Source organism: Capsicum annuum, chromosome 1, assembly GCF_002878395.1.
Source record: "Capsicum annuum cultivar UCD-10X-F1 chromosome 1, UCD10Xv1.1, whole genome shotgun sequence".
NCBI classification, from domain to species: Eukaryota; Viridiplantae; Streptophyta; class Magnoliopsida; order Solanales; family Solanaceae; genus Capsicum; species Capsicum annuum.
In genome coordinates, this window is record NC_061111.1 from 39,252,055 (window position 1) to 39,321,031 (window position 68,977).

The 68,977-nt window shown below is 37.2% G+C and overlaps 1 protein-coding gene across 2 annotated transcripts; it reads left to right on the top strand.

The window, feature by feature from the left end:
* Nucleotides 1-19,131: 19,131 nt before the first annotated feature.
* LOC107872166 (DNA polymerase delta small subunit) lies at nt 19,132-60,581 on the top strand. 2 transcript variants are annotated; one of them, XM_016718954.2, is made up of 15 exons: nt 19,132-19,377; nt 19,500-19,629; nt 23,838-23,944; nt 24,060-24,186; nt 24,430-24,537; nt 39,178-39,293; nt 39,392-39,475; nt 43,876-43,944; nt 44,028-44,099; nt 44,215-44,306; nt 44,383-44,510; nt 44,777-44,878; nt 44,946-45,013; nt 58,222-58,288; nt 60,386-60,581. In XM_016718954.2, exons 1-14 carry the CDS (start codon nt 19,309-19,311, stop codon nt 58,279-58,281), a joined length of 1,332 nt encoding a protein of 443 aa, XP_016574440.1. In that variant the 5' UTR covers nt 19,132-19,308; the 3' UTR covers nt 58,282-58,288; nt 60,386-60,581. The 2 variants fall into 2 exon arrangements, with proteins under 2 accessions (XP_016574440.1, XP_016574435.1); XM_016718949.2 differs by lacking the exon at nt 19,500-19,629 and having other exon boundaries at nt 19,135-19,377.
* The last annotated feature ends 8,396 nt before the right edge of the window (nt 60,582-68,977 follow it).

Here is a 68,977-nt window from a genome sequence, read left to right on the forward strand (position 1 = left end):
ATTTTGTTGCATATGATAAGTGTTGAGAACATATCTGAATCTCCTTGCTTATCCACTCTTAACTTTATGCATGTTTATCTTATCAGTAGTCTTGCCTACGACTGTTCTTTCTGCACTTGTGTGGACCAGCTTGCACAATATATTTCATTCATATGTCCATCATCAAAACTTTAGTAACCTACCAAATTCCCCCCTTTTGATGATAACAAACACATCATTCATCACAAAATCCTGATATTCTCAATAAAGAAATTAGACAAAAGAACACAATGAAATAGGTTAGTCAATTGAGTTATAAGCATTGCATCGTCTATTCTTCCCCCTTTTGACATCATCGAAAATTTGGGCCCAAAAAGTGAAAAATGTTTAATAATCCATGGCCACTGGGGCTATCACTAAAACAAATAAAACCCATAGTAAAAAATCATTTATGCAGTATGAAAAAATAGGAGTAGAACACAATAAGGAAAGTAAGTCCATTCTATTAAAAGGCAGGATAGAATTAATAATACCCAAAATAGCAAAAAAGATAACAGGCCACATAGGCAAAAAAAAACAAAGGAGACAGTCCTAAGGCACTATGAGGAGAACTAAGTAGATGAGAAGGAAGGGATAAGAAAGGTCAATTTTCAGACAATAGCAGCATTTTCAGAGCGATCACGTTCTATATTATCCTTAAGAGAGGCAATTTTAGCCAAAAGCTCCATCTTTTCAGCATCATGAACAACCTAAGCATCATCCAACTTAGCTTGAACAACTTTTAGTTCTACAGTCTTAGAAGCAAGTGCATTTCACAACTATTGCACAGGGCTATCAGCACTCCTCATGGAAACAGGTAACCCTATATGGTTCGCAGTCCCAATGGCATCCTTAGTGATCTGCAGAGACTAGATTTGAGCAGGGACATTATAGGCCTAAAAAATGGGAGTAAGTTAGAAAGCATATGGCAAGGCATGGCCATTGACATCTTAAAGTATAACCCTTTACATGTGTTGAATTATAAGGCGAGGTGGATCAATACTCACTTCAGAGTCAAGTAGTTCCACAAGAGTGAGGTCAAGAAAATTGTCTACATCCTTCTTTCTTGTCGAGGAATAAGCATTTTATGGACAACATCAAAATAGAGCTGATGGAATAGGGATATTTCACGCTTAAGAACTCTACGATGATTTGCAAGAAGAGGATTTCTAGAAAATTTTTGAGATATATCAAGGGCAGAGGACAGATTATCAAGTGGAGACCATGTGACCTTTACATAATGACCCCAACACCTAATAGGAATGCACAGGACTCGACCAAGATCAGCAGCAACAAGATTAATTATAACTCCACTAACAATGGTAGAGAATATTTCCCTAAGAGAGACCCCATTCGTATAAAACTCATAAACTTTATTTTTTCTAAACTTACATTGAAGATCACCTTGAAGAAACAAGTGTGACCACCCCTGAATTTCCAATTTGGATACCAAGACATCTATCTCAGGACCCCCAAATTTAGTGACCACACGTCCCCAGCTAACTTTCATTTTTGGAAGTATATGATATGAGAAAACTGAGAGAAACAATCAGCAGGAGTATCCTCATCAAAATCAAAATCAAAATCAGGATCAATCTCAGTAGAGGGTACAGGGGCAGAATCAAAGAATGACTAAAAATTGAAGGAGATGGATAGAAACGGTTTGGTAAACTATTTCTTCAAATAGGTGGATGATTTCCTTGGAGTGGGTTTGAAAGATAAGGGAGTTTTTGAGGTAGGGGTAGTTTTAGGCTGAGACAAAGGTTTTCGATAAGAAGAGGGTTTTAGAGATTTTGTTATAATTGTCTTCTTCTTACGAACTGAGCAAAGAAGAATATCAGAAGAGGATGAACGAGGTGGAGAAGAAGGGGTAGATGTAGCAACCCATTTCCTCTTACTTCCTTGGAGAGCTTTTGCAAGGGATACTTCTTCCTAATGTTTCCTCTAACGGGTATGAGGAGTCTAGAAGTGGGTTTAACAGGGGTGGTTCACCCAGATCTTAATCTTCAACAATAATAGTGGGGGAAGAGGGTCTTTTTTTAGATCGTGACCTTCTTGGAATCAACTAAGAAATAGGTTTATCATCAGGGTCAAGAATTTAGAGAGGAATTGGAGGTGGTAGGAAGAGTTTAGAAAAGGACGAAGGAGTTGAAGAAAATTAGGCAAAGGGTTTTTAAATATTCTGAAGGCTACAAAATCAGATAATTTAATAGAGATTATAGGAGGAAAGAGAGGTAGTAAGTTTACATGTGGATGAAGAACAATGGTAGTGGAAGGACTAGTAACAGATTCTGAAGATGGGAAGGATGATGATGATGCCATTAGTGAGGGAGAAATAGTAAGTTATTCTTAGTTATAAAGTGGTTGGAGAGGGAATAAATGACAAAGAAGAGGAGAAAAATGTATTTAAAGAGGAAAAAGAAGAAGATGAAATGTAGGAGGACTGTATCTAACAGGAAAGGTAATGATGGAGTGGTTCAGTGTTGATAGGAAAGCAATAGCAGCTTTTTGAAAAGAAGGGACTCTTATGTTTTTGGCGGTTTTGGGAGTAACAAAGAATCATGTGACAAACCTATTTCTCTATGCAATGTTAGGTAAAATATAATCATACCTTAACCTTTTAGAACAAGATGGACAAAGTTTCCTGAGTGTTCCAGCTTCTCTGCAAAATCAACACATGAATAAGTTAGTTTACTCCAAAATCTTGGAATTAGGAGACACAACTAAATATTAAAGACTGTATTAATCAACAAATACTTAGGAACACATAGTCTTTTCTAATCAATCATTGAGGGTGATTTATGCAATTTTAATCATCCCCAAGGCTAACCTATTTTTTTCAAATTGTTCTCTTCCTAATGCCTTAGTGAATATATCAGCAATTTGTTCTTCAGTAGAGCAAAACATGATTGATATAAGACCTTTTTCAACATTATCTCTAAGAAAGTGATGTCTAATATCAATATGTTTAGTTCTTTTATATTGAACAGGATTCTTGCTATATTAATAGCACTTGTATTGTTACAAAAAATAGAAACAGATCCAACATCCACACCAAAGTCCATAAGTTGTTGTTTAATCGATAATAACTGAGCACAATAAGATCCTGCAGCAACATATTTAGCCTCAGCAGTAGACAAGGCTACTGAGTTTTGCTTCTTAGTGGACCAGGTAATCAAACATGATCCAAGGAAGTGTGACATGCCTGTGGTGCTCTTTTTGTCAACCAAGTATCCTGCATAGTTAGCATCAGAGTATCCTACCAAGTTAAAGTTACTACCTTTTAGATACCATAGGCCGAGATCACTGGTTCCTTTGAGATATCTAAAAAATCTTTTCATAGATTTTAGATGAGACTCTTTAGGATTTACTTGAAATCTTACACATAGCCCCACACTAAACACAATATTTAGCCTAATTTCTGTGAATATAGTAATGATTCTATCATTCCTCTGTACAACTTTTGCTCCACATCCGGACCTGTTTCATCAAAATCAAGTTTTATCGCAGTGGCTACTGAAGTGTTGATCTCTTTTGCCTCTTCCATGGAAAATATTTTGAGATGTTCCTTGACATACTTCTGTTGATGGATCATGGTCTCAGATGCTATTTATTTAATTTGTAAGCCTAAGAAGAAGTTTAGCTCCCCCATCATGTTCATCTCAAATTAACAACTCATGAGTTTAGCAAAATCATGAGTCATGTTCATGTTTACGGAGCCAAAAATAATGTCATGAACATACACCTACATAACTAACAGATCTTTTCCATTAGTTTTAAGAAAAGAATGTTGTCAATCTTACCTCTAGTGTGTCATACTCCAGAAGAAACTTTGACAATCTCTCATACCAAGCTCTTGGAGCTTGTTTCAGTCCATACAAAGCCTTGTCCAGTTTATAAACATGATCAGGAAACTCCTTGCTTTCAAATCCTGATAGTTGTTTGACATACACTTCCTCTTTAAGAATGTCATTCAAGAATGCACTCTTAATATCCATTTAATAGAGAATGAATTCCATATAAGAAGAAAATGCAATAAGTAATCTAATTGCTTCAATTCTGGCTACAGGATCAAAAGTCTCATGAAAATCTATGCCTTCTTCTTAATTGTACCCTTGGACCACTAATCTTGCCTTGTTCCTTGTAATTGTTCCATGCTCATCAACCTTATTTTTGTATACCTGCTTAGTGTTAATTACTGTTCTATCTTTTAGAAGAGGAACTAAGTGACATACTTTGCTTCTCTCAAACTAATTTAACTCTTCCTACATGGCTATAATCCAAACAGTATCAAGCAGTGCTTCAGTTACTTTCTCTAGATCAATTTCTGACAAAATGCTTTAAAAGCACACATGCTTCTAAATCCAGAACTTTTGGTAATCCCAGGAGTGAGATTAGTGAGAACATTCTCAATAGGATGTGATCCTTGATACTTGTAAACTTTTGGGGCCAAACTTAGTAAGCTACTAAGATCACTACAGATGTTCTGATTTGGGTAGTTGGTGGCTCAGTTCCCCCTGTCACTGTTCCTCTAGAATCAGTTCCCCCTGTTGAGGTGCCTCCATGTTTGGTAGCTCCATTTGATAAACCAGGTTGTGTAACCTATTCCTCAAAGTCACTCTCTTCCTGGAGGTTAGTATTAACATAGAATTCATCAAAAACTACATGCGCACTTTCTTCAACATAGTTTGTTATGTTGTTTAGAACCCTATAAGACTTACTATGAAGTGAATAACCTAAGAAGATTCTCTCATCACTTTTAGCATCAAATTTTCCCAGATTATTCTTTCCATTATTATGAATGAAATATTTACAATCAAAAGTTATAAAATGAGAAATGTTTGACTTTCTTCCTTTTAGTAGTTCATAGGGAGTCTTTTCTAGAATAGGTATGATCATACATCTATTTATGATATATATTGTAGTACTAATTGCCTCAGTCCAAAGGTTTTTAGCAAGATTTCCTGCAAACATCACTGTTTTAGCCATATCTTTTAAGGTTCTATTCTTCCTTTCTACCACTCCATTTTGTTATGGTGTTCTAAGAGCAGAAAAGTTATGATCTATACCATTTGTAGAATAGAATTCTAAAAATTTGACATTCTCAAATTTTGTACCATGGTCAGATCTTATGGAAATTAGAGAAGTCCCCAATTTTTTTTCAATTTTCTTAATGAAAATAGTAAAGACATCAAAGGCATCTTCTTTAGAAGCTAAAAAAAATGTCCAAGTAAATCTAGAATAATCATCAAAAATCATAAAAATATACCTTTTTCCACCTCCTTTGAAGTCTCATTGGTCCACGCAAGTCCATATGAACCAGGTCGAGGCACTTGGTAGTGCTGGCATGGTTCTTTGACTTAAAAGAAGATCTTACCAGCTTCCCCATTACACAGGCACTACATACCTTTTCTTCCTTGAACTTGGTCTTGGGCAAACCCAATACCATATCTTTGGAAGAAAGTATGTTTAGCTATTTTAGACTTGCATGTCCAAGTCTTATGTGCCAAAGTAGGGGATCAATTTCCATTGCACTTAGATAGGTCAACTCTGTTCCTGGCATTGCAATTATGTCAGCTTTGTACACATTTTTGTATCTCCTTGAAGTGAGCACAATCTCTTTGGTGTCCATCCTCTTGACTTTGACTCCTGCAGAATTAAAAATAACTTTATTACCTCTATCACACAGTTGTAAAATGCTCAGCAGGTTGTGCTTCAATCTTTCTACAAGATAGATATCTTCCAATACTCTTGGTTAAGATGTGCCAATTTTTTCAACTCAAGTAATGATTCCCTTTTTGCTATCACCAAAAAAAACTCCTCCTCTATTTATTTTGGAGAGTGAAAGGAACTTTTTCTTATCACTAGTCATGTGTCTTGAGAAAGCACTGTCCAAGTACCAGTGTTTTTTGTTTCCTTTCACCTTCTCCTACAAGAAGTCAATAGTTAGACTTAGGAACCCAGACAATCTTGGGTCTTGTTTTATGAGTAAATGGATGAATTAAATTTCTTCTAGTCCATGCAGGCAACATATAATAAAACCTGTTTCTCTGACCAAAACTAGTTCTATTCTTCTTGGTCTGAGAAAACTTATTAACTAGGTTTTGACTGCTAGATCTGCTTTTAGCAGGCACAGAACATTCAGTTGGATGTCCAAGGTTACCACAGATATAACATAAGTTTTTAGGATTATCAAGACTTTTGTGGAAACCCAAACCTGCCTTTTCACTATGATTTCTCTCACTTAACTTATGAATAATTCTTGAAGAATTTGTCCACCTGTTACCTCTTTCAAGGTGAATCTTCAGTTTAGAGACTTCTTGACTTAGTTTATTCACCATATCTATTGCATCATTACATTTTTGTTTGTACTTGACTAATTCAAGTTCAGCACTTTCTTGTTCTTTACTCATGACCTTTTTTTCATTTTTAGTGAGTGTTAGTTTTAAGACTTCAGACTTAAGATCATTATTTGAAGAATCAAGTTGTGCAACCTGTTTCTTGAGAGTGTAGTTTTCTTCTTCAACTGTATTCTTGTAAGATTTTAAATCAATGAGATCAAATTTTAGACTTGCAATACTATTCAACAAATCATCCTTATCAGAAGTTAATTCTTGAAAATCATCAATTAGTGCACTCATAAGAGAAACAAGTTTTGTTTTTGAAAATAAATGCAATTTTTCTGTAAGTTCAAGTATACTTACCTCAGAAGCATCATCTTCTTCCTCTAAGTCGGAATCTCCTAAGGCCATGAATGTTGTTTCATCAATATCATCGTCATCTGAATCAAATCTCCAAGCTGCTACCATAGCATATTCTTCCTTTCTTTTGGCTTTTTCTTTCAATTCTTTCTCATCTCTTTCCTTTTTCCATTCAATTTCCCAAACTGGATAATCCCTGATCTGATGATCAGTCTTTCCACACTTAGAGTATCCATTTGGATTGTCATTGGAACATTTCTTGCTACCTGTTCCCTTTTTCTTCTTAAAGAATTTACTGAAGTTCTTAGTTATGAAGGAAACTTGTTCCTGGTCAAGTTCAACTTCATCATCACTGTCTGAGACCTTCAAAGCCAAGACTTTTTCAGGGGCTTCTTGTTCATTAGTTCCATTAATATCCATTTCATAGGTCCTCAAATTTCCTACTAGTTCATCCAGTGTCATTCCTGTGAGATCCTTTGCCTCCCTGATTGCAGTTACTTTAACATTCCATTTTGATTTTGGTAGTACCCTCAGCACCTTTTCAACTTGTTCATCCTCAATGATGACTTTTTCCAAAGAAGTCAACTCATTTGTTAAGGTAGTAAGCCTTGTTATCATCTCATGCAAGGATTTATTCTTCTTCATCTTAAATGCTTCATACTCAGTAAAAAAAGAGCAATCCTGAATTTTCTTACCTAAGAGGTACCCTCATGTGCATTGACTAGTGCATCCCAAATTTGTTAAGCAGTGGTACAAGTTAACACTTTGTTGTACTCAGCAGGTCCTAGTCTACAAACTAATATATTCTTAGCCTTAACATATTTCTTTAATTCCACTAAGTCATCAGCAGTAAATTCACTCCTTCTTTCTTGACTTGTTCACCATTAACTAACTTCATTGGAATAGTAGGACCATCAGTGATCTTATCCCATAATTCATAGTCTTCACCTTGGATGACCATTTCCATCCTGGCTTTCCACCAGATAAAGTGAGAACCATCAAAGAGTGAAGGTCTAGTAGTTGACTGACCTTCACTGTGACCAGTAGGAGGTGCGAAATTCATCATAGTGATCTTTTCTTAGGTGTTAATCTTATTTAAGACAACCTCGCTCTGATACCACTTGTTAGAGTACGTACCCTACTGATTTTAGTGTTTTATTGTAATAGCTGCCTATTAGTGGAATAAGTCAACTAACGTGGTTCACGTAAGTAAAATTGAAGACAATTATTTTTACGTGGAAAACACCCGGCTCAAGAAAGGTGTAAAAAAACACGACCTGTACCTTTACAGGATTTAACCCCAACTTCACTAATACTCTTGAGCCTCGACAATCAACAAATTATAAGACTTCTTGTAAACTAGGAATTAAAACTTCTAACTCTTATTTCTACAATAACACAAATCTTCCCAAGATAAGTGTACCCAACTCTTCGAGTTCCCTAACTTGAAGACACAACTCTTAACCCAGTTTATAACTTACTGAAACTAGAACAAAGACTCATTACAACTCAAAGAACCAATCTATTACACAAAGTCTACGACTTGCTAAGTAAAGGATTAGGTTCTTCTTCAAGTTATTAAACTGATTTGCTAATTGATGATTTTCTTGTTCAGTGCATGGGTGAAACACTTGAATGTCGTTTATTGTATTTAAGCCAAATCCTAATTGAGTCATTTAGATGATGTATTATTCTGTCTTCAGTAGGACTCTACCAGGTAGTTTCACTCCTTGGTGCAACCGTTTATCACCTTGACTGAATCGGACTCATCTACTTCATCCCCTAGTCTAGCTGGACTCCTTGATCAAATCAATCTCTAAGTGTTGGATTTATCTTCACCTTTTTATCCTCTTTGCTGCATGTGATAAATATTGAGAGCATATCTGAATCTCCTTGCTTATCCACTCATGACTTTACGCATGTTTATCTTATCAATAGTCTTGCCTGCGATTGTTCTTTCTGCACTTGTGTGGACCAGCTTGCACAACATGTTTTATTCATATCTCTATCATCAAAACTTCAGTAACCTAACAATGGTGATATCATATTTTTGAAAAAAATGTCATTTTCACAAAGTGACCCCCGAAATCAGAAATCACAATTTTCTAAATCGAGAGTCGAAATGAGGTCTAGAAGCCATAAAATCACACCAAACATGTTACCACTCTAAATTAACATTTTGGATCTTCTATTAAAGTTGGATTTTTCATCCGAGATCGTTTTGACCAAATGTGTATATCATACACATATTTCTAATTTTTCAACTTTTTAACCAATTGGTCGAAATTAGCTCTGGTACACCGGGACCCAAACCAAAGGTCTACCTAGCCAAAAATTGATATTCCAGAGCTGTTGACGCAATCCGTTCATTCATAAATCACACGGATTAAAAGATATCTACATAAGATCATAATAAGGCTATCAAAGCCATCAAAAACCATAATATCGCATAAATGGTACAAAAATGCATCGAGAACTATGCCAATCATCCCCACACCCCAAAAATATCATAATGAAACTATGAAGAGGGGTAAAATGATCAAATCACAAATTTCACATATTTATTAAATTTCCAAGTCGTTACAATATGTTAATCTTTGACCCTAATGTGATGTTGTAACTGAGATTAAGAAATTTTTATTTTCTAAATTGAAATGAAAGACCTTGGACAAGTTGATGTGATTTTAGGGATTAAAGTCAAAAGAACTGTTAATGGTTTCTCTTTGTGTCAGTCTCATTACATTGAAAAGATATTGAAAAGGTTGGATTTTTTTTATGTATTTTTAGTGAGAGCTCTTTATGATCCTAGCATACACTTGAAAAGGAGTAAAGATTCCAGTGTTTCTCAAACTGAATATGATAAAATAATTGAGAGTGTGATGTTTCTCATGAACTATACTCGGCTTGATCTACTCATAATCTCAATAGTGAAGATTGGAACGCTCTTTATCGCTTGTTATGGTATTTGAGAGGTACTATGGATTGATGTTTGCATTTTAATAAATTTCCTGCTACTTTAAAAGAATTTTGTGATGCGAATTGGATAACTGACAATGATGAAGTTAGCTCCACCAATGGCTATATTTTACTTTAGGTGCAGGTGATATTTCATGGAAGTTTTAAAAGCACTATTTCATGGAAGTCTTCAAAGCATACTTGTAAGCACATTCTACCATGGAATTTGAATTTATTGCTCTCAAGCTGGCAGGGTAAGAAGCTGAGTGCCTGAGAACCCTTTTGACAAATGTGTCATTATGAAAAAGACAAGTGTCATCGATTTCTTTACATTATGATTCACAGGTAGCAATTGGGATTTCTAAAAATAGTGTATACAATGAAAAAAAAAAGAAATTCGCATCAGACATGGTGCAGTTAAATAATTATTAAAACATGGTGTTATTTTCTTGGAATATGTAAGATCCAAAAGAAATTTGAGAGATACTATGACCAAGGGTTTGACAAGGAAAATAGTCCTTGAATCATCGAGGGAAATAGGGCAAGATCCCATAGGTTGAGGTCGTATGGAAAATACCCATTTTTGGTCAAACGAAGGCATATATGCCTTCAATAAACACTACATATCCTATAGTTATGGTGTGAGGTAGTGTGTTATTAGGTTGAGCTTATTTTGCTCTTAATCATCCATAGCCTTAAGGTGGTCCAGGAGATAGACTTGACGAATCACCTACGTGAGTGTAAAAAGTCAGTCACCTTTTTATGAAAGACTTGGATCGTCTTTCTAGAGCACTCATGAGACTCAAGGTTTGTGTGCATATCCATAAAAATACATTATAGTATTGCAGAGATTGCTTAAAATAAAAAATATGGTATGTTTTGTGGGGGCTTCAACTTATGTCCATCTAATTCAAAAGTAATTCACTTTTTGGATTTTTTTTTGCCTCATATGACTAAGTGTCAATTCAAATCGAAAGATATTGATACTTAAGTACATGTTCCTTCCTTTTGCCTAGAATTTATTTCTATTCTTTATTTTTCCATTAGTGAAGGGTTGTGGAGTTAATTCTGCCTTAAACTTTTATGTGTAATGCAATGAATAAAGAAAATTAAAAAAAATACATTACAGAGAAGATGAACCTACATATCCGTTCCAAATGAAAAATCAAGAATCTGTAACATTTAGGTTAATGGTACTTTGGTTTAATGGTACTTTAATACCACTAACTCTCATCTTGCAAATAACTTTTTGGCATTCCTATATAGCCATACATCTTTGGAGAACAAAACACACAACAAAAGTGAATGAAAAATATCTCCCTCGTTATTTTTTAAGTTCTCTATTTTTGGGCATAGTTTAAGAAACCTCCAAACTTTCAGCCACGAGTGCACGTGCTTAGAAGTAGCTGCAGAACCTTGGGCAACAACTGGCTAAAAGGATTTGCATTGGAGTCGAGCCAAAATCACTTTCCAGGCAGTGGCTTGCCATGTCACAGTATTTGTGACTGTTTTTTTTTTATTATTATTATTATTATTAATTTCGGTTCTATATTAATATTTTAGTATAATTTTCCTACACTTCTAACCAAAACAATTGCAACAAAAAATAATAAATAGATAAAATCTGAAATTAAGGGACTATAACAGTAGATGTTTTATTTTTGCAGATGAAATATACTAATAAATTAATGAATTAATATGATCATGGCCCAAAAAAGTGTGTGTGTCGAAAAATTCTTAAAACTCAGATCTAGTTCTGTAACGCCTAGAAAACGAGTCCCGAGATGTCACACGGTGCTCCAAACTACAAGTAGTCCTGAGTTAACCCTGTAAGCCTATTACTCATTTTGAAAACTCAAAGTAAAGGAAATATAAGCATCTAAAACACTAAAATACTGAAATATTGTCTGAACTGGACTGAGTTTAAATGAACATAACGTCTGAAAGTACTTAACTAGGAAATCTGAACAACCAACACTGTAAAACTAAAATATATCTAATAGTCGGACAAGCCTCTAACACTTCTAGCTAGAGAGCAATTGGGACAGACCCCCAGCTAACTCGAACTGGCTGAAAGCAACTAAATAAAATACTCTATAAGGCTGGAAATCGGAATAACTGGGTCCCCAAACTATGAGGACTCACCAACTGTCGGGATGGAGATAGAGATGCTCGCGGTCAATTATGCTGCTGGAACTGAGTACCCGAATCTACATTATTAAACAATGTAGCACATAGACGTATATGTGGATCAGTACTTTTGAAATGTACTGAGCATGTGAGGGTGAATGCATAAGTAAAACAACATCTCAATGTTCATATAAACTCATAAAAGAATGTATGCTAAGTACAAATGGCTCATATTGGCTTGAATAACCGAAAGCTAAAAAATCATAAATCACAAATAATAATACATACGGTATAAATCTCGTGAGCCATGACACTTGGTTCTAAAAGTTGTACTTGTAATCTGTTTTCAAATTATGCAATCTTAGTGTAGAAAGGACTCAACTTTATCATATTAAAACTAAAAGCTGAAATTCTATAACTGATGTTCTAAGTAAGATGATATCTGAGTAATTTTGTAAGCCTTTACACTTAGTTTCTAAAGGCTTTTCTGTTATTCTTTTTTGTTAGGGAGGTTTTTCTAACTGACATACACTATGTGAGTTCTCATAGTGTCCTACGTCTAGTTCCCCTAAGGGGAAAACCTCACGTTAGGGAAAGGTGTGATACTCTTACCAAAGAGTATAACCTGAGCTGAGTGATCACAATCTGTATCTGCATTCATATAAATGGGAATAATCTGAACCTACATTGGCTCCTAGTTATGGGGCATGTGAACTAGGACACATACCCAACTTGGAGCTAAGTACTACTCCCTTTAATCTGTATGTTTATTCTGGAGGAAATCCATTTTAAAACTAGCATAAAAGTTTACGATAAAAATCAGTTATACATCTATTTACTTTAAACTGTAATCAAACTGTAAAGTGGATTCCATATCTTAGCTGAGGATCAAAAGATCAAATCTTGGTTAAAGTTTGCATACATGCTTTTCAAAGAATGCTTAAACATCATTTTTCTTGAAATGTCAAGACTAAAACTTAGGGCTTGAAAATCCTTTCTTGAAACTCATGTCAAATCATCACAATTCATGTTCAATAATGAAAATCTTGAAATGCTTTAACAATTCTAGTCAAGATAGCAAAATTCAATGCTCAAAATAAAAAATCAAGTCACACACATAATTATGTAAAATAGTCATGCAATTCAACACTTAAATCACATGTAACTTCATAAAGATCAAACAATGATATTTGGGTATGAACCCTAAACTATAAATCGTGTAAATTCAACTTTAAAAACTAGTTTTGGGCACAAGGATGAAAGAAGTATCATTGTTCATAACCCCACAAACTTTATTTAATTAATTAGATGTAGAAGCTTGAATTTTTAATCCCTAGATTCGCAATTGGAATGTTGTTTAAAGCTTCCCCGTGATGCGGTGACTCCCTCATCGCTATACTCACCGCGACGCAGTGCAATCGCGGTGAGTCACTAGAAACTAAAATTGTTGTTTTACACTCCACCGCGACGCGCCAAGGCAACCACCACGACACGGTGCTATCGCGGTTGTTGTTTTGGAAATTCAAACGTGGCTCAGTCCTTATCTGGAAAATCCAAAACTTACCTGAGACATGCTACTTACACACCTGAACATGAATCAACTCAAAAATTTACGTGTCGGGGTCGGGAAGGTAAACCTAAAAATCCTCGAAGTTAAAGGGAGTCAAAAAGTGACTAAGTCCCTCAACACTTAGTCTTATTTTCAGGTTCTAATTGCCTTAAACAAGTATTAGGGGCTGAGTTGAACTAGGAACGTACGGGTTATTACAAATTCTTTTCTTGATAAACTTCTTTTCCTTTCGTTTGTTTTTATCACCTTTGATTAATAGGTGTGATCTACAATTATATTGATAAAGTAACACTGGAATAAAATCTTAAACGAAAATGAGGTTTCACATACATTTTTTTTTGATTGATTTTTGTTAAGAATTCAAAATTTGTTTTAAATTTTAGTATTTAATGCAAAAGAAAATGTCACATATTCTTAGGTAATGATTGTAGTCTGTTTTTTCAGTGAACAAGATAACAATGGCCATAGATATTAATGATAAAGTATTAAATGGAGAAGGAACAAAAATAATAATAAAGATGACGATGAAGAAGGAAATAAAAAGAATAAAAAATATAAAATATGTTGTTTTTTAGGCTCTTCACACCCACTTGAAGTGAAATTTACACAAGTTGTCAACTCAGCAAAAAGAGACAAAATGACATAGTTTAACCTTATTTTGGTATTCAAATATACAAGGCTTACTTGAGGTGCCTAAGTAAAAATTTGTGCCAACTTTAAGGGGCTACCAATGTGTTCCTCCCAAGAAATAACTCCTAATTAAATAGCTTAGAGATATACATTAATTAATTTTGATTTAGATGTTTATATTTGCTCACGGTCAACACAAACTATGACACGAACAATTAAGATCTCATATCTAAAACTATTTTAGTTTTGTGGCCTTTTACAAGAAATTTTATTTTTATATATAAGAAATTTTCAGTTGTACACATGAGAAGTTTGAAAACATCACATTAAATTTGATTAACGAAGAATACTACGAAATAAAAATAATTTAGAAAATAAGAAATTAAGAATAAAAAATATGATCGAGAATTTAATAATAATATTAATTTTAAAATATTTTTCTCCAAAAATTTATTGTCGTCATGTTAGTAAATATGTATCAAAATTATTTTTTCACAATAATGTAATAGAAGATTACTGGTAAAGTTAAGTCACCATAGAAGTCAATTTCCTAAATTGTAACTTTTGAAAAGCAAAATAAGAGATAATATCTCACATGACTATCCAATCTAGAATAGTTCACTTAGAAAGTCACTCAACTGTGTTTTTTTAACTCGAAAGTCACACTATTGATATTTCACCTAGAAAATTGTCTAATCTATTTAAATATCTTTAAAACTAAATTTTGCTGAAATGAAATTATATTTTTGAAAATAGTGATCCTAGAAACTTGACCAAATTAAATCACTTTTCCATTTCAAAATAGTTGGCCCACCTTCTAAAAATATTTATTTTAATTTAGTTGTCCATTTTATGAAATCAGGAGAATATTATTATATCCTTCGAACACTATCCTTATCAATAAATGACAAAACAAAGTGTATATACTCAAATTTATTATAATGACCTGATTTATTAGATTTTACTTTTTATGTGATTTGCTTTTTTGCCCTTTTTCATGGTTGTTGCATGTTGATTTTTGGGTATGGAGATAGTTGGCAGGGTTCACATTGCCTTCGAAAGTTTTTTTTTTCGGTTGGCGGGGGGGGGGGGGGGGGGGGGGGGGGGGGGGGGGAGGAGGTGTTGAGATTTTTAGGGGTTTTGAAAGTCCTATAGTTGACTTGTGTTAACATTTGATGTTCTGAGCGTCGGATGTTAATTTGGACAATTCAATTAGATGTGAAATGTTGAATTTAGGTTAGTACCATAGTTGGTTCAGGCTCAAAACCTTTATTTTACATTTCGACCCTTTGTTTTAAAACTAGTGAAATTAGCCTTAAATGGATTTCAGAGGCTAATTTGTTGAATGATTTTTTTTTCTTTTTGACAATTTGACATTGTCATTGAGTTTGAAACGTCGAAAATAGCCTAATAGCATAGTTCATTTGTATTCATAAAATTCTGAACGAATCCCAAGGAGTCGATCAACAACCTTACAAGTTAGCAATATTGATGAATTTAGCTGATATCTGGGGAAGCCGCTTAGCGGTCAAGGGCTTCTTAAGTAATAGCTGCTTTAGCAATTAAAGACCTCTTAAGTAGTCACTTTAGTGGCCAATTTTTATTTAAGCGGTGGCCGTTTTAGTGGTCATTTAGTCGCAAAAGCGGTCATCGTTGTATGTATACCCCTTTTGGTAATTTTTCACCATTTTTGGACCTTGAGTTTTGGTTCTGAGCGATTTTTAGTATTTTGAACATCATTCATCTAAGGTCACTCAGGTTGATAAGCTTATGAGGCTGAATTCCCCGACCTTAACGAGTTCTAAGATTGAGGAGGATGCTTAGGGATTTATTGATGAGATGAAAAAGATCTTCAGAGTTATGCATGCTAGTGATATGGAGAGGGTAGAGTTGCAGCTTATCAGTTGAAAAAGGTGGCTTACCAATGGTAGTGAGAAGATTTAAAGGGTGAAGAAGCCGAGTCAGCGGTGTGGAAAGAGTTCTCGGGCTCTTTCCTTGATCTCTTCTTTCCTCAAGAGTTAAGAGAAGTCAAGGCTAAAGAGTTTGTAAATCTGAAGCAAGGTAAGATGAGTGTTAAGGAGTATGTACTGAAGTTCACATAACTGTCCCATTATACTCCTGAGCTTCTATTTAATATGAGGTCCAGAATGAAGAAGTTTTCTTCGGATCTTTCTTGTGACTTGGTGTTAGGTGTAAGGTTGTTATGCTAAATACGGACATGGATATATCAAGGCAAATGATTTATATACAACAGGTGGAGGATGAGAAAAAGAAGTAAGTAGAAATGGGGGAAAAGCAATGAGCTTAGGTAAGCTCCAAAATCTTATTTTCATTATTATACATTCATTATGTCATGAAAAATACTCTTTAAACTTGATTTTTAAATGAAATTTTGAGGATTTTATCGGTAAAACTTAAAATAATTTTTCTTTAATTTAGACCTCATTTTCGTGTGAGTTTTCAACTTTAAACTCCCATAACCTTGGGGAATGTGTTCTAAAATAAATTTTCATTTTTGTCCCTTTTGTTTTCGAACTCGTTTTTTGAATTTGTTTTGGACACAAATTTAAAATAGTCAATAAGGGTATCATTAGCTGTGTTTTAATGTGTAGATGTTATAGTTGAATGTTTTAATTGATTTCGAAACCGTTCGAAAGGGAAAAGCTTCGTATGGAAGGACTTTATGCTTGAATTTCGACGCTTTGAGGTAAGTTATGACTTAACTTTCTTCAGACTGAGCTGAGTAGTTAATGAATAAGTAATGCATACCAAGGGTTAGGAAAAATAACTAAGAAAAATATTTTTCGAGCTATTATATATTGTGTGATGTTCGCGTGGATCTTATATTATGAAGTTGTTGACTTGTGCTATTATATATTGCATGTTGTCTGTGTGGGGGCTTGAATAGATATATAGGACTTATTGAGCATTGTTTGCCCTTATCACAACAAAAATGTTCGGGTTTGGGATTAAATATGCTATTAATAGAGTCTTACATGTATATTTATTCCAATGGTGTCAAACTAGAACTGATATTATAAAATGCTGACATATTGAGTTGATTTCTAGGTTCTCTTGTGCACGTATTGATAAATTTGTTATCTTCATATTTATTTGATTGTGAATATTATATCGTTATTTATACATACACATTTATGAGATATTGGTACCATTGAAAACATTGATTTTCTTAAAAAATAAGAAACTTCTAAAAACACTTAGACCGAGGGATGTACCGATCAAGGGGATTGAGATACGAGTTAGAGTTTGATCGAGATTTGAGATAGTATACGAGTTGAGAACCCCTCATAGATCCTATTTTGAAAGCATTGAGGCTCAAACCGTTTATTCATCATTCTTTGCATTGCATTTGCATACACATTTCATGTGTTACTTGATGCGTAATCAATTTCTATATGTGTATGTGTGTGTATATATGTATATATACCGTTTGAGAATTTTTTCGCTTGCAGATTGCGTATGCATAGTATTTTTTTTACTTGTATTATTTTCTACTTCACTCAGTCGGTCTATGATACCTATTGAGTAGAAGTGGATCTTACCCACTCCTACTGTATCATTCCGATGCAGATCCTAGTAAGAATGCGACACACGTTGCTGAATTTGTGCTTGATCAGTTGGAGATTTCGGTGTACTGACACACTCTAAGCTTTTCGAGTTGGGTCCAATCCTCATCTTATCTACTTGATGTCTTTATTTATTTCAAAAATAAACTTATGTATTATTTTACATTCAGATATGATTTTTAAATGCTTTTGTACTTATGATATCAGATTTTGGGATGATTATGTATTTTATTTAGACTTTCGCATTTGTCTATATTTATGGCTAGACTTCATTTTATAAGTCTCGTCTTGCTCTATTTTATTACTATTTTCGAATTTTTCTTAACTATTGAAAACTTGGCTTACTTAGGGTGCATTTGTTTTTTTTTTAAGATTCATACATCTGAATCTAAATGCGCGTCTGAATGATTAAGATATTGTCTCTAGATCTGAAAATTGAATGATTAAGACTGTTTGTTTTTCAATATTTGAATGTACAAAAAAAATTATTTGTATATATAATAAAATAAAAAATATAATTCAAATAAAAAACTAATTATATATCAAAAAAGTATGTAATTTAACACAACAAAATTATTATTTGATTAAAAAAAATATTTATGTTTGTTAGTGATAGTGGAGATGGTTTATAATGGTGGTTGTGGTGACAATGATTGATTTTAATGATTAGTAATGTTAGTGGTGATAGTTGTAATGAGTGGTATTGTAGTGATTGTTGTGATGGTGGCGGTTGATAGTAGTGGTGTTGTTGTGATGTGACGTTATTTGATGTTAGTAGTTGGAGGTGTTGTTATGGTGGCTGAAAAATCAATGAATGAAGGTAGACGATGTATTGGAGCTAGTTGGAGATATTGTTGGTTGTGATGGTGGAGATGGTTGTTAGTAGAGATAAATTGTAACGATGATAGTGATTGAAGTGATGGTAGATGTGGCGTTACTAGTGACAATGGTGGTGGCTGCCGAAGAATGTGTGGAGTTTGTGATATTTTAGTAGTAGTTAGCGGTAGTGCTAGTTGTGATAAATGAGTTGGTCGATAGTAGGGATTGATCGGTAGTGGTCGATGATGGTGGTGCTATTGACGGTGGTGGTGACAATAAATATAATTAGAATAATAAAGGTAGTAGGTGTGACAATAGCTGACAATAGTGATTGATAGCGATATTTATTGTCGATGATGATTGTGATGGTGGAGGTGGTTGATGGTGGTTGACAATGATGGTGGTGGTAGAGGTGATGACTAATTATTATGAATAAAGTGACAGTGAATATTATTCAACGCTAAAATACATCTTCAGACTTATTAAGACTTGAATGATTAAGACCTATTCGAACCTATTAATAGTTAAAATCTTAATAAAAAACAAATGCACTTAATAGTCTAAAGTTTGAACCATTCATATTCAAACCTAAGTGTAAACAAATCGGCCCTTGTTAAGGCCGATCCCAATTTTTGGATTGTAATATTTTATATTTTTAAAATATAATTAATAAAATTAATTTGATAATATAAATTGAAGGTTAATAAAAAATAAACTCTCTAGGTCATGTGAAGTGTTGATATGCAATGCTTGCATTTTACCCCCTCCAAATCTCATCGGAATACATTGCTATTATGTTATAGAGGCCAATTCCCGCCCAAAAGGTCCTATATATTTACTCGTTTTGGGAAGAGTCATTATATAATAGGGCAGGGCAAGCAGTGGGAAGAGAGTATTAATGGTCGCAATGGAAGTGGATTCAGAGAGGAAGCTTGTGCAGCGGAAACAATCCCTTTACCAATCTTTGGTATTTATTCATCTTCCCTTCCCTTCCCTTCCCTTCCCTTCATTCTTCTCTAGTCAAACATCAATTTGTATGTTTTCATCAATTTTCTAGCTTTCATTGCACAAAAAAAAAAAAAAAAACAGGATGAGAGTTTTGGGATTCAGAAAGAGGTTTACAGGGGTCAACAGTACAGCCAAATATATTTTGCTAGGCTACATTTGATGCGAACTCTCCTTTACTCTCTCCTTCCCAATTGGAAACCCCATTTACCTGGTAATTCCCCTTTTCATGCCCACTTATACCCGATAATTTGCTAGAATTAATACCGTGTTCTTGAATTTTGTCTTTAATTTGGTGTAATGTTTTTTATTTTTGTTGTGCTTTCCAGCTTTTGTCACTTGTGTTTAATTAAGAATCAAAGATAAATAGTTTGAAGTGTTAATCTTACTTCTTTAAAGAATGCTAATTTAAGGTACCAACCACTTCTACGTAGAGGAGAAGGATTGGGGTTCAAATCTTGTTTACTAATTTGGACACAAGTCCTTTAGGAAAAAGGAAAATAGTAAATCCTTACTAGGAATCGAATTAGGAAACTTCGATTAGAAAACCATGTGAAAGGTTTCTAAAAGAAAAAAGGAAACTTGACTGGAAAAACAAGTGAAATTAATGTCACACTCCTTTTCAAAGCTAGTTAATGAAATTGAGGAAAGAAGTGGCACATGGTCTTCACAAGAGTACACCTAATATCTTGTGAAATTCGCTCCAACTTAGCCTATGACTTAGGTTCTTTTAGGCGTCAATTTTGGCTGGTTTATGAGTTCCAATCCTCTTCATCTTAGAATTGGAGCTGTACTTGAACCATGAAATAAGAGTAGCACTTAGCCTGATTTCTCCACAAGCACCTTCTTGATCTACACCATTGAAACCTTCAGCCTTGTTTTCTATCTCCTTGACTTCCAAAGCTTCGTCCATGCCTTTTATGGAGTTGTGCTTTCACGGATGCTATCATTTTCCTTTTCTTGAAGTAATTTCATCCTTGAATTTAAATCTCGAAGGATCAAGTAGACATGCGTTATTAAATAACATCCATAATCACAAACAATGATGGTAGGAATAAAACAAGATAATGATCATGTGTGCACTTAATCCAATTAAGCTTAACAGGTATTAATACTCCCTTATAAAGCATGATCATCCCAATGAAATTTAGTCCTACCTAAACAAGCACAACAAGAATCTTTTGTAGATGCGTCAAGGACAGAAACTCGTAAGCCCAATTCAGTTTTATCAATAACACATTTTTAAATTATGCATAACAAATACAACAAAAAATACCTATCACATGCATTAAATTTAACACTTGTGTGGTAGAGCCAACCATCATCAATTTCACACCCCAAGGATTCTTCTACATGTGAACTTTTCACATACACACTTAAAACATTCAAGATAGTTAGCACAACCCATAAATCCAGCGATCGGAATTCCACAACAACACAACAACAACAACAACAGTCCCAGTGTATTCCTACAAAGTGAGGTCTGGGGAGGGTAAAATGTACGCAATCCATACCGCTACCTCCGAAGAAGTAAAGAGGCTGTTTCCGATAGACCCCTGGCTCAAGATAGAGAATAGTACATCTAGGTCGTAATGAAACATGAAACAGGATGGAGGACATAAACGAAATACGAAATAAGAAATAATAAAATAAAAAAAATAAATAAATATCAGAGATATACAAAATAAGAGAAAATACTAGCAATTCGAAATAAGAGATAAGAAAGAGGACACCTGGCTACACAAGCCCTTTCCTACCACCTTGCCACAACCCACACACTCACACTAGCCTTCCGCCCTAATCCGCGATCTCCACACCTTCCTATCTAGGGTCATGTTCTCAGTAAGCTGTAGCTGCTCCATGTCATGTCTAATCACCTCCCTCTAGTATTTCTTCGGCCTACCTCTACTCCTTCTGAAGTCATCCAAAGCTAGCCTCTCACACCTCCGAACTGGGGCATCCGTGCCCCTCCTCATGACATGCCCAAACCATCTCATCCTTCCTTCTTGCATCTTATCCTCCACCGAAGCCACTCCCACCTTCTCCTGGATAGTCTCATTCCTAACTCTATCCCCTCTAGTAAGTTCACACATCCAACGCAACATTCTCATTTTCGCCACCTTCAATCTTTGAATGTGGGAGTTCTTGACTGGCCAACACTCTGCTCCGTACAACATGGCCGGGCGGATTGCCACTCTGTAGAATTTGCCTTTAAGTTTAAGGGGCACCTTCTTATCACATAACACTCCCTAGGCGAGCCTCCACTTCATCCAACCTGCTCCACTACGTTTAGAGACATCCTCGTCAATCTCGTCATTCCCTTGAATCATAGACCCAAGATACTTAAAGCTATCCCTCTTACAAATATCCTGGGAATCCAAGCTCACCACCACTTCGTCCTCCTGACTCGAGTCACTAAACTTGCACTCCAAATACTCTGTCGTGGACCTACTCAACCTGAACCCCTTAGATTCAAGGGGTTGCCTCCAAACCTCCAATTTCTTATCCACACCTCCCTGCGTCTCATCAATCAACACTACATTATCCGCAAATAACATACACCAAGGCACCTCCCCTTGAATGCTCCGCGTCAACACGTCCATCACCTACGCAAAAAGGAACGGGCTAAGAGTAGATTCGTGATGCAATCTTGTCTCGTCTGGAAAATGCCCTGAGTCTCCTCCCGCCGTCCTCACTCGAGTCTTCCCTCCATCGTACATGTCCTTAATAACTCTGATGTACGCCACCGGAACTCTACTCACCTCCAAGCATCTCCAAAGAACCTCCCTAGGGACTTTGTCATACGCCTTCTCCAGGTCGATGAACACCAATTGCAAATCCCTCTTCCTTTCCCTACACTGCTCCACCAATCTTCTCACCAGGTGGATTGCTTCTGTCGTCAAACGACCAGGCATAAAACCAAACTGATTCTCCGAAATGGACACGCCCCTCCTCAATCTCTGCTCAACCACCCTCTCCCAAATCTTCATAGTGTGACTCAACAACTTTATACCCCTATAGTTGTTGCAACTTTGAATGTCACCCTTGTTTTTATATAACGGAATCATTGTACTCCATCTCCAAGACTCGGGCATTCTCGCAGTCTTGAAAATGACGCTAAACAAATCAGTCAACCACCTCAAACCTGCCCTACCAGTATACTTCCAAAAATCCACCGGAATCTCGTCAGGCCCCGTCGCCCTACCCCTCTGCATCCTACGAATAGCCTCTCTGACCTCAACCTTAAAACGTCTACAGTAACTGAAAGCGATCGGAATTCCACATTGAATAATATTGCCAAACTCATTGAACCCTAAGCTATTAATAGCTCATATCATCACCTAAAGAGTCATAAATATATACTTGAAAGAGTATTTGATCAGTAGTTCAAAATAAACATTTATTTCCTCATCACCAGTAGCAAACACTTTTACAAGCCAAACAATTAACAAGACTCGAATAATTACTCCTAGTCTCTCCATAAGAATTACATTCTAATTAGTTATCACATGAAAGCTCATTAGTCATTTGAATAGGAGAAATAGAAATATCAAATTCGTAGGCAAACCTCCTGTCACAGACATCAGACATTCTTTCAACAAGTTGGAACACACGATCAACTATGTCATGCTCAATTCAAACAAAACAAATTACTCCTACCTTTGGACTTAGAAATGGCAGTTAATGACTTAATATACAACAAAATGTCATTATCCTCAAAATTAATAAAGTCACAAACATAAGAAATAAGAACATAGATCATTACCTCAACAAATACCTTAGCTGTTCTAGAAAGCCCAAAAATTTGGGCTTGGACCATGAAACAAGTGTAGAACTTAGTCCAATCTTCTCCACAAGTCTTGAGCTCTTATTCTACAGCAAGCACCACCTTGATCTCCTATTAAAGCCCTCAACCCTTTATTGCATCTTCCTAGCTTTCAAAGCTTCGTCCATGTCCTTTCATGGAGTTATGCTTCCATGGATGCTACCGTTTAAAAGAAACTGGAAGGCTGATATCTTATGGCAACAATTTATACAGTTTGACGTATAAAATGTACAGGCGATCCTTTACCAAAGGTACATGTTGCAAATACCACATGTGCAGTCTCTCAGTTTCAAAATATTAAGCTTCCATAACTAATTTATTCTTTTATTTATTGTTTCCATCCCTGATGTCTACTTCCCCTGTTTATTTTTAGTTGGCTAACTGTAGCTTTTGGTGATCCTATGGTGATTTTATCTTCAAAGAGCGGCTAAATTAATTCCTCAAAACACAAGATGGAAACTCAAGAAAGAGAATTTTTGGGATTTCCACTTGTTACTGTAGCATCATTTAGAGCTTACTTATTGGTGCTTAGAACGTTTACTCAAATATTACATTTTTCCTTGTGTTTTATTTCCTTCATTACTGTATCCTTGCAGTCTGTACTGTTCTGGGATTAGAGGAAGGCAAAGAATGCATTATAGTTGGGACACTTTACAAGCACATGAAGCTTAAACCTTCTATTCTGGATGAGTACTCTAAAGAGGTATAAAACGTTGATCATACGACATTTGGTTTTCCTATCTGAAGTGTTATTTTAGAACCATTATTGTGGAGATGTCTTGTTCTTGTGTTATTACTAATCTAACTTGGTTATACAGAGGTCTGTTTCACCCCTTGTACAGCGTCACAACTTTACACACCAAGATGATAATTTGGTTCTGGAAGATGAGAGCGGAAGAGTCAAACTAAATAGTTGTTTGCTTTTGCCATCTACGTATGTAACAGGTGAGTAGCTTTAACTCGATCCAGCCATGTGGCTGGAGTGTTGTGTAACTGATTTTGGTTCTATGATTGAGGGATTTTTAGCTGGTTATCTAATGACATTTTTGGTTGGAGATGTAGTCACTGGTTGACGTTGCTTTTTATAGGTGTGTTGCTTTTTATAGGAGAAAGTTCTTCTCCTTTCTGCATGAGTAAGTTATTTGGCTTATGATAATGAATACTTTTATATATGTGAATTGTTTGTAGGTAATATTGTTGCATTGCATGGAAAAGAAACTAGTGCTGGTGAATTTTTGGTTGAAGATGTTCTAGAACCCGGCCTACCACAACAAATAGAGCGTCCAATTCAATTAGGTATCAAGTACCTAACTTCCTGTGTTTAGTTATCTATGACATTATCTTGTGATGTGTGCTTTTGTTCATTGAATACTGCATCCTACATGCAATTTTTTTCCATTTTAGATCTCTGATTGGCACGTGTGGGGCCATTGTATAAGATTCTGCACAAAAAGTCGAGATAAAATGTCTTTAGTTTAGCCTACTCTTTTTCCTAGATTTTTTTGTTGAAAACATGCTTTATTCTATGTGAACAATCTGAATTTAAATGGTGGAAATAGAGTAGATCCTAGCCAACACATCATTTAAGCTGCATAATTGATTTTAAAATCCTGGCCGTGTGGTTTCAAGTCTTTACAACTTAATTCTTAGAGGCGTACAAGGAACTGGAGTCCTTTTGTATGGAAATAACTCCAGAAATTTCATCAGATGCCTCTCCGAGATAGGAATCCAGCATGCAAAGAGGGGAAATAGAGCATAGCAGCGCAGATAATAACAGGGTTAATCAATAGAGGGAAAAGGGGAGAAGTACACTATTCTCAAATTGAAGAACCAAACATACAGATACCACAGATCCATGATGTTGAACCAGTGTCCATTCAAATTCCAGGCAATCAACACAATTATGAGATTGACACATCCATATGGGTTAATTTCTCACATCCTGGAATTGAGCAGCAAATATGGAGTAGCTTTTGAGGGGTTCATTGAGGAAACACACTCTACTTATAGACTCATTGAAAGAAAGGTTGCGATGGAGGAAAAGGGGAAAGAAAAGCAATTTCAACACCTCGATGCGGAGGGATAGGGAAAAATAGGTTGAAGAACCAACGGTCTAGCTCAAACGAGGAAGTGGAAGGAGTCAGAAGCACAGGGAGAGCTTTCACTTTGACTGACAAACAAAAGTAAAACTAATCACATCAAATGTAAAGGGAATTAACAAGATTTTTGAAATCTTGTTAAGATCTTGTTACAAAAATGGAAGGCGGATGTTTACTGTGTTCAAGAAACAAAGGTGAACAATGATATGGAGGGCATAGCCAAACAACTTTGGTCTTGTAGATGGATGTGGTGTTACTATATTGAAGCTGATGGAAGTAGTGGTGGGATCCTAATTATGTGGGATTGCAGGATCTGGGTGGGGAATGTTGTTGCGACAAGTCAATACTTTGAATCAGTACAAAGCTCTTTCTCTTGGTTCCTTACTGGGGTTTATGCCCCTCATATTAGAAGTGAGAAATTGCAGTGGTGGGAAGAAATTGCAGCAGATAGGGGATGTGGATCACCGATCAGCATAGTTAGATCCATGGTGGACAGTAAAGGGTGTAGCAAAATTACTAATGTAATGACTGGTTTCTCTAATTGGATCGAGGATACAAAATTGCATGATCCCTGTCACGTCCCAAAATCATTCCTAGACGTGACTGACACCTGCGGGAGAACTAATCTTCCTTACACTTTACCAGTTAATAAGCAGTAAGATAAGGGATAAGGTATGTGCAACTCCAATGTATAAATAAACAAAGAATAATAATTCAACAAAAATCCATTTAAATTATAAATTGAACAGTCACTCTTGAACTAATTCTCTATCCCTAATCCTACACTAAGACCATGGAGCATCTAAAATAGAGTTACATCAGTTAAACTTTCGGACATGCTAACCCAATAGAAGAAAATATTATCTAAATAGCTAAAGCTGAAAGAAAGCCCCCACGAACAATGTAAAGGCTTACCTTAGCAATAGAATCCTTACGAAGAAATCGTCACCCACTAGTTTCATCTTGCGCGGTGGTATATGCAGGCATGTAAGTAAGGAATGAGCTATATAAAAGTATAACTCAGTAAGATCCTCGTCTCGATACTTTAATACCTCTGGAATAAGTGTTAAAAAATGCAACACGCCACGATTACATAAATTATATACACAACATATATCTTACAATATAATGCTCAATAAGGTCCAACAAATGTTTCAAAAGTCATTATATATCTCTCAGCACCATTCACTCTCACGGCTTGTCATAAATGGTAGTGAAGGTGATCAACCTAGCACCTCGACAAGGCCACATAAACATAGACAATGCCCACAAAGTATACTACGACAGCATGTACAAGGCCCCTAACATATTACGACAGCATACACAATGCCCCTAATATGTTACGGCAGCTATGTATGCCCTTAGTAAATATATCACGACAACAAGTACAAGGCCCCTAACATATTACGGCAGCATAGGTATGCCCCTAACATATTACGGCAGCACATGTACGCTAGTAAATATGTCCAATATCCCAACATCACCTCACAACTCACCATCAAATGATTCTCAATATACTTAACAAAATACATATTCGCGGTTGATCCAAGACCACCGATTCTACCAAGCACACGCTTGTCTCAACACATGGACTAGGCAGAAAAATATATTTTTTTATAAAGCTGGTTTAAAAAGCAAGCACAAAAGCTTAAAGCCTTACTTACCTTGCTAGTGACAAGTTTTCCAATCTTGCAACAGGTAGGACATCAACCAAACAGCCTTGAATAGCTTTAATCTACGCAAAAATATCAATTAACAATATCAATTATACTAGTTGGGATTAGGTCTCAATTAGTGAAGCCACTATCAAAGTACTACTCCACTGAATTCCTCTTACTACACCACTGGAAAAGGTGAGAATGTGTACAAAAGAGTATAGCTAAAAATAATTTTCATTGAGTTATCACGATGTCCACTTGCAATTTCCCCAATTTCCAACAAGAACAACAAAACCTAATTGCCTATTTATTCAATTAACATGGTACAAGTAATTAACAATTTAATACCCCAATCATTATTGTTATTAGATCAAATGTCTTTCCACTATTGCGTCACCATTGCTACTCTCACTTAAACAGATACACACAATAACTAATCGATAAAGATTATGATCAAAAGTTATTTAAAGAAATTTTGATTTGTTAATCACTTGCCTAAAGAATTCACTAAAAGCAATTTACATTTTTAGATACTATATAGGAGATAAAGTAATTCACAATACTTAAATGTGAAAATAGTGTGTTTTTGCTAGTTTGTATGGCTTTGCCCGTAAAAAAAGAATAAATCACTGCTTCTTTCAATAGAAAAATTTAGATAATACAAACAATTGACCTAATATTCTACTCCTTTTGTAACTGAAACTTTGAAAAGCTGAATAAGGGAGAGGGTTTTGGCTTTTGGCTTGCTCACGTTAATTCCATTAATTTATATTAATAATATAAGCTAAATTACTCATTTACCCTCATTAAAAATATGGGTTATTACATTCTCCCCCACTTAAAACAACGTTCGTCCTCGAATGGGTCTTGAATTATGTAGAAAATACCAACAACTATATGACCTTTCCATACCTATTTTGGTAGTGATATCTCTATCAACTCTATACACATAATATCTCTAAAACACTTTTATTGAAGAATGCTCAGTCAATTGAAGAATGCACGCTTGAAAACAATCATTGATCTCTAGAGCTTTCTAATTATTGTCTTCTGGAGTTCAAGTTATTTACCTAGTGGACAACCCAAACATCACATAAAATCTCAAACTACATAGTTTGCGAATCATAGTTTTCACTTGAGAAACCTTCTTCCAACTCATGGACATTTCTCATATGTCAAAACTTTTTATCTAGTTTCAATCCCTTTAAGTTGAATTTTTTTTTTGCTATCATCACAAACATATATCTAACTATATACACGTGGAATAAAAGCAGAAGGAACAACAAAAATCGTGAAGGTAAAACAAGTCTATATTGATACCCAAATCGACTTAATGCAATTCTCATCCGAACCAACATATTTATTAAACTTTGTTCACTGTTTTTTTTAATAGCTTGTTGGGACCAGCAACTAACAAATGACATTAGCACCTATATAGAGACAAAAATTGCATACCAAGTTAGTAACAAAGATGAGGTATAACCCCTGTCAAAAGTAGCTAATCACAAACCACACAATATGATATATTCATTTGGCTAGTGTTGATGTTGAATACTCTCTTATTTTCTCCTTTTTCAAGAACGCATTCGAGTATCACAATCACAGTCCTATAGTGGAACACGTACTTTATACTTACATATGTTAGTGTTTGACTATCCAAAAAATTTCTATATAAAACTCACGTAAAATGACATTGGGACACATTTTTATGCCTTTACATCTTGATCATACCTACAGTGGTATAATAACGCATTCTTACACCCCTACCTAATACTCATGTACGACAGCGTTAGAATACATCCATACACCCCTACGTAATGCACTTTTACTCTCTTCACACTTGAAAACATACGCATTTCGTGCCATTGCACTATTTTTGAAACATATCAACACATAGGCTCGAATAGAGTATAATAAATACAAACTAAATTAGGTGCTCTATTTCACTAGTCTTTGCTCCCTCATCACGCTTGTTGACAATCGATTTCTCTATCCTCCGAGCACTCAATAAGAGAATATGTCTATCAATATTATCGCAGCTACGATTTACTCTTTTTTTTTTTAAAAAATTTATTTAGACTAACCTCAGTCTATAGCAATTTTTGTTTATTTATTTTGCTCAAAGATGAGTTCTTGCTCAATTTACTGCAGTAAGCAACATAAAATACCCTCTCTCTGGTCCTACCCTCTCTCTCTCTAACGGCTCTCTCTCTCCCCACCCCCTCTCTCTCTCTCGCCCCGGTCCCCGGCGACGGCGCCGACCCGACCCGACCTCCGGCCCCGACCACCGGTCCCCGGCGTCGACCGCCGTCGCCGCTCGAACGGCTCTCTCTCTCTCTCTCTCCCTCCCCGGTCCCTGGCCCCGTCGCCGTCGCCGACCTTCGGCGCCGATCCGACCCGACCTTCGGTCCCCGTCGCCGACCTCCGGTTCCAAGCCATCTCCTCCCCTCCCCCCAGCTGTTCACCCACCCACCCTTTTCTATCCATAACCCTCTCCGGCGCCGGTACAACAGCCCAACAACCGAAGCTCGGTCTTCAGCCGCAGCTCCATCTCAGCAACGGAATCCCCCGGCAGCCGGTCGACGCTGGGCTTGGTTTCCGGCTTGGTCTACAAGTATAATCCGGTGACTTCTAACCTTTGTTATTTCATTCTTCATTCTGCATTCTTTCATTCTTCGTATTATGCTAGTAGTAGCCCTGTACCTTGACTTGCGTGGGATTTGTGGATATTGTCTGTCGTCTGTTGTTGTTGTTGCTGTGGTCGTTTCTTGCACTGCGTTGGATTGGGTTATCGGCTCGGGAATCTGTATTTGGGGCTGTGGGTGTTGAGTCCAGTGGTGTTTGCCCCCTAATTGAGTAGAGTTTTGTTTCTGGAGTATTTCTTTGAATTTGTGTGAGCCTTGTATTTCTTGCTGCTGCTTTGCTACTACCATCGTTTATATCTTTATATTATCTTTATATTTTCTTATACTTTCGTGTAGTTGTGGCTGTGGGCGGTAATGGGTGGATAGTGTCATGTCCGAGGGGGTTGGGGCGTGGGGCCGTGGTGGGGGCGGGGGATGAGGAAAGGGCGGGAGTGGGAGGGAGGCCAAGGTTTGGCCGCGGGGGGTAGTGGAGGGCGTGTGGATAGTGACGGTAGGCTGAGGGTTGGGTCTTGGAATATAGGGATCCTTCAGGGTAAGTCCATAGAGCTTGTGAAGACTCTTAGGAGGAGGAGGATCAACATTGCGTGTGTTCAAGAGACCAAGTGGGTAGGGTCTAAGGCTAGGGATGTGGATGGGTACAAGCTGTGGTACTCTGGGAGCGAGAGGCGTAGGAATGGAGTTGGCATCTTAGTAGATGAAGAGCTTAGAGGTCAGGTAGTAGAGGTGAAGAGGATCAATGATAGGTTGATGACTATTAAGTTGGTCATTCGGGGGTTTACCCTGAACGTGTGTAGTGCCTATGCGCCGCAAGTGGGATCGGAGGGGGAGGAGAAGAAGCGGTTTTGGGAGGCTTTGGAGGAGGTGGTGAGAGGCGTGCCTAGCTCGGAGAAGATTGTTGTAGCAGGAGATTTCAACGGGCACATCGGGGCGCTACCGGGAGGCTTTGGTGATGTGCATGGTGGTTTTGGTTTTGGGGAGAGAAATGAAGAGGGGGCTACCCTATTGGAGTTTGCAAGGTCCTTTGGGCTGGTGGTGGTGAACTCGGGCTTCCCAAAGAAGGACGAGCACCTGATCACCTTTCGAAGCGCGATAGCCAGGACCCAGATTGACATTTTGTTGCTTAGGAAAGGGGATAGGGCGTTGTGTAAGGACTGTAAGGTCATCCCGAGTGAGAATCTTTCGACCCAGCATAGACTCTTGGTTATGGATTTGGGTATAAAGAAGAATAGAAAGAGGAGGAGTAAGGAGTGTAGACCTAGAATTAAGTGGGGCGGCCTGACGCCAGTGAATGCGTGGGAGATAGGGGAGAAGTTGGCGGGAATGGGGGTGTGGGAGTGTAGGGGAGACGTGGATAGTATGTGGGATAGGGCGGCTAGGTGCATCAGGGAGAATGCAAGTGAGGTGTTGGGTGTTTCTAGGGGCCGGGCCGGGCACCATCGGGGGGATTGGTGGTGGAATGAAGAGGTGGAGAAGAAAGTGGGGACCAAGAAAGGGGCGTATGCCAAGTTGGTGGAGAGTAAGGACGAAGAGGAGAAGTGGGTAAACAGGAAAGAGTACAAGCTAGCGAGGAAGGAGGCTAAGGCAGCAGTCACGGCAGCTAAGACGGCCGCTTTTGAGATCTTGTATGCAGGGTTACAGGGAAAAGGAGGGGAGAAAAAGTTGTTTAGACTCGCTAAGGCTAGGGAGAGGAAGGGTCGTGACCTCGATCAGGTGAGGTGCATTAAGGGGGAGGACGGTAGAGTGTTGGTGGAGGACGGCCACATTAAGAATAGATGGCAGTCGTACTTTCATAGGCTCTTGAATGACGAAGGGGATAGAGCTATTGTGTTAGGGAACTGGAGCACTCAGAGGAGTGTCGGGATTTTAGCTATTGTAGACGTTTTAAGGTAGAAGAGGTTAGACAGGCTGTTCGCAGAATGCGAAGGGGTAGGGCGACGGGGCCGGATGAGATACCGGTGGAGTTTTGGAAGTTTGTTGGAGAGGCTGGTGTAAGGTGGTTGATTGGATTGTTTAATGAAATCTTCAAAACGGCAAAGATGCCAGAGGCTTGGAGGTGGAGTACCATGATCCCTCTCTATAAGAATAAGGGTGACATCCAGAGTTGCAATAACTATGGGGGGATTAAGTTATTGAGTCACTCTATGAAGATCTGGGAGAGAGTGGTCGAGGTGAGGCTGAGACGGATAGTGTCTATTTCAGAAAATCAGTTTGGATTTATGCCTGGCCGCTCGACGACGGAGGCAATTCACCTGGTACGGAGATTGGTGGAACAGTATAGGGAAAGGAAGAAGGACCTGCACATGGTGTTTATCGACCTGGAGAAGGCCTACGACAAAGTCCCCAGGGAGGTGCTTTGGAGATGTTTGGAGGTGAGTGGAGTACCGCTGGCATATATCAGAGCAATTAAGGATATGTATGATGGAGCGAAAACTCAGGTGAGGACGGCGGGAGAAGACTCAGAGCATTTCACTGTCCTGACAGGGTTGCATCAGGGATCTACTCTTAGTCCCTTTTTGTTTGCGTTGATGATGGATGTGTTGACGCGGCGTATTCAAGGGGAGGTGCCGTGGTGTATGCTTTTTGCAGACGATGTAGTTCTGATAGATGAGACTCGAGGGGGTGTGAGTGACAAATTAGAGGTGTCCTTGAGTCTAAAGGGTTCAGGGTGAGCAGAAGTAAGGCAGAGTATGTGGAATGCAAGTTTAATGACGTGAGGCGGGAGAATGAGGTAGTAGTGAAGCTGGAATCACAGGAGGTATGTAAGAGGGAGAGTTTCAAGTATCTCGGGTCCGTGATCCAGAGTAATGGTGAGATTGACGAGGATGTCTCGTATCGTATTGGGGCGGGATGGATGAAGTGGAAGCTCGCATCGGGGGTGCTGTGTGATAAGAAGGTGCCGCCCAAGCTTAAAGGCAAATTCTACAGGGTGGTAGTCCGTCCGGCCATGTTGTATGGAGCGGAGTGTTGGCCAGTTAAGAACTCCCACATCCAAAAAATGAAGGTGGCAGAAATGCGGATGTTGCGCTGGATGTGTGGGCTTACTAGAGGGGATAGAGTTTGGAATGAGACTATCCGAGAGAAGGTTGGTGTGACTCCAGTGGAGTGCAAGATGCGGGAAGCCCGATTGAGATGGTTCGGACACGTGAAGAGGAGGGGCATGGATGCCCCGGTCCGTAGGTGTGAGAGGCTAGCGTTGGATGGTTTTAGGCGGGGTAGGGGTAGGCCGAAGAAGTACTGGGGTGAGGTGATTAGGCGGGACATGGAGCAGTTACAGCTCACCGAGGACATGACCCTAGATAGGAAGGTCTGGAGGACGCGAATTAGGGCAGAGGACTAGGGCCAGTTTGAGTCGCTAGTGTAGGGAATTACTTGGTGGGGGTTTTATTCCTGTTATGATTCCGTGTTCCATATTTTATTACGAATTTGTGTGCTTTCCTCTATTTTATATTACTTATGGGTGCCGTATTTATGTTATGTAATCTTGTGCTGTGCTTTACTATGTGTTTGTGTGGTATCTCGTGCCTTGAGCCGGGGGTCTATCGGAAACAACCTTTCTACTTCTTTAGAGGTAGAGGTATGGACTGCGTACATCTTACCCCCCCGACCCCACTAGGTGGGAATACACTGGGTTTGTTGTTGTTGTTGTTATTTTGCTCAAAGATAACTATGTTTACGATGAAAATATTTTTTTTCAACCCTCATATTTAAAATATGAACAGTTCAAACATTGTAGGGCAGCATGTGTAATACTGTGTATCATTATATGATGTTAGCTCTATTTCTTTGATCTCAATACATATTTATGAATCTCAAATGTGCCGAATATTGAAAAATATTTTATTCTTATCAAGTACAAATCTCCTTAAGTCAATCATCACAAGTGCATATATATTGAACCCTCTAATTGAAATGCTCCCACTTTACTCACTATCAGAAACTATCACTAGCTCCCAACATTATCAGGACTGTTATCGATGAGGTAGCTTACATGTAGAATTACACATTGAATCTATCATATTGAATACTAGGCTCAACTGAAATGAAAAATTCAATAGTATTTCTTGACAATCAAACATAAGACAACATCATTCGAGTCTAAACAAAAGATAACCTCAAGTTTGATTATTCTTAGTTATAACAATATGTAAGTGTATCATGATGCTAATTTGTGTCCACACATATTCGATGGACTGCTCAATAATAGTAGGCTCCCCCTCTTGAAAAGACATCACAAATGATACATCTAAGTACTCAGTTTTTTTTTGTAATCTCCATATTCATTGGCTCAAATTTCTTTTACCTTCATAATTCACATCTTATTCCTTATTTCAATAACTAGTCATGCCACACTGCTCCGAGTATCATACTCAACCATATTCATCGATAAATTCTTAGGCTTAAGTTTTCTATTCACTTTCACAAGTCTAGAATTTCCACGGATCTGCTCCATGAACATATTAAGCACCTTGAAGCGTCACTATCATGCTCATAATCAATATACTTGTATGTATTTTCACACCAGGTTCACACCGATGACATCACCATCGCAACATTACTAATTGTAGCATTTTTTTTAAGAAGCATTAAGCTTAGGACCATACACACAATATCCTTAAAATATGTTTCACCACTAACTCAAACAATTTAAATACGGGTAAGCGCTATTACTCTTCTTACTTTTTTTCTACACTTCTTTCTGTTTTGGTTTGACTCATACTAGAAAGTTATATCTATAACCTCAAATTTAAATAAGTCGTTCTGACGCAAAAATTATATCATTTCATTCTTTTTCTCCATCCATTCAATTTTTGTAACTGGCAAATCTATATTGTAAATAAAGTAATCCCAAAATGTAACCACTTCAATCTCAACCAACATCAACGCACACATATTTTTAGTAAGCAGTGTCGCTCTCAATCGCACATATATAATTAAATACATCAAAGTCAACTATGCCATCTAGCAGAGGAGGATGTTTATCCTAGCCATTTGTGAAAAAAAAAATTAATCACGATATGTCTTAACGCACGAATGATGAAAGAAAGAAGGGAAAATATTCTAGATGTTCGGTAACGTCAAGGTCATAAGTATGGACGTCTACATACCCATGGACAAGATCCTACTAAACATTGCTCCATGATTTAGGACCTAAAGCCCAGGCTCTGATACCAACTTTGTCACGTCCCAAAATCATTCCTAGACATGACTGGCACTTGACTGGCACCTGCTAACACCACCTGTCGCGAGAACCAATCTTTCTTACACTTTACCAGTTAATAAGCGGTAAGACAACGTATGTGCAACTCCAATGTATAAATATATAAAGAATAATAATTCAACAAAAATCCATTTAAATTATAAATTGAACAATCAATCTTGAACTAATTCTCTATCCCTAATCCTACACTAAGACCATGGAGCATCTAAAATAGAGTTACATAAGTTCAACTTTCGGGCATGCTAACCCAATAAAAGAAAATATTATCTAAATAGCTAAAGCTGAAACGAAAGCCCCCACGAATAATGTAAAGGCTCACCTTAGCAATAGAATCCTTACGAAGAAACCGTCACCCACTAGTTTCATCTTGTACGGTAGTATCTGCAAACATGTAAGTAAGGAGTGAGCTATATAAAAATATAACTCAATAAGATCCTCGATCCGATACTTTAATACCCCTGGAACAAGTGTTAGAAAATACAACACGCCACGATTACCTAAATTATATGCACAACATATATCTTACAATATAATGCTCAATAAGGTCCAACAAATGTTTCAAAAGTCATTATATATCTCTCAGCACCATTCACTCTCACGGCTTGTCATAAATGGTAGTGAAGGTGATCAACCTAGCACCTCGATAAGGCCACATAAACATAGACAATGCCCACAAAGTATACTACGACAGCATGTACAAGGCCCCTAACATATTACGACAGCATACACAATGCCCCTAACATGTTACGGCAGCTATGTATGCCCTTAGTAAATATATCACGACAACAAGTACAAGGCCCCTAACATATTACGGCAGCATAGGTATGCCCCTAACATATTACGGCAGCACATGTACGCTAGTAAATATGTCCAATATCCCAACATCACCTCACAACTCACCATCAAATGATTCTCAATATACTTAACAAAATACATATTCGCGGTTGATCCAAGACCACCGATTCTACCAAGCACACGCTTGTCTCAACACATGACTAGGCAAAAAAATATATTTTTTTATAAAGCTGGTTTAAAAAGCAAGCACCAAAGCTTAAAGTCTCACTTGCCTTGCTAATGACAAGTTTTCCAATCTTGCAACAGGTAGAACATCAACCAAACAACCTTGAATAACTTTAATCTATGCAAAAATATCAATTAACAATATCAATTATACTAGTTGGGATTAGGTCTCAATTAGTGAAGCCACTATCAAAGTACTACTCCACTGAATTCCTCTTACTACACCACTGAAAAAGGTGAGAATGTGTACAAAAGAATTGTTCACAGAGCATAGCTAAAAATAATTTTCATTGACTTATCACGGTGTCCACTTGCAATTTCCCCAATTTCCAACAAGAACAACAAAACCTAATTGCCTATTTATTCAATTAACATGGTACAAGTAATTAACAATTTAATACCCCAATCATTATTGTTATTAGATCAAATGTCTTTCCACTATTGCGTCACCATTGCTACTCTCGCTTAAACAGACACACACAATAACTAAATCGATGAAGATTATGATCAGAAGTTATTTAAAGAAATTTTGATTTGTTAATCACTTGCCTAAAGAATTCACTAAAAGCAATTTGCATTTTAAGATACTATATGTTAAGGACATAAAGTAATTCACAATACCTGAATGTGAAATTGGAGTGTTTCTGCTAGTTTGTATGGCTCTGCCCGTAGAGAAAGAACAAATCATTGTTTCTTTCAATAGAAAAATATAGCTAATAGAAACAATTGACCTAATATTCTACTCCTTTTGTAACTGAAACTTTCAAAAACTGAATAAGGGAGAGTGTTTTGGCTTGCTCACCTTAATTCTATTAATTAATATTAATAATATAAGCTAAATTACTCATTTACCCTCATTAAATAAATGGGTTATTACAATCCCCATTCAAATGATAGGAATTTTGCATGACTAAGAAGGGTTAACCATCACAGTCCAGCTAGATAAGATAGGTTTCTCTATTCTATGGGATGGGAAGAAAATTTTAAGAATATGAGACAACAGATTATGCCTAGTAATATCTGATCACATCCCTATTATGTTGCAATGTGGATATTGGGAATAGAAGAAAAGTTTGAAGCTGATGGCTCAAGGTGGAAGGTTTCAAGGATCTAATCCATAGCTGGTCGAATGGCTTCTTTACAAGTTTAACCTGAAGCTAAAGATGTTGAAACAGAAACTTAAAGAATTTAGTAAAACAGCCTTTGGGGAGTTAGCTAACAAGAAAAACAGTCGTCTAAATGAGTTGGCATATATTGATGTGGCACAGGATAACAGAGTTGACCGAGGATGAGATGATGATAAGAGCAACAATAAAAATGAGGAGTCCAGTTGGAGACAAAAATCCAGGGCTCTTTGGGTGAAAACACGGAGCTAATGCACTAGATTTTTCCATAGAATGACAAAAACTCATAGAAGGTACAACACTACTGATAGATTGGTGGATGGGGGAAGGTAATCAAATACTTGGAAGAAATCAAGGGAACCGTGATAAAATTCTATGAGAAACTCTACGGAATCGGAAGAGTGGAGGCCCTCTTTCTTGTTTGTGAACTTCCAAAAATCTCTTAGGTGGAACAAGTATGGCTGCAGAGGCTTTTCACAGAAGCGGAAGTGTTACATATTGTTAAGCAATGATGGTGACAAAGCACATGGACAAGATGACTTCACTGTGTGTTTTTTCAGGGCCTATTCGGAGACCCTGAAAGAAGATTTGATGCAGACTATTCACAATTTCCATCAAAATGAATTTCTTGAGAAGTCTTTTAATGCTACTTTTATAGCACTAATCCCAAAGAAATTTGAAGCAGAAGAATAGAAAGATTTCAGACGTTAAGCTTGATTGGTAGATTGTACACTTCTTATCTAAATTTATGGATGAAGACAGGTATGAGAAATCTGGTGGATGAGCATCAACTGGCTTTCTTGAAGGGCAGACAAATAATGGTTACAACTTTATTTTCCAATGAACTGGTGGACTCTAGGGTGAAGCAAAACACCAGGAATTCTTTGTAAACTTGACATTGGAAAGCCATATGATAATGTCAATTGGACATTCCTTCTTAAAATATTGAGAGACATGGGTTTTGGCAACAAGTGGATCAACTGGATTAAATATTGCATATCCAGTGTGAAGTTTTCACATCATTAATGGAAGCACCGAAGGTTTTTTTCAGTCACAAAGAGGACTGAGGCAAGGGGACCCTATGTCATTGTTCCTATTTATTATAGCTATGGAATGTCTTAACTACGTAATCAGAAAAGCAAATGAAAATGGATGGATAGAAGGTTTCTGTGCACAAACAAACAAGGGTAATGCTACGGAGGTCACACATATGCTATGTGTAAATGACTTATTGGTCTTGTGAAGCAGAGGTGATACATATCAGGCCGGTGGAAGAAAGTTCCAGCTTGCATCTAGTGGACACTATGGAAGGCAATAAAAAATGCAAGATGTTTTGAAGGAAGCAACTGTAGTATCCAGAAGATCAAGATGAAATGCCTTACTCATCTTCATTTTTGATGTAAACAAGATATCGTGTGTGCGTGTGTTTGGGGGGGGACTGAAGCTGTTAATTTTGTTGAATGATCTCTCAAGTTGAGAGTTCTGTCATTAAATAGAAAGACCTCCTTTTACATCCCTAAAGATCTTCCATGAATCCCCTAATATATGCCATGTATCCCCTAATATTTGTCATTTATAGCTGTTACATCTCTAAGAATATCTCCTATATCTAAGTATTAAAAGCTATTTACACAAATACTTACAAAGATTACATATTTATATTATCCTAACAGAAGCTTTAATTGATTTCATAGGGCAACTATTGAGTTTCTTATGTTTTTTGAGGACACCACTGTAGTTGTATGATCTCACCTCATCAGTATCAGTTTCAATGATGAATTTTTATGTGAATATACGGTTACCTTTATCTCCCAAAAAAAAATAAATTCTGGATAATTTTTTTCAAGTGACGTTTATTTTCTTTCACTTCTGTAATATCTTGTGGGACCTTCACTTCCTTCAAGGTCCCCTTACTGCTCAGTCACCTCTCTCTATAATGGTAACTACTTCATGCGTTGCTGGCTCAACTATATGAATATATCTGTCTCCTAGACAGCATCAATAAACAGAGTGGCTTGAGTATATCATATTCTTTCATAACTAAAAGGTTGTTAGACTCGAGAAAAGTGTTAAATTCCTTAATGCTGCCTTCAACTAAAGGAAAGATAATTTTTTTTCAGTTCCTTTTTTTTTCTGCGAACATAACCAGACATCTTCTGTTGTCTTTAACAGGTGAAGATAAATATGTGGTTTTCATCTCTGGTTTGAGTGTTGGGAGAAGCTCTTCTAATCCTCTCCAATTTCAACTTTTTGTTGATCATATTACTGGACATTTAGGAGATGAGAAGGTTCAATAGTATTCTATGCTTTACTTTCTAATAATAAGTATTGGATACATGATAATCTAACTAATATATGCTATCCTGGAAATGTACCACTCGAAAAGGAACAAAATGTTGCAGCTCAAGTAGTTCAAGTTGTTATTGCTGGAAACTCTATTGAAGTTCCTCATGGACTTCTCAACGGACAGGTATAATCTTTACTGTTGTCCTTGTAGCAAACTTCTGACTTTCCATCTCTTATCCATCTATTTATCTTTTCCCTGAGGTACTCAGAGAAATGCTACCTTTCATCACATAGGAGAATTTTTTGCAGTCGCATCCCAGAATTTCTAACTTGTTGATAAAAGCTAAGTTTCTCGGACTCGGGTGCGAGTACCCGAGACGGGTGAGGATCCGAGAGTCGGATTCGTCAAAATATAAATTTTAAGATTCGGGGGTGCGAATCTGAGTATGGATACGGGTTCGGGGATTCGGGTAAAAAAATCAAATATTGTAAATATAGAGTTATAAAGATATTCTAAAAATAATTTTTTTTAGTTACTTTTGTCTTTAATTTTACTTTTCAATTAGGTTACCATAATTACGTAACTGCTTATATATATATATATATTTAATATTTATTTATTTTTATTTAAAAAATATAACTAGGGTCAAATAAAATCAGTACATCATTGAACCGACCTATATAATTGGGTATATTTAGTTTTTATTAAAAAATAAAAATAAATCACAATTAAATAAAATCGGACTGACCCAATGAACCGACATTTATTTTTAATTAAATATGCCTTGTCGCTGTTGTTCAACTTCTACTTTTTTTTGTCGCCGTCGCTGTCGCATATCGAAACACCGTCTCTGTTTGTCAACTTTGCAGTAGCCGGTGAAGTCGTTCATCGGAATTTTTTCAGGTAAGTCGCCGGTCTATTATCAATGTTTTCCCTCAAATTTCTTTTTGAATTTGGTCAACGTATCCGAAATTGTTTGACCGAATTGGAGACGGCGGAAGCACCGGCACCCGCTTCCGGCTCGTGTCGAGACGGGTTCGGCGGCAAAACTGCCGAGTCCGAGCAACATAGGATAAAAGCAGACATTTTGCTGTTCCAAATATAGATTAAATACCAAGAAGCATATTTGAGCAATTGCTCGTATTAATGCGTCAAATGCTCTGTGATTATAAGCGCCAAGCTTATTAGAAAATGGAATAAATGAAGTCAACAAGAAACAACACTAGCAACTGGTTGATATCAAGACTTGTTGTTGCACTTGCATTAGATCCAGCTTTCTCCAGTCGTTTCAGTTTAGTTAGAGACCTCTATGTCAATGTAGGGTTAAGTGGGATTTAGAGAAACTATACTTATAGAGAACCCTAATTTACTTGAAGACAAACAATTTCGTTTTAATGAATTGGTCCTAAATGGATTGAAATGGTTCCAGAGGATCCTTACTGATGATAAGGGAACTCCCTTTCCTCCCTTGACAACAGCCTGAGAAAATTGTTAACCTTTTCAACCTCTTAGTCTGGCAGGTTTCTCCTAATAGATACCTAAACTGTATATTCAATAGAATTTCCTCCATCTCCTTTGCCGACAAGAAATTCTAACAGACTCAAAACCATTACATAAAGGTACACGTTGGTACAATCTCTGATTCTGCATATGATATTGCTAAAAACTTCTCCAGCACTTCCATAACACTTTTCAAAAGAGCTACCTTACATGGTATAGTAAACTCATTGATATCCCATTTGTTAGAATATGAGTAGGAATAGGAATAACATATGAAATCTGCTTAAAAAAGAATTGTAATGTAGTGTCCTATTGGGAAAAGGATTGAAATGTAGTGTCTATTAATATTTCCTCAATGTAATAATGTAGACAAACAATTCAATAATATTTTTCTATTATATTTCTCACATGGTATTAGAGCCTCTAAGATCTTGGTAGAGAATCCAAGAGTTGCCACTGCCGGCGGGCGGCTATTACTCATATATATATGCGGCCCGCCTAGCCATTGATCATGTTAGCAAAAGTTAGGTCATCGTGCTTCTTTCCGGTGGCTTCTTATACCTAATTTGTGTAGCACCATGCATCTTTCAGGTGACTACTTTATCATATCTAATTTTTGTAGCACCCTGCATATTGTCAGTGACTACTTTCTCATATCTGATTTTTGTAGCAACCTGCATCTTTCCAGTAACTACTTTTTCATAGCTGATTTGTGCAGTATCGTGCATTTTTCAAACTACTTTCTCATAGCTGAGTTGCATAACACCGTGGGTCTTTTCGATGACTTCTCAGATCTGATTTGCGTAGTTTTATGCGTCTTTTCGGTGTCTCCTTAAATTTGATTTGGGTAGGGTCATGACGTCATTCTAACCTTACCCATATAATTTCTCTTTTTCAGTAGGGTCGTGCCGTCATTCCGACTCCATCAATATAATTTCTATTTTTCAGTAGGGTTGTGCAGTCATTCCGACTCTACCCATATAATTTCTATTTCTCATTAGGGTCGTACCATCATTTCGACCCTACCCATATAATTCTCTTTCTCAGTAGGGTTGTGCCGTAATTCCAAACCTCCCCATATGATTTTTTTCCATGTTGTGACCACTTTTCAGCTATCTAATCATCCGACATGTGAGCACAACCAATTTTTTTGTGACTTTCTTGTTCAACATCTACTCATCTCTTGATTTCGAGATGACCCATATATTTTATGCCAGTTTTCGGTAATTTCCTAGCGACATATCGATTTTCCAGCGATGTTTACTACTCCTACCACTTTTTCAGTTTGTTCCTTTTCAACTGAGGTCTCCTAAGCGTCACAACAGTCCTTATCAGTTCTCTTGCAGATATCTTCACCAAGTCCCTCACCGATCCTAGTATCAATTACATCCATAACAAGCTTGGTGCATATTCCTCCTATGCGCCAGCTTGAGGGGGTGTTAGAATATGAGTAGGAATAGGAATAGCATATAGAATCCTACTTGGAAAAGAATTGTAATGTAGTGTCCTTTTAGGAAAAGGATTGTAATGTAGTGTCTTTAAATAGAGCCTCAATGTAATAATATATACACAATACTTTAATAATATTCTTCTATTATATTTCTCACACAATCTTCTTGATGAGTTCCATGATGAGTCCCATTTTATCTGTGATAACTATTCTCCATAATACTTGTTCCTCCACTTCAAACCTCCAAATCATTACCTTGCAAGGCCCTGTTGAACACCTTCAATACCTTGAATTTACATAATTTCTCTTTTTTCTCTAATGATTAAAGCGTTGATGTATTCAGTCAAGTTGTTGTTTGGATTAAGGTATTATATGGTGAATTATAAGCAATTTAAAATTAGCTTAGTCTGAGGTTCAGGAGCTGCAAAAGGTACTGGTTATACATTCAAATTAAGCAAGTATAGAAGTATCGTTAAATCAAAAGGTCGATCATCAGAAGGAAACTTTGGGGCCTCTCCAGAAATTTTCCTATGAGTCACGCTGGAAGGCGCTGTGGCCACTGCCAGCAATGGCCGGCTGCCTCTTCTTGGTGGAGAACCACCACCAGCACCCATAATACCCACTTATACTTTTGTCAGAGATCATCTTGAATTTTCTGACCCTTAGTCCTCATTAATTCTACCAGTTTCTTGTTCTGCAAATCAGTCTATGACTTGCTTGATTACTCTTGGAGATTCCTGTGAGATCCTTGTTCAGCATCATTCCAATCTTGAGTGACTTTTTGACTTTATACTCAACCCTGAATATAGTCTTGGTTCAACCTTGATTTTGGTAAAAAGGTCTCCTTTTAGAGTGCTCATAGACATAGCTTCCATTGAGAAAAGGAAGCCTTGAATTGAAGATCTCCCCCTTTTTCATTTCCTAGAATTAAGTCCTTCTATAGTTGGTTGTCATATTCAGAAGATATTTCTTCCTTGAGCCACAGCTTCTTAAAATCTTCCCTCTATAGGAGTTTATCTTTTCTTTTTTGAATCTTGGCATCTTCATCTTCCCCCTTTTAGAAGTGGTCAGCCTTTCACAAGTCCATCTCCTCTGGACAAACAAGGTGTAGATTCTTGTACATCTTGAATTTCTTGCAGCATATCTTCATTGTATATGTTTGTGCCTTTGTTCTAAGATCAACTTCATTAGTGACTGCACATTGCTATTATATATTTGTCATCATCAAACGCTAGGGTTAACAAATATTACAGTGACATAGAAAGTTAAAAATGTTCCACTACTGCATGCTTGTTAAAAATGCAAAATTAGGTCTTGCTTCTATTATTGTTATTAACTTAGCTGCTTTTGGATCTTGATTTTTTTGAACTTTCGATGGTTGTGCAAAACTATTTGATACTTGCTCAAATGAATAAAGATAATAGTATTTGATTGGTGCAGGATCCATTTAGTGGACTCGTGTCTTCTTTAATTCATTAGATTTCTTCTCCTGTCTTCCCCTAAAAATGATCAAAGAAAATTCTTTATTTCTTTTTCCAATGCTGCCATTTCTTATAATTTGATTTTCCTCAGAACTGCAAATGACTAGTTTCCATCTCCATTGAGACACTAACAAAACTTGATTGCGTTGCAGAATTTGGGGTCAAAGGACCAGTCCAAGTTGTTTGAGCCGATTAAAGAGCTTGATATTATGTTAACTCAGGTTTTCTTATCCTTAAACTGGAACCAACATACTAGTGCAAACTGTACAATATGGGTTCAGAAAATGATCTTCTCCTTTTCCAGATTGCAGCAAGTATACCGTTGGATATCATGCCAGGGTCCAGTGATCCAGCAAATTTCTCCCTGCCACAGCAGGTCTTCCTTGCTTAGCACATGTTTGAATACTTCAAGTCATAGCATTTCCCTAATTCTTTTTCTTTAGATTTTCAGAGGTTTAATTGGTTATCAGTGATCATCTGTTTAATTGCAGCCTCTCCATAGGTGCCTTTTCCCTGGATCATCAGCTTATAACACTTTCAGATCTTGCACGAATCCACATTGCTTTGAACTTGAAAACATCAGGTAAGATTCAGTAGTTGGTAAGTTATTTGTTAAAGGAATTTGTTCATTGTTCACTTGGTTATTGCATGCTCATCAGGTTTCTAGGTACATCTGGTCAAAATATTGATGATCTTGGCAAGTATTCGAAAGCAAACAACAACATTGAATTTATGGAGAGGACATTGAGGTGGAGACATCTAGCACCAACAGCACCAAACACCCTTGGTCAAAACTTTTTGCCTTGCTACACTTGGAAGTTCTTATGATTGTGGTTTCCATTCCTAAAGTTTCTTATCTGTCCAGTTTATTCTTTTGATTTTACAAATTCATGCTTTTAGATTGCAAATCGAGTTGATGACACAAAATATATGATCCTGGAAAAGGAAGAGCTAAAAAAATGACCATATTTGATCCTTGAAGAGTTTGCAATTCAATTTGATTGCATATATTTTTTCCAGCTGAGTTGGCATATTCGTCCATTACATTTGCAGGGTGCTATCCTTTCACTGATAGGGATCCTTTCTATGTCGAAACATGTCCTCATGTTTATTTTGTTGGCAATCAGGATAAATATGAATCTCGCTTGATAAAAGGTATGTTCTGAATTTTTTAATTGTTAAAGTTTCTAGAGAATGTATGTGGTCATTACTACCATTGCAGGATCAGAAGGGCAAATGGTAATGCTTATTTGCATTCCTAGATTTGCAGAGACGGGAGTCACAGTGGTGGTAAGCCTCCACTGTTTTTATCACTGTCTCCTCAATATGTTTAAATTACATAAGCTTATCAATTATATTGCCTCTGCTAACTGTTCTTGCAATGAAGGAAACTACAGAAAGAAGTTCTGTTCTGAGACAGATATTAACTTTCTCTCTATGAAACATGAATTGGATGCTTAATAAATTCTAGCTTTTCAATATATTTCCTGTGAGAGGGGAGTGTTATGGTGCTAATTGATATGCGTTTGCTAATTTGTATCATTTTCTCAAGAATTGTTGTTTGACGTATATTTATCATTTTAAGTTAATTTAACCATTAGCCAGTCCTCTAAAAGCTTTTTTGATAGTTAGTAGGCGTTTGGCCTAAATATTATTCACAATATCCCGGAATACGTTTTCACTTTATTCTGGAATACTTGTTTGGCCATGAAAACCAAAAACGTATTCCGGAATACGTTTTCACAATTTTTGGTTTTTAAGACGTGTTTTCAACTTTTTTTGTCTCAATTTTTTCCTATCACTTTATAAAAAAGTACATCCAAAGTTTAAAATATTTTTGAAAATACTAAGGCCAAACACAACTCCAATTCTATTTTCCACTTCAAAAATACCAAATAAAGTGAATACGTTTTTGGTTTTCATGGCCAAACGGGTCCTTAATTTCAAGTAAAGCACTCTATTCTTTAAAGTTTCCCGCATTTTCCACGAAGTTTCAATTAGTTATAATGGATGACCATATCATGTTGTGCGCACTTAGAAATGGATATGTCAATTCTTCTTTTGTTACCATAGTCTTTTACCCTATCTTATAGTTCATCCTTTAAAAACTTCTCTTCTTGACAAACCTCAATGGTAGACTTACCCGAAGATATAGGAACAAGTTCCCAAGTACCACTAGAGTGTAAGACAAATATCTACGTAATCATAGCCTGTCACCAACCTGGATGAGAAAGAGCTTCACCTGTGGCCTTAGGGATAAAAACAAATGATAGTGATGATACGATCAATATAGCTTAGACAAGAATAGATAGGATTAGGGTTACGAGTAGAACAAAAACCTTTTCGAGTGGCAATAGAAGGACTCTCTGGAGACAAGTCTGCAACAGGGAAAGAATCTAGTGTCGCATGTGAATTTGTCTTGACCGGTTGAAGAGTGCAGATGATGATGCTAAGTCAAGAGTGGTGGAGGTGGATGGGGGTGTGCAAAAATCGAACACTAAATTACCATTTTACCCATATATATAGATATATATATTACTTATTGCAAGTTAAGTTAGATGGAAAGCTTAACTAGAATAGAAGCAGGGCAACAAACGCACAAATCACGGCTATTGAAAATCTGAAGTATTCAGTAGCTTTCAACAACTAGGATTCAGTTTTTTTTCCGAACTAACATTTAGTTCAAGTTTGATGATAATTAAACAAAATTACACCATAGTTGTCCATACTAACATTTAGTTCAAGTTTGATGATAATTAAACACAATTACACCATAGTTGTCTGTATGGAGAGAACAAGCTCCAGAACATAGTAGTTTTGATTCTGAAGTACATGCCTAAATAACTAATCCTAATTGCATATTTATAGAGAACATAATAGGATAAAACTTACTCTATAAACTACAAACTAGGAATAATAACTGCTAGACTAAGTGCTGCCTGCTGGAGCAAATCCAGAAAACAGTTACTAGACAACTGCTGTAGACGCGTTTATCCAAAAAACTTCAATTCCTTATCCTTCTGTCTATATTTTCTTCTGAAATATGTCTTGAGAGGTGGGTTTGGTATCAGTGCACCCCCTCTGAAAAGATGCCTTGTCCTCAAGACAGAAAAAGGGGAATTGAGCAGCAAGCAAGTCATAGTCTTCCCAACTAGCCTCTTCAATAGGTCGACGACGCCATTGAATAAGTAACTCCGGAGTTGGCATTCCTGATTCTTTCATCCAACGATGCGATAAAACTTTTTCAGGTTCCACCATGAATTCCAAGTCACCCAATAGTGGTTAGGGTGGAGGGGAAGTAATATCAGAACAACCACGAGCAGGGCGAAGCAATGAGACATGAAAGGATATGTCCCCTCACATTGCAAGATACTATGTTCAACTTCATTGATCTTTGATTGCTAGGTACCCTTCCTACTTCTAGTTCCATTACTCAAAAAATTGATGTCCAGTTCTAGATTCTTCAGTTCATTCGACCCCTTTTTCTTCACTGTTTTCTGCTTTGTTTCGCCTTCTCTGTTTGTTTTCTTGATGCTGTCAATTTTCAGAAATAATTCTGCAACTCTCTCCTCACGCCCATTAAAATCCACTCCAAATTCCTTGCTCAACCTAATTATATTCTGCTGAATCCACATAACAGTGTCTATCTTTCCATTTTCCTCTTCTGGGAGCTGGATTCCCAAAGGGGTAACCTCTTCTGTGATTTTTCCTGGATTATCGTGATGTTCCTCAAGCTGCAGTGCAACGGTTCTGTATACTTCTTCGGAAACAATGATGTCTCTATCTCCGCTGTCATCTCTATTTTCACATTGAATGACCTGAGTCTCGGCTTCTCCATTGGCAACTTTCCATTGAACCTGGTTGTCTTGAATACTCGCCTCATTGGCTTGTATTTCGATGCCAACTAAGTCAATGGAGGATGTCGTTTCATTTAAGTTATCGGACTGCCCTATTATTAATGGGTCCGAATATCGGCCCAATTTACTCCTGTGTTGTCCCACCTCATAACTTAATTTTTACTTCTCTTTTGGCCCCAGTGCACGTGTCCCTCTTTTTAAATTTCCACCTGCCTCTGATGTGCCCACGTGCCCTTGATAACTGTTGGTTAAGACCTGATGAGTATCTGCTGATCCATAGCCATTATTGTCTTCTTCCTCAGCCTTTCTCACTGTGACCGGAATTTAACTCCAAATCGGAATCATGAAAGTGAAGCCGTCATTCGTCACCTTGACTGACTTCGGAACCCTGCTTCCATCTCCTTTTGTCTTGATTCTTGCCCAGTGTAGGTGGTTTTTGAGAGAGGTCTCCTCCTCTGTCTCAATGAAACCCCACATAGATCTCTGATCTTCTTGAAGATTTCATTGGACCATAAGCTCAGCAGGAGACCGAGAATCCATATCCATACCCAGTCTCTTGCTATTTCAGCTGGCTAGCAGCTTGTGGTTGGTTTCCACCACTCTAGCTCCTGGTACATCTTCTTCCAAGACCACTGACCTGCAAGAACGTATTCTGCCACCGTCCGTGATGGAAATTCAAATAGAAACTGACTGTCGTTCATGGCATAGATACTTACTCCTAGTGCAGATTTCCAATTGTTGCAGGCCCATCTTCTAACATCATTTAAATTTGGGACTTCATTCAGATGAGTGGAATTTTCCAACAATACATTGATGCCGAAGATCCTTGTCTGGGCTCGAAGACCCTCCTAAAATTTTGATAGCTTTTTCAGAAGTCTGAATTTTGCGACTCCGGTTGTCCATATACTTCTGTTGAAAGCTTCCTTGTACGATCCACCCGCCTGCTTCTGTCTGAAGCTCTGTGGGTTCTGTCCTGACTCCGGTTCACAGATGAACCTCGCTATTTTATGTGCAATGTGCCCCCATCCTCCATTAAATGTAGACTCTGGTGTAATAATGACAGATTTGTGCTCTCCTTGAATAGCAATGAATCTGATGTGTCTACTTCTGTCATTGTATTTAAGAGTACAGAAGAACTCATAAAATGATCCTTCACTTTCCATCTCTTAACTGTCTGCCCCTGTATCTTTGAAGCTTCAATAAATGTCGTTACCAAGCATTTTAGGACATTATTGCTTACTTTAACTTTCCTCATTAAGTTTCTGCTGACCCATTCAAACCAGTTTTCTTCGTAGTTCTTGCATCTAGTGATTTCATAAGACCTGAACCCTGCATTTTAGTGAATTTTGTCCTCCCTGATGACTGAATTCTGGCCATGATACCAACTAATCCACTGGAGGAATGAAATTAACAGAACTGAAACTGGAAAAGTCGAGAATTTGACTGAAGAGTGTCACGCGCCGGCGCGTGAAGCGCGTGGCGTCGGTGACTGGTAGACTTTGGGGGCACGTGAGTGTGTGTGGTAGACTTTCTGGTGGTGGGTTTTCTGGGGTTGCGTCGCTGGAGGTTGATGGTGGCTATGGTGAAGAAAGATTGAGAGAAAAAGACGGAAAAGAGGGATCATCGGAAAGTTCACTCTCGATTGTGTTCCTCTGGAGTTTGATAGTAGCAGAAATATTTTTCTGCTTTCAAAATCCATCCTCTAGGATCACCTCCTTCAAAACTGGGGAATTCCATCTTTGCGTGTGGCCTTCGCGAAGGATTTTTTGGCCATGCTAGACTATTAATGTCTTCTTCCTCTTCTTGGCAAGCAGATTTTCCCTATTCAGTTTTTGGTTACTGGTTTCCTTGTTGGATGCAACCAGTCTGAACTTTCGATGTAGCAACATCTGCTTCCAGCGAATCGGTCATATTTAGTTTTGAGGCTATGGCAGATAATTGCCGGGCAAGTGATTCAACATTGGGAGTGTCTTCTTGAGAATTAGAAGATCTGGTATTTACCATGTTAGATCGATCATCTTTAATACCAAACTGATAGGAACCAGAAGTAAAGAACTGAGGAACTAGAATAACAAAGATAATTAAACACAATTACAATTTACACCAATAAAGTTGTCCATATGGAGAGCACAAGACTCCAGAGCATAGTAGTTTGATTCTGAATTACATGCTTAAATAACTAATACTAATACATATTTATGGAGAACATAATAGGATAAAACTTACACTATAAACTGCAAACTAGGAATAATAACTGCTAGACTAACGGCTGGAGCAAATCTAGAAAACAGTTACTAGACAACTGCTGTAGATGTGTGATAGACTTTTCTATAGGAAGCAGTAAATAAAGGAACAAATACTGATATTTTATACTAAAAAAATACACTGATATTACAACCAGAATTTTGAAACGGCCACTAGGAAACTGCTAACACTTTAAAATACAACCTAAGACATGAATGAAATTCAGTTATAGAATATATTATACTAGATTACACAGATTTCAGTATTCCTAGACATTCGAGAGGCTAGAACTCTCCTACATTTCTAGACATTCAAGAGTCCATTTTCTTTTTTTCCTGAAGACTGCCTTACCCCTTTTTCTACAGGAAAAACCACCCATTACTGTCTCATGACAGTTATTAAGTCTTTTAATTGTTTATTTCGTCCTTCAAGAATAATTTTTTATAACTTGAGGCACATCATTACCCTCCCTATAAGATTCACCTTGTCCTCAAGGTGAAATTCTGGAAATTGCAGGCCGATAATTGCATATTCTACACCATCGAAGTATCCTTAGTTTCCCTTTCAACTACATCTTCTCTGGTAGACTCAAAGAATTCTTCCATTTCACTTTCCTTTGTATTGGGTGCCTCTGAAATAATCAAAATAGGTTAAGCTGCCTATTTTTACAATGATGGTTGGGGCCAAATTTTTCATCACATCTGAAACATAACCCTTGTTTTTTTCGAGCAAATTCCAAATCAAACAACCTTCTGAATTGTCCCTCTAATTTTTCTTCCGAAGTAGTCGACTTTGCGACTTTGCGACAGTATGCACTGGTGAATTAGTGTTACTACCTGTTGATCCGGTTCTTGAGTTACGTTTTTCAAGTATGTTCGCGACTCGAGGATAATTGGGTCTAAACCCAACTAGTTTATTGCATGAACTTTCAGTATTTGGTTCAAATTTAAAACTTTGAACTTCCTGCGAAACAGAATTTCGATCCTCCACCTTTTGAGTCATCTCCATTATCTCCCTCAATGTTTGAGCGCGTAAAAGCATTACTTTTGCTCGAATTTTCTCTTTCAAACCATTCAAAAACACTCCAGATAACATCCCATAATTCCATTAGACACTTCCTTCATAGATGCTGATATCTTTTCATATTCTTCACAAAACGCAGTTACTGTGGTAATCTGCTTCAGCCCCATTAAGACAACATATTAGTTGATCTTTTGAGAATGATGAAATTGGTTCAACAACTCTCTTTTGAAGTCTTCCCAGGTTAACATTGGTTGCCGAGACTCTATCCAATAATACCGATTTAAGGCTTTTCCTTCCAAACCAATACCTACTGCCTGTAATCTTTCGGTTCAGAAATTTCATTCATTGCAAAATATCGTTCTACTCTGAAAATCCATCCTAAAGGATCCTCTCCTTCAAAAATTGGTAATTGTAGTTTTCGAAACTTCTTTCCATCTTTTTCTGCAGCCACCTTGACACTGCTTCCCTCTTCTTGGTTTCCAACGGATCTGGTTTGAGAAGGAGATGCTTCTACCATCACAGTTCTCCCTTGTCCTTCAATTCTTACAAGAGACTCTCATTTCCTGAAACCATCATTTCAGTTTTCTTACATCTTCTCTTACCCCTATCAAATTAGTCATCCACTTGTTTAACTCGTCCTTCCATTTTACTCACCATTCCCGAATGTTATTGCTCTAATACCAAATTGATAGACTTTTCTGTAGGAAACAGTAAATAAAGGAATACTGATTTTTTATACTAAATACACTGATATTACAACCAGAATTCTGAAACAGCCACTAGGAAACTGCTAACACCTTAAAATACAACTGAAGACATGACTGAAATTCAGTTATTGAATACATAATACTAAGATTACATAGATTTCAGTATTCCTTGAAATTCGAGAGGCCAGAACTATCCCTCATTTCTAGACATTCAAGAGGCCAGGTATCTCCAGAATTCCCTTTTCTTTTTTCCTGAATATCCTCTTCTGACTGCCTTACCCCTTTTTTTTTACGGAAAAAGCCACTCCGTAATTGTCTCATGACAGCTATTAAGTCTTTTAATTGTTTATTTTAGCCTTCTAGAAGAAGTTTTTATAACTTAGAGGCACATCAATGTGTTTATCCAAAACACTTCAATTCCTTATCCTTTGTCTATATTCTCTTCTGAAATGTCTTGAGAGGTGGGTTGTTATCAGAATCTTCAGAAGATGCAACAACAACAACAACAAGCCCAGTGTATTCCCACATAGTGAGGTCTAGGGAGGGTAAGATGTACGCAGTCCATACTACTACCTTCGAAGAAGTAGCAAGGCTGTTTCCGATAGACCCCCGGCTCAAGATAAGATAAGTAATCACAACTGTACAAACCCATGTAACAAAATGGCAAGGCTTAAAAACGCCCCTACAATAGAAAGTAAACAAAGAATAGTAGGCACTCGTAATACAGCATGCAACAAGGTAGCCTAACAAGAGTAATACACCAAACAGGTGATGCCCTACCCTACCTACCCTAATAGTCACTAGCCTTCTATCCTAATACGCGTCCTTCGGCTCTTCCTATCTAGAGTCATGTCCTCAGTAAGCTGTAACTGCTCCATGTCTCGCCTAATCACCTCTCTCCAATATTTCTTTGGCCTACCCCTGCCCCGCTTGAAATCATCCAAAGCAAGCTTCTCACACCTACGAACTGGTGCATCTGTGCCCCTCCTCATCACGTGTCCGAACCATCTCAAACGGACCTCCCGCATCTTGTCCTCCACCGAAGCCACTCCAATTCTCTCTCGGATAGTCTCATTCCGAACCCTATCCCCCTAGTAAGACCACACATCCAACGTAACATCCGCATTTCCGCCACCTTCAATTTTTGAATATGAGAGTTCTTGAGTGGCCAACACTCTGCTCCATACAACATGGCCGGGCGAACTGCCACCCTGTAAAATTTTCCTTTAAGCTTAGGAGACACCTTTTTATCACACAACACCTCCGAGGCAAGCTTCCACTTCATCCATCCCTCCCCAATCCGGTAAGAGACATCCTCATCAATCTCATCATTCCCCTGAATCATGGACCCGAGGTACTTGAAACTATCCCTCTTACACAGCACCTGAGAATCCAACCTTACTACTACCTCGTCCTGCTCCCTCGAGCCATTAAACTTACATTTCAAATATTCGGTCTTGCTCCTACTCAACCTGAACCCTTTAGACTCAAGGGTCTGTCTCCACACCTCTAATTTATCATTCACACCTCCCCGGGTCTCGTCAATCAAAACCACATCGTCCGTAAAAAGCATACACCAGGGCACCTCTCCTTGGATACGCCGCGTCAACACCTCCATAACCAAAGGAAACAAAAACGGGCTAAGAGTAGATCCCTGATGCAATCCTGTCAAGACTGAGAAATGCTCTGAATCTCCTTCCGCCTTCCTCACCTGGGTCTTAGCTCCATTATACATTTCCTTAATTGCTCTGATATACGCCACGGGAACCCTACTCACCTCCAAACATCTCCAAAGTACTTCCCTAAAGACTTTGTCATATGCCTTCTCCAAGTCGATAAACACCATGTGCAGATCCTTCTTTCTTTCCCTGTACTGTTCCACTAGTCTCCGCACTAGGTGAATTGCCTTTGTCGTAGAGCGCCCGGGCATAAATCCAAACTGGTTCTCCGAAATAGACACTAACCTCCTCAACCTCCACTCGATCACTCTCTCCCAAATCTTCATCGTGTGGCTCAATAACTTAATACCCCTATAGTTGTTGCAACTCTGAATGTCACCCTTATTCTTATACAGAGGGATCATAGTGCTCCATCTCTAGGCTTCGGGCATTTTTGCCGACTTGAAAATATCGTTAAATAGATCCGTCAACCACCTTAAACCAGCCTCGCCAGAAAACATCCAAAAATCCACAGGGATCTCATCAGGTCCCGTCGCCCTACCCCTTCGCATCCTGTGAACAACCTCTCTGACCTCTTCCACCTTAAAACGTCTATAATAACTAAAATCACGACACTCCTCTGATTGTTCTAGCTCACCTAACCCAATAACTCTCTCCCCTTCATCATTTAAGAGCCTATGAAAATACGACTGCCATCTCTTCTTAATGTGACCATCTTCCACCAACACTCTACCATCCTCCCCCTTAATGCACTTTACCTGGTCTAGGTCACAGCCCTTCCTCTCTCTAGCTTTAGCCAGCCTAAACAATCTTTTTTTCCCTCCTTTCTCCTGTAACCCTGCATATAAGCTCTCAAACGCTGCCGTCTTAGCAGTCGTAATTGCTAGCTTAGCCTCCTTCCTCGCTAACTTGTACTCTTCCATAAACACCCGTTTCTCTTCTTCATCTTTATCCTCCCTAAACACCCGCTTCTCTTCTTCATCCTTACTCTCAATCAACTTTGCATACGCGCCCTTCTTAGTCTCTACTTTCTTCTTTACCTCTTCATTCCACCACCAATCCCCCCGATGGTGATCGGCCCGGCCCCTGGACATACCCAATACTTCACTAGCAGTCTCCTTGATGCACCTAGCGGCCCTATCCCACATACCATCTATGTCTCCCCTACACTCCCACACCTCCATACCTACCAACTTCTCCCTAATCTCCCGCGCATTCACCGGCGTCAGGCCGCCCCACTTAATTCTCGGTCGCCCCTCCTCACCCCTACTCTTCTTACCCTTCTTTATGCCCAAGTTCATCACCAATAGCCTATGTTGGGTCGAAAGATTCTCACTTGGATTGACCTTACAGTCCTTACACAACACCTTATCCCCTTTCTTAAGTAGCAAAAAGTCAATTTGGGTCTTGGCTATCGCGCTTCGGAAGGTGATCAGGTGGTCGTCCTTCTTTAGAAGCTGAGTTTCTTAGGAGAGATGAGTGTAAAGTAGGTTTGACATTCAAAGGAGGTAACATTAGCGTCATAAGGTACTGCTAGAGATAGGTTGAGTTGCACCGATGTTCCTTCTGTTATCAGTGAATGCAGTCCGAGCAACATGAGCATTTTTGGAAGGTCGACCTTGTAAGTAATAGCACACTCACAAGAATGGCCTAATTTGTTGCAATAGCTACATCTTGTCCACGTTTTCCAAGAACTATATCCATTAGAATTTCCAGTCTGAGACACTTGAACAGGGGTCTTTTGATGTCACTGTATGGCTGGATGGAATAGGTGGTGCAGCAAGCCGTGATAATCGAGATAATAGATTATCCATGGTAGGAACTATAGGGCTAGCCAGAATTTGGTTCGCGCTTAGTCAAGTTCATAAGGAAGCCTAGCAAATGTCAAAATTAAACTAATCTTCTGACATTGCCCAATTGCTTTGTCAACATATGTAGTAGCAGGCATCAACTCATTGTACTCTTCCATCACTACCTGAACCTGTCCAAGGCAGGTATACTTTTCCAAATCCTAATTTTCAACGTTACTCAATAAGAAAACACATTATAAAAACGAGAGGACATTTGTGTATAACCCACGAGTCTTTTGTCAAATTAAGAAGCAAGTCTGGAATGGGCCAAACTGAGGCATCGACTTCTAATCAATAGATTTCCACAATAGGCTACACAGTTGAGCATCAATCCTTTTTCGTTCTCCCTTATCCTTTTCATTAATATCCTTAGCCTGTTTAATTAAGTAATTTTTAACACAGTTCCCCTTGCCCTGTATTTGAATAGAATAAGACCAAGATAAATAGTTTGCTCTACCTGTCAAAGTTGTTGTTTGTGGTAGAATAATTCAGGATTCTGGAAACCATAGTTTTAGCACAAAAATATTTAACGAAAGAGACGTGATGATGAGTCAAAGAAAATTTAATTCAATACCATATATGATAAAGTAGATGTTACCAGGGTGCTAATAGTATCAAGCAATAGAGTAAAATCTGCCCTGAGTCGAAAAACTGAATAATAGCTTTTGGAAAAGCTAAATTTTATCTGGAAATTGAAGATGGTCACCGGAGGGTGGTGTTTTGGTGGTCAGAATGAGGAAGTACTTAGTTGGGTAGCCTCAGAATGACCTGGCGACACCACAACAGAAAGGAGATTGTCAGAATTTAACCAGAAAAGCTCAAATGCGTCGGCTCGTGGAGCTGACATGTTGGCCAGAAAATTGGTTTTGACTACGCATGAGGGTGCGTGTAAGGTCTGCTTCCAGAGAGGCTGACTGAGGTTTGCTCACTGAAGGGTTAGGGACCCTATGATGATATTGGTTTTCACACCACACTGAAAGAGAAGGTGGTGATACAAAACAACCCTAGAAAGTCAACCAGCTGTGTGATTGTGTTCTTTCCCAGGTGTTTCTTACCAATGCTCTTATACCATTTGAGAAAGATGAGAAGAGAATACACTGCTTATTATTCCCTCAAGCAATTGGTGTTTAGATAATTATGGGGTTGTTTAGTACACCGGATAAGGAGAACAGACCTGCGATAAAATTTGGGATTAACTTTATCTCATGTTTGATATGAGGTACAAACTAGTCCCGGTACTATTTTATCCCACCATATGTTCTAAAATGGGTTGTATTACTATACCATTTGGAGGGTGGTATAAAATAGTCCCATGAGATATCTCTACTTATCCCATCCATTGTAACAAATGATCCCTAGGATTACATGCCCTAGAAAAGAAGGAAAATCAATACATAATCACCATATAATTACAAGGGAGCAAATTAAGATACATACTATATCTATGACAACAACAACATACCCCATGTAGTCCCACAAAGTGGGGTCTGGGGAGGGTAGAGTGTACGCAGACCTTACCCTACTTCAGAGGTGAGATGGTGTGTTCGCTCAAGAAAAACAATCCAAAGCAGCCCAGGAAAGAAACAATGGAAGAAGATAGTAACAATACTGCAACAAAGCAATATGATAGTCGAATAGAAGAAACAACAAATAGTAATAGAAATCGAAGGACAAAGAACTACAAGAGTCAAGAGTAATACTACGATTACTAGTATTGATGAACAACAAGACAACACTTCTACCTACTAACTTTCTATCATAATTGTGTTCTTCACAACCTGTATTTAAGATCATTTCCTTGGTAAGCTGAAACTGTGTCATGTCATGTCTAATCACCTCTCCCTAATACTTCTTTGGTTTGCATCTACCTCTCCGAAAATCATCCATAGCCAACCTCTTACACCTCCACACCAGGGCAACCGTGCATCTCCTCATCACATGCCCAAACTATCTCAACCTCGCTTCCCGCATCTTATCCTCCACCAAAGTCGCTCCCATCTTGTCCCTATATTCTTGTTTCTAGTTCTCTCTCCTAATATGTCTACACATCCATCATAGCATTCTCATCTCCACCACTTTTATCTTGTGCACATGACAGTTCTTTATTGGTCAATACTCTGCCCCATGCAACATAGTTGGTCATAGTTGGTCTAACCACTCTGTAGAAATTGCCTTTAAGTTTTGGTAGCACCTTCTCATCACACTAGACTTTGGATGTGAGCCTCCATTTTATCTACCTTGCACCAATACAATGAATGACATCCTCGGCAATCTCCCAATTTCCCTGAAAAATAGACCTAAGATACTTGAAACTTCACTCTTTTGGATGACCTGTGTATCTAGCCTCACTTCCATGTCAGCCTCATGCCTTACTTGATTGAACTTGCACTCCAAGTGTTCTGTTTTGGTCTTGCTCAAACTTGAACCCTTTGACTCGAGGGGCTGTCTCTACTTTTCTCTGGACATAGTTACCTCGAAATAGAAGCCTTTACAGATGTGGATTAGGTTGGACCCTTGATGACAGAAAATCTACGTCCGTTTACAATACACTCATAAGAGGAAACCTGGTCACTATGGAGAAGCAAGAAGCAAAGTGTAGTTACTAGATCAAGTGTGTAGGCAGAATATAAAGTTATGACGTATGGGGTTTGTGAAGTTTTGTGGTTACAAAAGATACTAGAATAATTCAGATTCTCTGGAAAAGGAAACTTTTCTTGTATTGTGAGAATGAGACTGCAATTAATATAGCTTGCTCATAATCCTATCCAGCATGACTGAACAAAGCATGTTGAAATTGATCTGCACTTCATCAAAGAAAAAGTTACGACTGGTGTCTTGAGTTTATTCCATGTGTTATCAGAAACAATTACCGAAGGCTTCAACAAATAGACTTTCCATACACTGATTTCAAGTTGGGAAAGCGTGACATCTTTGCACCTACTTGAGTGGGAATGTTGACTACTTAGCGATTCCCTAGCTTAATTGTATGAGTAGATTGATATTGTAATCACATAGTGGTTAGAAGATCTTTTCTTATGACATTCCTTTGTACAATAATGCAAAGCTTGATTTCCGTTTTATTTTCATTTTACTCCTTTGAATAAGAATGATATGAGTTCATCTTTTCTGTTATTGCAGTTGAATATCAGAAACTTTGAGTGCCATATGCTCAGCTTTGCCACTCAAATCCACTCATAACAGCAAGGTACGAACTACGAAGTAATGGCCTACAGAGTGTGTATTCCAGCTAAAAGTTGCCATATAAATGTATTTCTGTTTCTTGATATTGTCATACAGCACTTCATTGGATTTTGCTTCCTGATTTTGGTTTCCTTGAACCCCTATTGTTGTTTGATATTCTTCTCCTTCCTTCACCGTGTAACGACCTTCATATCATCCATGTTATTGAAATTGCAAATACCTAGTGATGTTTCTCAAGGCGCGCTTGAAAAGCTCATGTAGGAAATTTATGCATGTTAGGATCATGGGAAGTGCTTGCTGCTAGACCAGTGATAGGTGCATGAAAGGTTGAATTATAGAGGAAAATAAACAAAAGTATGAAAAAAGAAAATAGATGAACTTAATCATAAGTGAGAGGATGAGAAAGCTTTAAAAAAGAGAAGGAATGAAAAGGAGAAGTATGGACACATGGATGAGGGTGAGAGGAGAGAGATGGTGCACTGTTTATTTTTGCTTGCTTCTGGAATGTAATAGGATTTGGTTTGGTGAATGTTCTATTAGTGAAACCTATTACTCCCTTCGTCCCAATTGATGTGATTCACTTTCCTTTTTAGTTTTTTTCTAAAAAAGTATGGTACCTTTTATATTTAGAAATAATTCTAACTTTAAACTTTCCATTTATCTTTAATAAAATGATTTGTAGCCACACAAATATCTCTGTGTGTTTTTAGAGAACAAATTTCAAAAGGCTCGGCAATTGGAACAAAGACACATTTGGTTGTGAATTTCCATATGGCAGGCATATATCTACACAGACCGATCAATAGTTCAAGTCACACAGTCTTTCTTTCTTGCTTTCTTTGCCTCCATATATACCTAATCAACATGGGACAAGTGGAGTATATGATTGGTTAAGTTTATAGCTATATCTGGTATAAATACTAATCTAGTTCAAATTATGCTCAGAGTAGTAAGTGGTGAAATTGGATGCATGTTTAATGGAAATGTAAAGAAAAAATGCTATTGAGAGTGATAGTATAGAATGACATGACGTTACCTAAGTTGAAAGTCTAGTGTTTCCACCATGCTAGTGTTTGTCAATATCAGTAGCAAGCAAAATTTCACCATGCTAGTGTTTGTCAATATCAGTATATGAGTCTTTGTGTTGTAGTAATCATTGATGACATGCTTCCAATTGTATGTTATGGACTGCTACGAGCAGGGGGCAGACAAAGTCCATATTAAAGTTTCCTTCCCTTCTTTTTCCGTTGTTAAACAATGATATGATGGAGTTGTATGGACTGGTTGATTCACAATGTTAGTTAGAACAACAAGTGTCACCACCCAAATCACCGGTCCGAACCAAAACATGTTAGAAACACAAATCACAAGAAGGAATTTGGATAGATTATGAAATCCATAGTCTGCCCAAGAAAGACATAGGAGATAATATGGCACAGTTATAGCATAAAAAACACCCTACTTTATACATTGGCATCCTGTAATTCACACCCACATTGCAAGCTACAAAATTTGTTCTCACTCCGTCTTAATATATGTGGCACACTTTCCGTTGTAGTTTGTCCCAAAAAAGAATGTCATCTTTCTCTAATTAAAAACAATTTAATTTTTAGCATTCTCTATTCTTAATGAGATATTTAAAGGTTGTTTAAAACCATAGATTTTGAAAGTCTTCCTTTCTTAAACTTTGTGCGTAACATAAATTGGGATGGAGGGAGTATCTTACAACCGAAAAGATCTAAGGGTGCCAGCTGTTTCGCTTTCAAGTTAATTCCAATCCGTAGTATACTGCACATCTAAATAATGGATCCAATTTTCTATTTGAAATCAATTCATAATGATGGAATGATTTGGCAGTAATCTTTTCCTTCATTATGTTTTTCATTAATTTGTCATTAATCTTTTCCTTAAGTTTTTCTTTTCTGGTATTAATGGGGCCTGTGAGAAACTTCACGCTGTAGGGATAGTAAATTTTTCATCTTTTAATTTGTGGTTTTCACTAGATATGAAATAGCTTCAAACGATTTGTTCCATTTTCTCGTCTCTCTCCCTCTATTTTTGTTGTTTCAAAGCTTTGATGCTTTGGAATTTCTCATTGCAGGAATTTGAGCTAAAAGAACGAGATTTCAGGGGCAAAAGCTTACATCTTACCCTCTTCAAACCTATTCTCTTCATTTCTGTTAATGTGTTGAATTAGTTGGTTCTCTTGTAATATTCAGACCTCTAAATTGGATTCTCTTGTAATATTCACACCCTTTTATTTTCTATGCTTGAAATGACACCACATTTTGGTTGCCTATGCAGCTGTTCCTATTATGATCTGCAATTTAAACCTATTCTCTTCATTTCTGTTAATGTGTTGAATTAGTTGGTTCTCTTGTAATATTCAGACCTCTAAATTGGATTCTCTTGTAATATTCACAACCTTTTATTTTCTATGCTTGAAATGACACCACATTTTGGTTGCCAATGCAGCTGTTCCTATTATGATCTGCAATTTTTATGAGTTGAGGGTAATCTGAGTAATATAAATGGGTATTCATTGCATTCCAGTAATAGTTTACTTTCGATTCTTTTGCTGAAGACATGCTACCGTGTCATTAGTTTTCGATATTGAAATAGCATCCTTGTAATATAATAATTCATAATATTGAGTAGAATTCCACTGCACCTAGTATTTAAAGTTTGCTTGGTAGCTCTATTAAATGTTATTTAGAAAAATTGTGGAGCCTTCGATAAATATTATGTATAGGTAAAAGTCTATTTCCAATTATTTTGGTGGTTGAATGTGAAGTGTCTTGATATTTTTTAGTATCGACTTCCTAATTTTAAAATTTTCTTTTAGCAAGAAGCGTCTTGAAAGAATATCAGCATAATATGTTTTATTCAATTCCATTGCGTGTGAAAGGGAAAGAGGAAAAGTGGTTGGTTTGGGGGCTTTGTGGGGAGTTGGGACGAGGGGGGTGGATTAGGCTAAGAATGATTGGACAAAAATACATTCTGCTTGAAGCGTTGTCCCGTTTCCTGATTCGAGATATTTGAGATAGCTCCTTAAACTAATAACTTATAATAGATGAGCCCATTATCGTTGTGCTTTGAACTTGCTTTTTGGTATGGGGGAGGGAGGGAGAATTCTATTCTTAGTCCTCTTGTCTAATCTTTAGTACTCCCTTGAGATTGAATCTAAGAATCATGTGCCTAAGAAGGCGAGGACCTTTATAGAGTCAAAATTGAGTTGATGATTAAATTTAAGTAGGTAGTAAAAAAGCTTCTTTGTCTGATTGAGAAAAATCATCGTTTTCACTCTAAACTATACTTGAAAAGTCACTTACACATTTAAATTATTGTCGCGACCTAATACCCATCCGTACTATGTAAAAGTAAATCTATTTTCACCCTAAAACATAAAGAACCAGTCACATGATGGAGAGTGATTTACACTCGCGTCATATCATCGCCATGTCATTACTACACCAAATATTATGTCAATTTTTTTTTGTAAAAAGTCCATGACACCCATTGCTTCTTCTTCACTAAAATCACCACTAAAAAACCACCATTGACACCATCATCATCAAACTCAAATCTTCACCATAATAATTTTAAGAATCCACCATGGATTTCATTATCGGAATCACAATACAACCATTAGTATCACAAAAATCACAAACAACCACCACAAAATTCAAAATCCACTAAAATTGTCATCGAAATCATAATATCACCATTGTTAACATCCAAAGTTACAAAAAACATTATAAATTTACACAGGCACCACTACTAAATTCTAATGGCGCCTTACAATTGGCAATGAAACTTCCCCTTTCCCGCAGCAAAATAACAAAATAGAGATGCACATTTCCCACTACAAGTCTACTATTTTTGAACAAATGCAAGAAAAACAAAAAATATTTTGAGGACACCCAACTCACCTTCTTCATAATCCATCAAAATCAATAGTTTCCAAATTCACATTTTTTTTCTTCCTAATCAATCAAAGATTTAATCTTTTTCCTTGCAAAACTTGAATCAAGATATTAGCATTCCTTCTCACTTTCTCATTATCATCTTTCAATAAGCCAACACAAATCTCAAACACCCCTTCTCTCACAATCCAAATGTGCATCCTTTCACTGTAATTACACAACAAACTGATTGTTAATAGAGCATATTGCACAACTCTTGATGACCAATTTTTCAAGAATTTTATCAAAATTTTCAATAGTCCACCAAATTTGATCATCTCTTGACGACCTTCTTTACATTTCGCTAACAATCCCAATACCTCAACATCTCTATCCAGGCTTGAGTTAGCATTCTGAATCAGTATTGGTACAACCCGATTCTCCACGGCCCGAACCCGATTGTTGGGGAAAGAACAGAGCGTGTAGAGAGCAGTAGCGACTTCCTTTCTCTCTTTACTAACTTTTCAATTCCTTTTTAAAACCCTAAAATTCTTCTTATTAAATTCATCGTAATCGTAGAATTCATTGATTTTTCTTTTATATATAGCTAGATTTTTCATTTTATAATAATTCTGACAAGTACAAGTTTAGTGTGTGTGTGTGAACGGAAAAAAATAACCTGGCGAAGAGTGGGGAAATCGTATATAGCTTGCTTTTGTGTTTCACCATTATTTTCGACCGATGTTGATTCAAGATGGGGTTGAAGGAGAGAGAATCTGTGGGGGGCAGGGGGTGGGGGGTGGGTTTTAAAGAATATTATTGGTTTTAGATGCGCCTTTTTTCTTTTATCTTTTACTTTATTTCCACGTCAGATTTAGGGTGGAATTAAATTCATATTTATTAAGAATAAGTGTGTAATGGGTCACCATGTTAGTTTTGGTGTGTAAGTGACTTTTCGGGCATAGTTTAGGATGGAAATGATGACTTTTTCCTTGTCTGGCCAGTTCATGTATGTCATGGACCATCTTAAATACAACATCTGGCCTTGCTAGCTTAAAAGCATGTAGAGATTTTGAGCATCTTGTCTGGGACCAAACCACTTACCAATAGAGTTGTCAATACGAGTCAGTCCAACCCATTTAGGGTTTGAGTTTGACGGTCCAGGTTGAATTGACTCATCAAAATAATGGGCCAAAATACACCAAGCCAAAACCATTACTCTCTGGGCTACGGGACTCACAGGCCAGCCCACTTTTAAAATAATAATATTTTATAATTTAATTTTAGAATGGTAATAAACATAAATATTACTAGAAAGTATTACATTGTGTTAATACATCTTAATCAAGTCTCCAGCACCCCAAAAAAACCTCCTAATAGCGAAAATAAACAACTTTTGACATGATATCCTTTGAACCAAATAAACATACTAATAAGCAATCTAAATAGTTGCATGTATTTGACTTACAGGCCGGCCCACGAGCTATCCCAACCTACATTTCTCAAGCCCCACGGGCCACAACTTATCTGGTATGGGCTAAAAAACTCTGTTCTTAAATGGGCTGTAAAAATTGAAGCCTAACTCCATCAAATTACAGGTCGGGTCGAGTCGGCCCAACAAGCCTGACTCATATTGACAGCTCTACTGACCAACTATTTTGTGATAGAGAAATCCCCTCACCTGTTCTTAACAACATGTGGAACATTTCCAGCTTCTTGGAATTGAACAAGCGAAAATGGAGAGTAGCTTTGAGTCAGGTTTCATAGATCAAGGTTTTGAATTATAGGAAAATTACCACCAAAAGTACACTGAATGTCATGCAATGATCATAGCATAACAGAAGTTTAGACAACCCTCAAGGATAGTAAGTACTAAGTATTAACATCCATTTGGAAATAACTTGTTTGATACTTGCAGGGTAATCAATGTTAGCTTTAATAGATATTTATTTGTCTGAAGTCATGTAAACCAGGAATGAGCTAGCTGTAATGATCTAAATTTATGAATTTTCCATTTCATTCCGTTTTGATGATTTTCCCTTTCCTTAGTTGCTACATATTGATTTTGAGGTTTAGGGATGACTGGTACTGTTCCTGATGTGACCGAGAACGAATTGTGTGAGTTTGTGTTTTTTAAAGGCTTGAGAAGTTATATATTTTGCTTCGGTCAACATTTATTGTTCTGAGTATCGGATGGAAAAACAAATTACGCTATCACATCCGGAATGTCGAATTTGAGTTAGTATAGGGGTTGGTTAGGTTTTGAGACTTTTATATTGCATTTCGACCCTTTGTTTGGAAAACAGAGAAATAGGGTCTCGGGGATTAATTTATCGATAATGACCTTTTTCAAAAATTTGACGTCTCCATTGAGTTCAGAATGTTGAAATTAACCTTGTAGCATATGAGATTTATCTCTGTCGAATCTCGAATGAATTTTGATGGTTTGTTTGAAACATTCAAAATGATGCAAAATGAGCTTATGCACAACTGATATTTGTTACATGGATCCTTCTTCACAAACACGGAGAAGGAATTGACCCTTCATCACACCCAGAAGGTGATGGCCGCGATCGTGAGGGGCAATGGGGGTTCTTCTTCACGAATGCGACGAGGCAGTCGCGAACGCGAAAGCCTGATTCATCAACCTTTGCAAATGCAATGTGAAATCCAACTTAGTGGCCTGGTCAACGTTAACCCATACGAATGCGAAGGGTTGTTTGCGTTCGCGAGGTATTGTACACTAAACAGTATCAATGCTCTATTTTCACGATTTTACTTTATTTTTGGACTTCCAAGCTTTGAGAAAGATGATTTTTGAGAGCTGCAACATTGATTTTTGTGTCGGTAACTCAAAACTCATAATTCCACTTTTATCCATTGATTTTATCTTTAAAAAATCCTTTAAATCATGATTTCAAAGTGAAAAATTGAGGTTTTTACCAGTAAAGTTTTATTTTTATTTTTCATTTTGGACCTCGATTTTAACCCATTTTGTGTGGATTTTCTCTTGTAGACTCCTATAACATTGGGAAATGTATATTTGAAACAAAATTTTGAATTTTTCCCTTTCATTTTCAAACTTGTTTTTCAAACCCATTTTGGTCCCGACCTGAATATGGGTAATATGCGCATCAATGGCTTTCTTTTAATGAGTAAATGCTATTTTTGAATATTGTAGTTGATTCTGAGGCCGTTCGCAAGGGTAAGGCTCCGTGTTAAAGCACCTTAGACAAAGATTTCGTCATTTCGAGGAAGATTATAGCTTAACTTTTTCAAATTAAGTTGGATAGTAAATGAATAAGTAAAGCATGTTATGAATTGGGGAAAATAACTATAGGGTATATTTTTTTGAGATTTGTTTACTGTTGTATGTTAGTATGGGAACTTATATTCTCTTGTGGTTGTTTATGTTATTTGATATTGTGTGTTATCCGCGTGGGTGCTTTATTTGACATCGTTGGCCTTGTATATGCATCTAAATGCCTTTATTCTAGATATGATGTCCGTGCAGAGGCTTATTTTGCTAATTTAGGACTTATTTGAGCATTAGTTGCTTTTATCATAATAAAATACACGAGTTAGGGGATTGATACAATAATAATGATGTCTTTCATGTATATTTATTCTAATTGTACCTGATTGGAGTTGATAGTCATGGATTATGGACATATTGAGTTGACTTTTGGGCTTACTTGTACATATATTCAGTGTTGTATGGATTGTCTATCATCATTTGAGTTGATTGTGAGCATTACATCCTCATTATATGCATATACATTCATGTGATATCAGTACCATAGATAAACACTATTTTTGAAAGAAAATGAGATATTTTTATGAAAACCCTCTTTGTGAACATGAGTTGAAGAGGAGAGTTGAGTTTGATATTGAGATATGAGATATAATATATGGGTTGCAAAACCTCCATGGGTCCTACCCAATAGCTACGAGCTCGGTCGATATATATGAAAATTCATGTGATGACTTTCACTATTCATCCCATCCACATTGCATTTCATTTATATCTTACTTTTTTTCCTTAGTTTACTTGACTTGTGCTTTGTTTTTGTGTGCTTTCATATAAATATCAGTGTTGTTTTCATTTCTATGTATTCATATATTAGAACTATTAGTGAGACGGTGTGAGCTACCATTTGAAATTTTTTTGCATGTTGGTGATGTGCTCATGGTATATTTTAGTTATCTTATTTTTTACTTTTCTCAGTCGGCCTATGATACCTAATGAGTACAAGTGGTTCGTACTCATCCTTACTGTGTCCTTTCGGTATAGATTTAGGTTCAAGTATGACACACGATGTTTAAGTTCCTGCGAGATTGGGTGGATCTTCGAGGTATCGATGTATTCTAGAGTTCGGAGCTGACTTTTGGACCTCATCTTATTTCCTTAATGCCTTTACTTACTTTCGAAGACGGATATGTATTTTCAGTACTTTTCTGGGTTGTATTAGATGCTTTTAACTTATGACACAATTTCTTAGGTTTATTATGACATTCATTTTAGTTCTCCTATTATTATACTGATATTTGTCTGACTTCCTTTGAGAAGTTTCACCTTAGTATTTTTTTGTTGATATCCATATTATCTTATCAGTTTGAGTGATTAGCTTACTTGTCTATTATACTAGTATTGATCTGACTTCCTTCGAAAAGTCTCGCCTTAGTATTGTTTTTGTTGATATCATGTTATCTTATCAAGTTGTGTGATCGACTTACTTGTCAATGCTAGGCTACAATAAGTGCCATAGTGATCTAGTTTTTGGATAATGATAAATTAATATCAGAGCTGTCAGATTCACTGATCTCATAAGCCTAAGAGTAGGATGTCTAGTAGAGTCTTCAATAGGAAAAACTTCAATAGGTTAGACGTTGGTATCTATCTTCAATAGGCTATAAGATTTCTTTAGGAAAATCTTCTATATTTTGATTCCTTATCATGCGGGTTATTCATACCCTATGTTATAAGTTATGTTCCACTCTTTTCTGCGCAGATTGTGAAGACTAGATCTCGAGAGGTCAGGGATGCTGAGCCATCATCCGAGGATGGAGCTTAGACTAAAACATGGGTAGGGGTTGTGGATGACCCAGAGGTAGAGAACGGGTTCTAGGAGCTACCCTTGTTAGAGGTAGTGTTAGGGGGACTTCCCATGAGCTCGAGATTGAGCGTTTAATATATGCGAGGTCATCTCAGGCCCCACAAGGTTCAGTTTCTATCCTAGTCTATTGATTCTATTATTGACTTATTTGGATGGTGTTTCCTTGAGTGCACTCGGTGTTCATCCAATAATGAGTTTGGTACTTCCATTCGTGCCGACATCTGCTTATGGTATTTCTTTGACCTTGAGTGTAGTTTCACCATCTATACCGGCATTTACTTCTAATATCTCTCAGACTTTGAGTGTTGTTCCACCTTCTGTAATACTATCTTTCTAATGCCCCGCACTTTCCAAATCTAGAAAATGAACCGTTGTTCGTACATGTGAAAACCCTAATTTTGTAAGCCATATTTGGGCACCTAAATTACCAAGAGTACCCTAGTTATAGTAGAGCTTATGATGTGTTAAGTGTGGTTATATGAGTCACTTAAGGTAGTACAAGCTAAGAGTTTCGAAATCCATCAAGTTTTAGTGTTTGAATTAGCAAGGGTCATCTTTGAATGAGCATAACTTGATAAATATGTGGTATTTCTGCATATTTCTACCTACAAAATTATAGATAATCGAATTAGCTTTCCAACGATACCAATTTCACCAAAATCCGACACCCGAGTTAGGAGTTATGGCTTTTCGAAGTAGAGTGCGTCACCTAACCAATCGCACATGGCCACGGGAAAGCATATGCGATAGCATATGCGGCGCCTATGTAAATATAGGCAATATCATATGCGGCGCCTATGTAAATATAGGCGATATCATATGCGGCGCCTATGTAAATATATGCGACATCATATGTGGCGCATATCTTATGGTTTCAAGTGACTTAAACACTCCGTTTTTGGGTTATTTTGAGGGAAATTAAGTCTTTTGGCACTCCTTACACACCCCTAAACTTAACCTTACGAATTTAATAGATTCTAAACACATCATAACCCTATTATCAGTCTAAGTTCATCATCCAAGAGCACTAAAAGAGAAAAACAACTAGGGTTACACAATCAACAATGAGGGTCCAATCTTTCAACGAATCCATTACCATAAAGGTATGTGGGATTATGAACAAGAACACCCTTTCGTTCTTGTGCCCAAAGTTTGCATTATTTTACAAAGATACATGATTTTTACATGTTTTATCATGAATTTGAAGTGATAAATCTTATCCTATGTTGTTGTTCAAGATACTATGATTATTTTGAATGTTTAGAAAATAAACTCCATGAGTTTGAGATTATTTTTATGATTAAAGGCTGAAATTTTTCAAATTTCCGTATAAATTATGCATGCTTATGATATAAAGCATAAATGTTGAAATGTTTTGATTAAGTATCGCTATAAGGGTCATTAACCCACATTGAGATTGTTGTTTTGAGAATTTATGTGCTACATGCACCCATGTTTAGACTATTTTTGATGAAGTATAGAAAGATTTGACCTTTTGGTCACAACAGAGTTAAAATTCTCTTTATGAAACGAGTTATGGATTTTATCATTTATTTAACTTAAGAAATATGAGATTACCCTTAAAGTGGATTTTTCTTGAGATTTTTGAGCATAGTATTGGGAGTAGTATTTAGCACCGAGTTGGGTATGTTACTACGATTTCATACCCCA

Excerpts from the sequence above, each read along its gene's own strand:
- LOC107872166 (XM_016718949.2), top strand. The coding sequence starts at position 19,152 with ATGCAATGCTTGCATTTTACCCCCTCCAAATCTCATCGGAATACATTG. Across the intron at positions 23,945-24,059 it reads TGGATGAGTACTCTAAAGAG|AGGTCTGTTTCACCCCTTGT; the intron begins GTATAAAACGTT and ends TTGGTTATACAG. Across the intron at positions 24,187-24,429 it reads GCCATCTACGTATGTAACAG|GTAATATTGTTGCATTGCAT; the intron begins GTGAGTAGCTTT and ends AATTGTTTGTAG.